Source organism: Pristiophorus japonicus, chromosome 3 (genome assembly GCF_044704955.1).
Source record: "Pristiophorus japonicus isolate sPriJap1 chromosome 3, sPriJap1.hap1, whole genome shotgun sequence".
Classification (NCBI taxonomy): domain Eukaryota; kingdom Metazoa; phylum Chordata; class Chondrichthyes; family Pristiophoridae; genus Pristiophorus; species Pristiophorus japonicus.
The window spans coordinates 223,101,201-223,173,289 of NC_091979.1; positions in this window are offsets into that span (position 1 = coordinate 223,101,201).

The following is a 72,089-nucleotide window of genomic DNA, read 5'->3' on the forward strand; positions in this document are numbered from 1 at the left end:
AACCAGACCTCAAGGTAGGTCTGACTGGAACAGGACACAGAGCTCAAGGTGGGTTAGACCAGAACTGGCCACCGTGCGCAAGGTGTGATTGAACAGAACTGGACACAGTGCTCATAGTAGATCTGACCAGAACTGGACAGAGTGCTTAAAGTAAGTCTGACCAGAACTGGACAGTGCTCAAATTAGGTCTGACCAGAACTGGACACATTGCTCACGGTGGCACTGACCATAAGTGGCTAAACTGCTCAAGGTGGGACTGACCAGAATGGACACAGTGCTCAAGGTGGGATTGATGAGAACTTGACCCAGTGCTTGAGGTGTGGATCTGACCAGAACTGTGCCCATTGTTCAAAGTAGCTCTGACCAGAACATGACACAATGCTCAAGGTGGGTCTAACCAGAACTGGCCACTGTAAGGGATGGTCTGTGGGGTCAGGTTCACCTCTGACCTTCTGAGTGGTTCGAATCGCTCCCACTCCCTGGGTTCTAGACTTTGGATTTCTTTGGGGATGTGACAAAGTGCAAGAGACAACTGGTTTTGGTGCAAAGAACTTCGATTTAATTACGGACAAGAAAAGTACAATGTCAAGCTGGTAATGACTAGAATAAAGAACACTTCATCACACATTCCAAGGGGTTACAGAAAATGGTACACCTCCACCTCCCAATGCCTAACTCTGACTAGGTTAAACTCCAAGGCAAACAGGGATCATGCTCACCAATCCTTTATTATCAGTTGGCGGTGGTTCACGATTTCGAGGTTCGCTGGACTCTGTAGGTTCTGCTTGCCGTACCCCGAACGTCGTAGAAGACTTCTTATTGCGTAGTTTTCAGTTGGGTGGTGTCCGCTGATGCGGTAGGGCGCGTATTGGATTTATGGGGTGAGTATCCACTTTCTTCCGTCAGCAGTAGGTTTTAAAGACTCTTTAGGTACTGTTTCACCTGTTGGTAGCTAGGACTAGATTGTAAAGTGGAAACTTTCGAATCTTCGTTTTCTTCTTGAGGAGTTTTGGAATTGGTCGATCGTGATGCTTTCGATGTTACCACGTTGTCTGTGGTCAGTTGCTGCCGTGATGCCCGAAGTTACTGGGAACTGCTTTCTCTGCCGCAATGATGTTCTTCCTTTTTCTTTTGATAGCAGGGCAGTGTGGCACAGAAGTGTCGCCGAGGTTGGAGATGTTAGTGCTCAGAAGAGCTGCATAAAACTGTTGCAGTAGTCTCCCTCCATCCTTTCCCTCTTCGAATAAATAAATGCCTGCTCCCTTTCCGTTAAAAACCGGGCCCCAGTTATATTTTGGGAGCCGTTGTAATCTGCGTGCCAAATCAGCCCCGATTCTTTGTTTTAATTTTGGTGGGCTCGATATCTCTTTGTCATATTTTGGCAGGCCCATTAATGGTAATCTGACTTGGATGTGTCGATCTTTCGAATCTGTTTCTTGATCGGGAAAAATTAGCTTTGGTATCTTCAATGTCCGCCTAGGCCTGGGTTTTCCATGCAGGCTGGACAGGCCATTATCATTATGTGTGCGCTGGATGGGTTTCCTGCTCAGAGTGATGGCTGGCTATCTCTGGGTTGATTGTTGCTATGTTAATATCTCCCAGGGAGAAGTGTTTTCGAATTCACACAATTCCCCAGACAATTTGTTTAGCTTCAATACCCCAGACAGCTTCAATATCCAAAACTGGTTTCTTTGAAGGATAGTTATCCTTTAGTTTTCAACCCTTTCCACAAGGACCCAATCTGCCTTGTAAAAATCCCAAATTGTATAAAAACTTGTAGTTTCTTCCATGTGTATTTTAGGATCCCAAACTTTCTGGTTGACAGTTCCAAATTAAATTCCCTTTGCAATGAGTCCAAACACTGGGGGGTTTTTCCCACCAAATTTGCGATTCTTAACCACAGTTCTCAAATAGGACTGACCAGAACTGGCCACAATGCTCAAAGTGAGTCTGACCAAAACTGGATGCAATGCTCAAATAAGTCTGACCAGAACTGTACACAGTGCTCATGGTGGGACTGAAGAGAACTTGACCCAGGGCTCAATTTGGGTCTGACCAGAACTGGACCCATTGCTCAAATTGAGTCTGACCAGAACTAGACATAGTGGTCAAGGTATGTCTGACCAGAACTAGACTCAGTGGTCAAGGTATGTCTGACCAGAACGGGACACAGTGCTCAAAGTGGGTCTGACCAGAACTGGACATAGTGCTTAAGATGTGTCTGAGCAGAACTGGACAGAGTGCTCAAAGTGAGTGTGACCAGACCTGGACCCGGTGCTCAAGTTGGGACTGACGAGAACTGGACTCAGTGCTCAAGGTGGGTCTGTCCAAAACAGGACACAGTGATCAAGGTGGTTCTGATGAGACCTGGACCCAGTGCTCAATTTAGGACTGATGAAAATTGGACCAAGTGCTCATGGTGTGAGTCGAACCAGAACTTGTCATGTTGCTCAACAAAGTGGGTCTGACCAGAACTGGACCGAGTGCTCAATTTTGGCTCTGACCAAAACTGGACACAGTGCTCATTGTGGGTCTGACCAGAACTAGACACGTTGCTCAAGGTGTGTCTGACCAGAACTGTACCACGTGCTCATGGTGAGTCCAACCAGAACTGGGCAAGTTGCTCAAAGTGGGTCTGACCAGAAATGCCCACAGTGCTCAAGGTGGGACTGTCCAGTACTGGACACAGTGCTCAAGTTAACTCTGACCAAAACCCGACCCTGTGCTCAGAGTGGGTCTGACCATAACTGGACATAGTTCTCAAGGTGTGGAACTGACCAAAACTGTACCCAGTGCTCAAGTTGGGAATGTCGAGAACTGGACCCAGGACTCAATTGGAATTGACCAGATCTGGACAAAGTGCTGAATTTTGACTCTGACCAAAACTGGGTATAGTGCTCAAAGTGAGTCTGACCAGAACTGGTCACACTGCTCAAAGAGTGTCTGACAAGAACCGGACTCAGTGCTCAAGGAGGGCCTGACCAGAACTGAGCCAAGTGATCATGGTAGGTCAGAGCAGAACTGGCCACAGAGCTCATGGTGAGTCTGACCAGAACTGGACTCATTGCTCAATGTGGCTCTGACCAGAACAGGACACAGTACTCAAGGTGGGTCAGACCAGAACTGGTCACATCGCTCAAGGTGGGTCTGACCAGAACTGGTCACACTGCTCAAAGTATGTCTGACCAGAACAGGACACAGTGCTCAAGGTGGGTCAGACCAGAACTGAGCCAAGTGATCATGGTTGGTCTGACCAGAACTAGCCACAGAGCTCAAGTCGGACTGACCAGAACTGGCCACAGTGCTCAAAGTGACTCTGACCAAAACTGGATGCTGTGCTCAAATGGGTCTGACCAGAACTGGACACAGTGCTCAAGGTGTGGGTCCTACCAGAAATGGACACAGTGCTGAAGGTCGGTCTGACAAGAAATTGACAAATTGCTAAGTTTTATTTATCACTGGAACTGGACACAGTGCTCAAGTTGGCTCAGACCAGAACTGGATACAGTGCACAAAGTGTTTCTGACCAGAACATGCCACAGTCCCCAAGGAGTGGGTCTGACCAGAACTGCACACAGTGCTCAAGGTGGGTCTGACCAGAACTAGACACATTGCTCAAAGTGCGTCTGACCAGAACTGGACACAGTGCTCAAGGTTGATCTGACCAGATCTGGCCATAGTGTTCAAGGTGTGGGACTGACCAAAACTGAACGCAGTGCTCAAATTGGAACTGACCAGAACTTAACACAGTGCTCAATTTTGGCTCTGACCAGTACTGGACGCAATGCTCAAGGTTGGTTTGACCAGATGCGTGAGTCCGGGGATCAGTAGAGGCCTATAAAAGGCGTACTTGTGCAGCTACAGGGAGAAGGCAAAAAAGAAGTAGAAAGAAACAGAAAGGTGACGTCACAGCCTAGGGGGTAAGTGATTGGCTGGTGATTGGTGAGTAGCTTTTATTTTTCTTTTTTATATTAGTCAGTAACTTTTAACATTGTTGTTGCCAATTTAAGTGTATCTAAGGGTTAAGTCATGGCAGGAGAGCTCGGTCGGGTGTTATGCTCCTCCTGTACCATGTGGGAACTCAGGGACACTTCCGGTATCCCTGACGACTACGTGTGCGGGAAGTGTATCCGCCTCCAGCTCCTGACGGTCCGCATTGCGGAATTGGAGCTGAGGGTGGATTCACTCTGGAGCATCCACGATGCTGAGAATGACGGTCTGCACCTGGGCAGGACCGGAACCAATGTCCTAGGGGGAGTGTTTGCTAGTGCTGTTGGAGAGGAGTTAAACTAATATGGCAGGGGGATGGGAACCAATGCAGGGAGACAGAGGGAAACAAAAAGGAGGCAAAAGCAAAAGACAGAAAGCAGGTGAGGAAAAGTGGAGGGCAGAGAAACCCAAGACAAAAAAGAAAAAGGACCACTGTACAGCAAAATTCTAAAAGGACAAAGGGTGTTAAAAAAACAAGCCTGAAGGCTTTGTGTCTTAATGCAAGGAGTATCCGCAATAAGGTGGATGAATTAACTGTGCAAATAGATGTTAACAAATATGATGTGATTGGGATTACGGAGACGTGGCTCCAGGATGATCAGGGCTGGGAACTCAACATCCAAGGGTATTCAACATTCATGAAGGATAGAATAAAAGGAAAAGGAGGTGGGGTAGCATTGCTGGTTAAAGAGGAGATTAATGCAATAGTTAGGAAAGACATTAGCTTGGATGATGTGGAATCTATATGGGTAGAGCTGCAGAACACCAAAGGGCAAAAAACGTTAGTGGGAGTTGTGTACAGACCTCCAAACAGTAGTAGTGATGTTGGGGAGGGCATCAAACAGGAAATTAGGGGTGCATGCAATAAAGGTGCAGCAGTTATAATGGGTGACTTTAATATGCACATAGATTGGGCTAGCCAAACTGGAAGCAATACGGTGGAGGAGGATTTCCTGGAGTGCATAATGGTTTTCTAGACCAATATGTCGAGGAACCAACTAGGGGGGAGGCCATCTTAGACTGGGTGTTGTGTAATGAGAGAGGATTAATTAGCAATCTCATTGTGCGAGGCCCCTTGGGGAAGAGTGACCATAATATGGTAGAATTCTGCATTAGGATGGAGAATGAAACAGTTAATTCAGAGACCAAGGTCCAGAACTTAAAGAAGGGTAACTTTGAAGGTATGAGGCGTGAATTGGCTAGGATAGATTGGCAAATGATACTTAAGGGGTTGACTGTGGATGGGCAATGGCAGACATTTAGAGACCGCATGGATGAACTACAACAATTGTACATCTCTGTCTGGCATAAAAATAAAAAAGGGAAGGTGGCTCAACCGTGGCTATCAAGGGAAATCAGGGATAGTATTAAAGCCAAGGAAGTGGCATACAAATTGGCCAGAAATAGCAGCGAACCCGGGGACTAGGAGAAATTTAGAACTCAGCAGAGGAGGACAAAGGGTTTGATTAGGGCAGAAAAATGGAGTTCGAGAAGAAGCTTGCAGGGAACATTAAGGCGGATTGCAAAAGTTTCTATAGATATGTAAAGAGAAAAAGGTTAGTGAAGACAAACGTAGGTCCCCTGCAGTCAGAATCAGGGGAAGTCATAACAGGGAACAAAGAAATGGCAGACCAATTGAACAAGTACTTTGGTTCGGTATTCACTAAGGAGGACACAAACAACCTTCCGGATATAAAAGGGGTCAGAGGGTCGAGTAAGGAGGAGGAACTGAGGGAAATCTTTATTAGTCGGGAAATTGTGTTGGGGAAATTGATGAGATTGAAGGCCGATAAATCCCCAGGGCCTGATGGTCTGCATCCCAGAGTACTTAAGGAGGTGGCCTTGGAAATAGCGGATGCATTGACAGTCATTTCCTAACATTCCATTGACTCTGGATCAGTTCCTATCGAGTGGAGGGTAGCCAATGTAACCCCACTTTTTAAAAAAGGAGGGAGAGATGAAAACAGGGAATTATAGACCGGTCAGCCTAACCTCAGTAGTGGGTAAAATGATGGAATCAATTATTAAGGATGTCATAGCAGCGCATTTGGAAAAAGGTGACATGATAGGTCCAAGTCAGTATGGATTTGTGAAAGGGAAATCATGCTTAACAAATCTTCTGGAATTTTTTGAGGATGTTTCCAGTAAAGTGGACAAGGGAGAACCAGTTGATGTGGTATATTTGGACTTTCAGAAGGCTTTCGACAAGGTCCCACACAAGAGATTAATGTGCAAAGTTGAAGCACATGGGATTGGGGGTAGTGTGCTGACGTGGATTGAGAACTGGTTGTCAGACAGGAAGCAAAGAGTAGGAGTAAATGGGTACTTTTCAGAATGGCAGGCAGTGACTAATGGGGTACCGCAAGGTTCCGTGCTGGGGCCCCAGCTGTTTACATTGTACATTAATGATTTAGACGAGGGGATTAAATGTAGTATCTCCAAATTTGCGGATGACACTAAGTTGGGTGGCAGTGTGAGCCGTGAGGAGGATGCTATGAGGCTGCAGAGTGACTTGGATAGGTTAGGTGAGTGGGAAAATGCATGGCAGATGAAGTATAATGTGGATAAATGTGAGGTTATCCACTTTGGTGGTAAAAACAGAGAGACAGACTATTATCTGAATGGTGACAGATTAGGAAAAGGGGAGGTGCAACGAGACCTGGGTGTCATGGTACATCAGTCATTGAAGGTTGGCATGCAGGTACAGCAGGCGGTTAAGAAAGCAAATGGCACGTTGACCTTCATAGCGAGGGGATTTGAGTACAGGGGCAGGGAGGTGTTGCTACAGTTGTACAGGGCCTTGGTGAGGCCACACCTGGAGTATTGTGTACAGTTTTGGTCTCCTAACTTGAGGAAGGACATTCTTGCTATTGAGAGAGTGCAGCGAAGATTCACCAGACTGATTCCCGGGATGGTGGGACTGACCTATCAAGAAAGACTGGATCAACTGGGCTTGTATTCACTGGAGTTCAGAAGAATGAGAGGGGACCTCATAGAAACGTTTAAAATTCTGACGGGTTTAGACAGGTTAGATGCAGGAAGAATGTTCCCAATGTTGGGGAAGTCCAGAACCAGGGGTCACAGTCTAAGGATAAGGGGTAAGCCATTTAGGACCGAGATGAGGAGAAGCTTCTTCACCCAGAGAGTGGTGAACCTGTGAAATTCTCTACCACAGAAAGTAGTTGAGGCCAATTCACTAAATATATTCAAAAAGGAGTTAGATGTAGTCCTTACTACTAGGGGGATCAAGGGGTATGGCGAGAAAGCAGGAATGGGGTACTGAAGTTGCATGTTCAGCCATGAACTCATTGAATGGTGGTGCAGGCTACTCCTGCACCTATTTTCTATTTTTCTATGTTTCTATGTAACTGGACACAATGCTCAAGATGGGTCTGACCCGATCTGGCCATAGATCTCATGGTGTGCAACTGAACAAAACTATATCTAGTGTTCAAGTTGGGACTGATGAGAACTGGGCACAGTGCTCAAGGTGGGACTGATGAGAACTGCATTGAGCGCTCAATTTGGAGCTGACCAGAACTTAACACAGTGCTCAGAGTGGATCAGACCAGAATTAAACACAGTGCTCAAAGTGATTATGACCAGAATTGGACTTGTTCCACAAAGTGGCTCTGACCAGAACGGACCACAGTATTCTAAGTGGGTCTGACAAAAGCTGGAACAAGTGCTCAATTTGTGACAGACCAAAACTGGGCTCAGTGCTCATGGTGTGTCTGGCCAGAACTGGACAGAAGCTCAAAGTGAGTCTGACCAGAACTGCATAAAGTACTCAAAGTTGGTATGATCAGAACTGGACTCAGTGCACAGAATGGATCTGACCAGAACTGGACACAGTGCACAAAGTGAGTCTGACCAGACTGGGACCCAGTGCTCAAGTTGGGACTGACGAGAACTGGAACCAGTGCTCATGGTGTGAGTCTAACCAGAACTGGACACAGTGCTCAAGTTGGCTCCGACCAGAAATGGCCACAATGCACAGTGTATGTCTGACAAGAACTGGAGGCCGTGTTCAGAGTGTATCTGACCAGAAATGGACACAGTGCACAAAGTTGTTCTGACCAGAAATGGACACAGTGCTTAAAGTGGGTCTGACCAGAACTGGACACAGTGCACAAAGTGGGTCTGACCAGAACTACATAAAGTACTCAAAGTTGGTAGGATCAGAACTAGCCACAGTGCACAAAGTGCATCTGACCGGATTTGGACACAGTGCTCAAAGTGTCTCTGACCAGAACTGGACATAGTGCTCAAGTTGGGACCGTCCAGTACTGGACACAGTGCTCAAAGTGGGACTGTACAGTACGGACACAGTGCTCAAAGTGTGACTGTACAGTACTGGACACAGTGCTCAAAGTGGGACTGTACAGTACTGGACACAGTGCTCAAAGAGAGTCTGACCAAAAGTGGACACAGTGCTCAAGGTAGGTCTGAAAAAAAGTGGGCCCATTGCTCAAAGTGGTTCTGACCAGATGTGGGCACAGTGCTCAAGCTGTGTCTGACCAGAACTGGATACAGTGCTCAAGGTGTGTCTGACCAGATCTGGCCATAGTTCTCAAAGTGGGTCTGAGCAGATCTGGCCATAGTTCTCAAGGTGTGGAACTGACCAAAACTGGGTACAGTGCTCAAGTTGGGAATGTCGAGAACTGGACCCAGGACTCAATTTGTAACTGACCAGATCTGGACAAAGCACTCAATTTTGACTCTGACCAAAACTGGATGCTGTGCTCAAATGGGTCTGACCAGAATTGCACACAGTGCTCAAGGTGTGGGTCCTATCAGAAATAGACACAGTGCTGAAGGTCGGTCTGACCAGAAATGGAAAAAGTGCTAAGTTTTGTTTATCACCAGAACTGGACACAGTGCTCAAGTTGGCTCTGACCAGAACTGGACACAGTGCACAAAGTGTGTCTGACCAGAACAGGCCACAGTCCCGAAGGAGTGGATCTGACCAGAACTGCACACAGTGCTCAAGGTGGGTCTGACCAGAACTAGACACGTTGCTCAAAATGCGTTTGACCAGAACTGGACACAGTGCTCAAGGTTGGTCTGACCAGATCTGGCCATAGTCCTCAAGGTATGGAACTGACCAAAACTGAACCCAGTGCTCAATTTGATACTGACCAGAACTTAACACAGTGCTCAATTTTGGCTCTGACCAGTACTGGACGCAATGCTCAAGGTTGGTTTGACCAGATGCGTGAGTCCGGGGATCAGTAGAGGCCTATAAAAGGCGTACTTGTGCAGCTACAGGGAGAAGGCAAAAAAGAAGTAGAAAGAAACAGAAAGGTGACGTCACAGCCTAGGGGGTAAGTGATTGGCTGGTGACCAGAACTGAACACAGTGCACAAAGTGTGTCTGACCAGAACTGGACACAGTGCACAAGCTGAGTCTGACCAGACTTGGAACCAGTGCTCGAGTTGGGACTGAGGAGAGCTGGACCCAGTGCTCAAAGTGAGTCTGACCAGACTTGGATCCAGTACTCAAGTTGGGACTGACGATAACTGGACCCAGTGCTCAAATTGGTTCTGACAATAACTGGACCCAGTGCTCAAATTGGTTCTGACCAGAACTGGACACTGTGCTCAAAGTGGGTCTGACCAGATCTGGCCATAGTTCTCAAGATGTGGAACTGACCAAAACTGTACCCAGTGCTCAAGTTGGGAATATCAAAAACTGGACCCAGGGCTCAATTTGGAACTGATCAGATCTGGACAAAGTGCTCAATTTTGCCTCTGACCAAAACTGGGTACAGTGCTCATGGTGAGACTGACCAGAACTGGACACAGTGCACAAAGTGTGTCTGACCAGAACTAGCCACAGTGTTCATGGTGTGTCTGACCAGAACTGGCCACAGTCCGCAAGGAATGGCTCTGATCAGAATTGCACACAGTGCTCAAGCTGGGTCTGACCAGGACTAAACATGTTGCTCAAAGTGTGTCTGACCAGAACTGAACACAGTGCTCAAGGTTGGTCTGACCAGATCTGGCCAAATTCCTCAAGGTGTGAAACTGACTAAAACTGAACCCAGTGCCCAATTTGGAACTGACCAGAACTTAACACAGTGCTCAGTTTTGGCTCTGACCAAAACTGGGCTCAGTGCTCAAAGTGGGTCTGACTAGAACTGGAGATAGTGCTCAAGTTATGACTTAGCAGAACTTGACAGAGTGCTTAAAGTGGTTCTGAGCAGACCTGGACCCAGTGCTCAAGTTGTGACTGACAAGAACTGGACACAGTACTCAAGATTGGTCTGACCAGAACTGGACCCATTGCTCCAAGTGGGTCTGACCAGAACTAGCCATAGTGCACAATGTGGAACTGACCATTAGTGGACACAGTATTCAAGGTCATCATCATCATAGGCAGTCCCTCGGAATCGAGGAAGACTTGCTTCCACTCTGAAAATGAATCCTTAGGTGGCTGAACAGTCCAAGATGAGAACCACAATCCCTGTCACAGGTGGGACAGATAGTCATTGAGGGAAAGAGTGGGTGGGACAGGTTTGCCACATGATCTTTCCACTGCCTGCACTTGATTTCTGCATGCTCTCGGCGATGAGACTCGAGGTGCTCAGCACCTTCCCGGATGCACTTCCTCCACTTTGGGCGGTCTTTGGCCAGGGACTCCCAGGTGTCAGTGGGGATGTTGCACTTTATCAGTGAGGCTTGAACATGTCCTTGTAACATTCCCTCTGCCCTCCTTTGGCTCGTTTGTCGTGAAGATGTTCCGAGTCTGGCATGCGAACAAGTGTAGTCAGTGCTTCAATGCTGGGATGTTGGCCTGGTTGAGGACAATAACATTGGTGCGTCTGTCCTCCCAGGGGATTTGTAGGATCTTGCGGAGACATCGTTGGTGATATTTCTCCAGCGACTTGAGGTGTCTACTGTACATGGTCCATGGGTTAGATTTTCCATTTTTTTTCATGCATATCGCCCATTTAACTTCCATTTTAACGCTGAAATGAGATGTAACGCCCATATATTGGCCATTTAGCCAGAAAATGGAAAGTAACCCCCATTTCTTGGTCACTTATCGCCGAGCGTTACTTTCGGCATGTACGTAACACTGATAAAAAATAATACCGCCCGCCCACTTCTTTTGGGTGGAAAGATCAGAATGGACGAAACCAACGCCCATAATCTCGCCCAGCATGTAATTAACGGCGAGGGTTAATAATACTGCCCAGCCACTGTTTTTTGTCGTAAAGATCACATTTGCCAAAACTAACGCCCAGAAAATCGTCCAGCATTACTTTCGGCACCTCGCACACATCTTGCCGATAATATCGCTCGCCGAAACAACCGCTGTGAAAAAGTTGAACTGACCTGACCTAATGACAGCGGTATGGACGCCAATTTTCTAAATCGCAGGCCGTATAATTTAAAAGGCTGCTCTGCTTCAACTTCAGGGGAGTTTGGTGTACTCTGGAGGTCTTTTAAGGTGATGTGAACATCTGAACAAACATCTTTACACACTGTGGACGATTGGAATTTACTTTAGGTGTCTTAGTGGGGACATTTATTGTTTGTGAACAATCGGTGTAATACTGATAGCTATTGGAATGGGGCCTGTCATTTCTCAGCCTGTCTTGGTGACCACGCACATGCTGCAGACTCGAGATAGCAAAAGGTCCATTCGACAGCATTATGTGCCCAATCTAAGACGTGCCAGACGGATGAGGAGGACCAGACATTACACCCACCGCTCTTACAGGGAGAAGCAGTCTTACCTCAACTTGTCTGACACCACCTGCCTTTAGAGACTGCGCTTCCACGAGGAGGTTATCAGTGAGATATGCCAGCTCATCAGGGGAGATCTGCAGCCTGCCAAAACCATCAGGACCGCACTGTCCGTCGAGGTCAAGGTCACCGCGGCACTTTCGTTCTATACGTCAGGTTCCTTTCAGGCCTCAGCTGGCGACATTTGCGGTATATCTCAGCATGTCACACATTGCTGCATTAGACTGGTCACTCAAGCCTTTTACGCACGCAGGATGGGCTTTATCAGCTTCCCTATGACCAGGGAGGTTCAGACTGAGAGGGGTTTAGGGTTCTACCAAATTGCTAACTTCCCCAAGGTGCAGGGAGCAATAGACTGTACGCACATCGCGATACTGGCACCTTTTCAGGATGTAGAGGTTTTTAGGAACCGCAAGGGATTCCACTCCCTGAATACGCAACTCATTGTCGACCACCAGCAAATTATTATGGCAGTGAATGCTAAATTTCCGGGCAGCATCCATGATGCTCACATCCTGCGTGAGAGCGCCGTATCTGACATGTTTACCAGTCAGCCACAAGGTCAATGCTGGATGCTTGGTGACAAAGGATATGGCCTCACCACCTGGCTGATGACCCCCCTGAGTGATACCCACACCAAAGCCGAGAAGCGCTATAACGAGAGCCACAGATCCACTCGCAATATCGTCAAGAAAACCATTGGAGTGCTTAAGCAGCGCTTTAGATGCCTGGACCACTCAGGAGGAGAGCTCCAGTACCACCCTAAGCAGGTAGCTCAATTCGTGGTGGTGTTCTCCATGCTGCACAACTTGGCTATCAGGCGGGGACAAGAATTGCCAAAAGGGACTGACGGTCCACCTCAGGAGAGAGAGGAAGAGGAGGACGAGGAGATGGATGCTGACCTCAGGCCAGACAATCAAGCTGATGATGAAACCATGCCCCTGCCCCCCTCTAGACCGCAGGAAAGGGCCCGTGCTGGCGACATAGCTGCAAGACTCTTACGTCAGCAATTCATAAATGAGCACTTTGCTTGAAAGAATGTTGTTGTTATTTACAAAGCTGCAACACTGCTGGGTGTGCAGGTCATACATCAATGGTATGCATCACCTTGGTGACAGTTAAAGTTTAAATTGATTCAAGTTAAGTGTAATTATACCCTTTCATGTTAAGGAATCACCAGTGTGTAACGGAGCAGCTATCTGAGACAATACACAACAAGGTTATGTTAAATAAAAAACATTTAATCCGACCATTTGTCAGAACTCATAAATACAACTGTAAAAAACACCCCACCCTACCCCCGCCCACCCCACAACAAATTTAATCACATTTACAACATTACAATGGTCCCCTTTTCCAGCAAAACAGAACACAAATGCAAACCAACAAGGTAGCCCCCTCGCCCCTTGCCCAGACCCTCCCACCAAAATAGCACCAGCAACCTAAAAATATGCCGCAGACAACATCTGCGGCCATGCACCTCATTTCCCCACCCCCCCGCCCCTGCACCCTGCTTCTCCTCCCCACCTCTAGCCCTTCCCCTTCCCCTCCTGACTCCAAGTCGCCTGGCCGAGGAGCTCCTCAGGCGCTGCTTCATTGTGGGGATGACAGCAGAACCGCTGCTTGGACAGATACGGGAGAGGACGGTCCCAAGGTGGGAACGTGCTCCAAGCCAGAAGCAAGATCTTCCTCCTGGCTCTCATGTGTTGTTGGCAATGGGGGTGCAGCACCTGTGGGTGCAGTGCTGCGCTCCGGGACCATTGGGAGCCCTCTGCCACCAGTGTTCCTGGCTAACAGCTCCAGGGACTCCTCCATCCATTCCATGTCATATATTATTTGTTGGACAAAACTTCGGTGCCAATTACCTTCTTGGTGCTTAGTAGGCTTTTTGCTGCTAGTGAATCTCCCTCCTACCTCCCACAACAGCCAGACAAGCACACACCACACCCACACACTTTCAGTCCCTCTCTGCTCCCTCAATCTCTGTCTCCTCTTCTGCATATGTAATGTTGACCCCTGACCTCCTGAAATGCGGGAAATGAGCATTGCCATGCAGTTGCTATGGTCGGCGACACTTTACGGCAGAAGGTCAAAAAATTGTAACGCTAACGCCCATTTCAGATTGCTCGCAGTAGAACCATTTTTTAAAAATGGAAAGTTAGGATTTTGGAAATGGGCAATAATCCGGTGATCTCAAAACACAAATTTACCACCCATGCTGGAAATAACGCCCATTTTTGGCCGATTTGCACAGAAATGGAAAGTCTAGCCCCATGTCTCTGAGCCATACAGGAGGGAGGGTATTACTACAGCCATGTGGACCATGAGATTGGTGGCAGATTTGAGGACCTGGTTTTCAAACACTCTTTTCTTCAGGCAGTGGAAGGCTGCACTGGCACACTCTAGGTGGTGTAGAATTTCGTCTCAATGTCTGCTCTTGTTGATAAGAGGCTCCCGAGGTATGGGAAATGGTCTACATCGTCCAGCGCCGTGCCGTGGATCTTGATGACTGGAGGGCAGTGATATGTGGCGAGGACAGGCTGGTGGAGGACCTTTCTCTTCTGGATGTTTAGCGTAAAGCCCATGCTTTCGTACGCATCAGTAAATATGTTGACTATGAACTGACCAAACCTGCACCCAGTGCTCAAGTTGGGACGGTCGAGAACTGGACACAGGGCTCAATTTGGGACTGACCAGAACTGGACACAATGTTCAATTTTGCCTCTGACCAAAACTGGGTACAGTGGTCATGGTGAGTCTGACCAGAACTGGACTCATTGCTCAATGTGGGTCTGAGCAGAACTGGACACATTGCTCAAAGTGTATCTGACAAAAGCTGGAACCAGTGCTCAAGTTGGGACTGACGAGAACGGGACTCAGTACTCAAAGTAGGTCTGACCAGAACTTGACACAGTGCACAAGGTGGGACTCAACAGTAGTGGACACAGTACTCAAGTTAGCTCTCACCAGAACTGGACACAGTGCTCAAGGTGGCTCTGACCAGAACTGGGCCCATTGTTCAAAGTTTGTCTGACCAGAACTGGACACAGTGCTCAAGGAGGGTCTGGTCAGAACTGGGCCAAGTGCTCATGGTGGGTATGACCAGAACTGACCATAGTGCTCAAGTAGGACTGATCAGAACTGGCCAAAGTGGTCAAAGTGAGTCTGACCAAAACTGGATGCCGTGCTCAAATATGTCTGACCAGCAGCGGACACAGTGCTCAAGGTGGGAATGACCAGTACTGCACACAGTGCTCTTGGTGGATATGAACAGAACTGGCCACAGTGCTCAAGCAGGACTAACTAGTACTGTGCACAGTGCTCATGGTGGGTCTAACCAGAACTGGACACAGTGCTCAAGGTGGAAATGACCAGTACTGCACACAATGCTCTTGGTGGGTCTAAACAGAACTGGCCACAGTGCTCAAGGTGGGAATGACCAGTACTGTGCACAGTGCTCATGGTGTGGGTCTAACCAGAACTGAACACAGTGTGCAAGGAGGATCTCATCAGTACTGGACACATTGCTCAAGTTGGCTCTGACCAGAAATGGACACAGTGATCAAAGTGGGTCTGACTAGAACCGGACAGAGTGCCCAAAGTGAATCTGACCAGAACTAGCCACAGTGCTCAAGGTGTGTGTCCATCCAGAAATGGACACAGTGCTGAAGGTGGGTCTGAGCAGAACTGGACACAGTGCTAAGTTGCGGTTATCACCAGAACTGGACACAGTGTTCAAGTTGGCTCTGAACAGATCTGGCCATAGTGCTCAAGGAGTGGGTCTGGCCAAAACTGCACACAGTGCTCAAGGTGGATCTGACCAGAACTGGCCACAGTACTCAAGTTGGGACTGAAGAGAACTGGACTCAGTGTTCAAGGTGGGTCTGACTAGAACTGGACATGTTGCTCAAAGTGCATCTGACCAGAATGGGACACAGTGCTCGTTGGGACTGTCGAGAACTGGACATAGGGCACAAATTGGGACTGACCAGAACTGGACACAATGCCCAATTTTGCCTCTGACCAAAAATGGGCACAGTGCTCATGGTGAGTCTGACTAGAACTGGACTCATTGCTCAATGTGGATCTGACCAGAACTGAACTCTGTTGTGCATGGAGAAAGAGTCAGACTGAACACTGTGAGCTCAAAGTAAAGTGTGACCTTAGTCTTTTATTGCAGGTCTCCAGAGTGCCTCTCCAACCTGTGAAGTCTTCTTAAATACCCGTGCTCCCAAGGGATTATGGGATCCCTTCGGACGCCGGGGAATGAGCCCTCTGGTGGCTGTACAGAGTAAATACACGTCCACATATATAACAACATTCCCCCCCAAAATCAATAGTGTAACTATTTACAATGTGAGTTGATCTGGGGCCCTTCTTGCCCTGGTTGATCGTCTTGGTGTAAAAGCTGATGTTGTTGAATCATTTGTTGGGCCCTCGCTGGGCTGCTGTGCAGCTGGCCTTGCTGGGCTGCCTGGTGTGTTGGGCCCTGCAGGGCTGCTGTCGATGATGGGTTCTGCTTCGTGGTCAACCGTGGTGTCGGTTGCCACTGGTGTGTATGTTGGGGGATCAAAAAAGGTAGGGTCCAAGGTGGATTGCTCAGGGTAGTCCTTGAATCTGAGTTTGATTTGGTCCAAGTGTTTCCGATGAATGAGTCCATTTGAAAGTTTGACCCGAAACACCCTGCTCCCCTCTTTGGCCACGACAGTGCTGGGAAGCCACTTGGGACCTTGTCCATAATTTAATACAAATACAGGATCATTGACTTCAATCTCGCGTGACACATTTGCGCTATCATGGTATGCACTTTGTTGAAGCCGCCTGCTCTCTACCTGTTCATGTAGATCAGCGTGAACTAACGAGAGCCTTGTCTTAAGTACTCTTTTCATGAGCAGTTCAGCAGGTGGGATCCCAGTGAGTGAGTGGGGCTTCGTGCGGTAGCTAAGCAGGACTCGGGATAGGCAAGTCTGCAGTGAGCCTTCAGTTACCCTCTTCAAGCCTTGCTTGATGGTTTGCACTGCTCTCTCTGCCTGACCATTGGACGCTGGTTTAAACAGGGCAGATGTGATATGTTTGATCCCGTTACGGGTCATGAACTCTGTGAACTCAGCACTAGTAAAACATGGCCTGTTGTCGTTCACCAGGACATTGGGTAAGCCATGTGTGGCAAACATAGCCCGCAGGCTTTCAGTAGTGGCAGCGGACATGCTAGCCAACATTATCTCACATTCAATCCACTTGGAGTACGTCGTCTACAACCACAAGGAACATTTTACCCAAGAACGGGCCTGCATAGTGGACGTGTATCCTAGACCACGGTTTGGAGGGCCAAGACCATAAACTTAGCGGCACCTGGGTATATTGCTCAACTGCGAGCATGTAATACATCTGTGAATGCAGGACTCCAAGTCCGCATCGATAGGGGGCCACCACACGTGGGATCTGGCTATCGCTTTCATTATTACGATGCCTGGGTGGGTACTATGGAGGTCATTGATGAAGGTGTCTCTGCCTTTCTTGGGGACCACTACTTGATTGCCCCACAGAAGGCAGTCTGCCTGTATAGACATTTCATCTTTGCGCCGCTGGAACGGCTTTATCTCTTCCTGCATTTCCACTGGGACACTGGACCAGCTCCCGTGAAGCACACAGCTTTTGACTAGAGATAATAAGGGGTCCTGGCTTGTCCAGGTTTTGATCTGCCGGGCAGTGACGGGTGATTGCTCACTCTCAAATGCTTCCATAACCATGGCTAGATCTGCGGGCTGCGCCATTTCCACCCCCATGGTGGGCAATGGCAGCCTACTGAGAGCATTGGCGTAGTTTTCTGTGCCTGACCTGTGGCAGATGGCGTAGTTGTATGCGGACAATGTGAGCGCCCATCTCTGGATGTCGGCCAATGTATTGGTATTTATCCCTTTACTCTCGGAAAACAGGGATATAAGTGGCTTATGGTCAGTTTCCAATTCGAATTTTTGCCCAAACAGGTATTGATGCATTTTCTTTACCCCATAGACACATGCTAACGCTTCTTTTTCAATCATGCTGTAGGCTCTCTTAGCCTTAGACAGACTCTTGGATGCATAAGCAACCGGTTGCAGTTTCCCTAAATCATTAGCTTGTTGCAATACACACCCGACGCCATATGACGACGGACCACATGCTAGTACCAAACGCTTACATGGATCATACAACACAAGCAATTTGTTTGAGCATAACAATTTCTCCGTGGGTTTCACTGGAGTGAGCAGATTCTTCATGAGGCCATACGTTGGTGCCCCACAGACAGTAAGGAGGATCGCTCTATGCTTGGCAGCACTCTCTTCCCCATCTATCTCATTGGCCACGAAGTATTGGTCGAGTCGCTCCACAAAAGTTTCCCAATCATCTCCCTCCAAAAATTCCTCCAGGATGCCCACTGTTCTCTGCATCTTTGGACTCGCTATCTGTATCTCATCGCCAGTTGTTGTGTATGGAAAAAGAGTCAGACCAAACGCTGTGAGCTCAAAGTAAAGTGTGACCTTAGTCTTTTATTGCAGGTCTCCAGAGTGCCTCTCCAACCTGTGAAGCCTTCTTAAATATCTGTGCTCCCAAGGGATTATGGGATCTCTTGGGCCTCCGAGGAATGAGCCCTCTGGTGGCTGTAAAGAGTAAATACAAGTCCATATACCATATATATAACAAACTCATTGCTCAAACTGAGTCTGACCAGAACTGGACACGTTGCTCAAAGTGTGACTGATAAAAGCTGGAACACGTGGTCAAGTTGGGACTGACGAGAACGGGACTCAGTGCTCAAGGTGGGTCTAACCAGAACTGCACACAGTACTCAGGATGGATCTGACCAGAACTAGCCACAGTGCTCAAGGTGTGTGCCCTACCAGAAAAGGACACAGTGTTGAAGATGTTTCTGACCAGAACTAGACACAGTGCTAACTTGTGGTTATCACCAGAACTGGACACAGTGCTCAGGTTGGCTCTGACCAGAACTGGACAAAGTGCTCAAGCTGAGTCTCACCTGAACTGGACACAGTGCTCAAAGTTTATCTGACCAAAGCTGGAACCAGTGCATAAGTTGGGACTGACGAGAACTGGTCTCAGTGCTCAAGGTGGGTCTGGCCAGAACTGGTCACAGTACTCAAATGACACTAACCAGAAATGGACCCAGTACTCAAAGTGGGTCTGATGCGACCTCGACCCAGTGCTCAAGTTGGGACTGACGAGAACTGAACACAATGCCCAAAGTGAGTCTGACCAGACTTGGATCCAGTGCTCAAGTTGGGACTGACGAGAACTGGACTCAGTGCTCAAGGTGGGTCTGACCAAAACTAGACACAGTGCTCAAGTTGGGACTGACGAGAACTGTTCACAGTGCTCAAGCAGGACTGACCAGAACTGACCACAGTGCTCATGGTGTGGGTCTAACCATAACTGGGCACAGTGCGCAAGAAGGATCACTTGGCCCTGACCAGAAATGGACACAGTGCTTAAAGTGGGTCTGACCAGAACTGGATGCAGTGCTCAAATTAGGTCTGACCAGAACTGGACCGTGTGCTCCAAGTGGGTCTGACCAGAACTGGACACAATGTTCAAGGTGGGAATGACAGGAACTGGACCAGTACTCAAGGTGGATCCTGCCAGAACTGACAGTGCTCAAGTTGGAACTGAGCAGATTTGGACACAGTGATCAAATTCGATGTGGCCAGAACTGGGACCAAGAACTTATGTTGGTTCTCACTGGACATGGATGTTGTGCTCAAAGTGGCTCTGACCAAAACTGGACACAGTACTGGAGCTGGATCTGGCCAGAACTGCAACCAATTCTCAAGGTGGGACTGACCAGAACTGGACCCAGTTCTTAAGGTGGATCTGACCAGAACTGGACCCAGTCCTCAAGGTGGGGCTGACCAGAACTCGACACAGTGCTCAAAATAGGTGTGACCAGAACTGAACCTAGTGCTCAAGGTGGGTCTTACCAGACATTGATAAATGCTCAACTGGGTCTGACCAGCATTGGACCCAATGCTCAAAGTAGGTCTTACCAGTGCTCAAATTCGGTGTGACCAGAACTGGACCTTGATCTCAAGGTGGTTCTGACTGGACATGAATGCAGTGCTCAAAGTGGCTCTGACCAGCACTGGACACAATACTCCAGTTGGTTCTGACCAGAATTGGACACAGTGCTCAAGAGCAAGTTATTATTTAAATGGAGAAAGATTGCGAAGTGCTGCAGTACAACGGGACCTGGGGGTACTTGTGCATGAAACACAAAAGGATAGTATGCAGGTACAGCAAGTAATCAGGAAGGCAAATGGAATCTTGGCCTTTCTTACAAAGGGGATGGAGTATAAAACAGGGAAGTCTTTCTACAGCTATATAGGGTATTGGTGAGGCCACACCTGGAATACTGCAAACAGTTTTGGTTTCCATATTTACAAAACGATTTACTTGCTTTGGAGGCAGTTCAGAGAAGGTTCACTTGGTTGATTCTGGAGATGAGGGGGGTTGACTTATGAGGAAAGGTTGAATAGGTTGGGCCTCTACTCATTGGAATTCAGAAGAATGAGAGGTGATCTTATCGAAAGGTATAAGATTATGAGGGTCCTTGACAAGGTGGATGCAGAGAGGATGTTTCCGCTGATGGGAGAGACTAGAACTAGAGGGCATGATCTTAGAATAAGGGGCCGCCCATTTAAAACAGAGACGGGGAGAAATTTCTTCTCTCAGAGGGTTGTAAATCTGTGGAATTCGCTGCCTCAGAGAGCTGTGGAAGCTAGGACATTGAATAAATTTAAGACAGAAATCGACAGTTTCTTAAATGATAAGGGGTTATGGGGAGTGGGTGGGGAAATGTAGCTGAGTCCATGATCAGATCAGCCATGATCTTATTGAATGATGGAGCAAGCTCGAGGGGCCGTATGGCCTACTCTTGTTCCTATTTCTTATGTTCTTATGAACCCAGTACTCAAGTGAGTCCTGCCAGAACTGGGCCCAGTGCTCAAGATGGGTCTGAACATAACTGGCCACAGTGCTCAAGCTAGACTGACCATACCTGGACACTGTGCTCAAGGTGGGTCTGAACAGAACTGGAACTAGTGCCCAAGGTGGGGCAGATCAGATCTTGACCAGGTGTTCAAGGTGGGACTGAACAGAACTGGACACAGTGCACAATGTGGGACTGACCAGATCTGGGTACAGTGATCAAGTTGGGACTGACCAGAACTGGTTCCAGGGATCAATGTATGTCTGACCAGACCTTGACCCAGTGCTAGTGGTGGGTCTTGCCAGAATGGACCCAGTGCTCAAAGTAGGTCTGTTCAGAACTGGACCAAGTGCTCAAGATGGGACGGAGCAGAATTGGACCAAAATGGCATTGAACAGAAATGGACACAGTGCTTAACGTTGTTCTGACCAGAACTGGAAGATTACTCAAGGTGGGTCTGACCAGAACTGCACCAAATGTTTAAGGTGGGTATGATCAGACATTGATCAATGCTCAAGTGGGTCTGACCAGCATTGGACCCAGTGCTCAAATTAGGTCTTACCAGAAGTGGGCCCTGTGCTCAACTTCAGTGTGACCAGAACTGGACCTAGAGCTCAAGGTGGGACTGACCAGAACTGGGCCCAGTGCTCAAAGTGGGACTGGTGAGAACTGAACACATTGATCAAGATGGGTATGACAGGAACTGCACACAGTGTAGAAGGTGGCTCTGACCAGAATTGGGCCCAGTACTCAAGGTGGATCCTGCCAGAACAGACCACAGTGCTCAAGGTGGAACTGAGCAGATCTGGACACAGTGCTCAAGGTGGGACTGACCAGAAGTGGGCCTAGTGCTCAAATTTGGTGTCACCAGAACTGGACCTAGAGCTCAAGGTGGTTCTGACTGGACATGGATGCAGTGCTCAAAGTGGCTCTGACGAGCACTGAACACAATACTCCAGTTGGGTCTGACCAGAACTGGACACAGTGGTCAAGGTAGGTCAGACCAGAGCTGAACCCAGTACTCAAGGTGAGTCTTGCCAGAACTGGGCACAGTCTGAAGGTGTGTCTGAAGATAACTGGCCACAGTACTCAAGCTGGGACTGACCAGACCTGGACACATTACTCAAGGTGGGTCTGACCAGAATTGACCCCAGTACTCAAAGTGGGGCTGACCATAACTGGGCCCAGTGCTCAACGTGGGTCTGACTGGAACTGGACACATTACTCAAGGTGGGGCTGACTAGCACTTGACACAACGCCCAAGGTGGGACATAACAGAACTGGACACACTGCTAAAGGTTTGACTGCCCAGACTTGGACACAATGCTCAAGCTGGGCCTGACCAGACCTGGACACAGTACTCATGGTGGGACTGACCAGATCTGGACACAGTTATCAAGGCAGGTCTGACCAGAACTGGACACAGTGCTTAAGGTGGGACTGAACAGAACTGGACAAGTGCTCAAAGTGGTTCTGACCAGACCATAACATAGTGCGAGAGGTGAGTCTTATCAGAACCATGAACATTGTTCTTAGTTTGTCTGACCAGAACTCGACCCAGTGCACAATGTGGGTTTCACCAGTCCTTGACTCAGTATTCAAAGTGGGTCAGAACAGAACTGGAACTAGTGCTCAAGGTGGGGCAGACCAGATCTTGCCCCAGTGCTCAAGGTGGGACTGAACAGAACTGGACAATGTGCTCTAGGTGGGACTAACCAGTACTGGACACAGTACTCATGGTGGGTCTGCCCAGAACGGGACCAATTGCTCAATGTGAGCCTGACCAGAACTGGACCCAGTGCTCAAGGTGCGACTAACCAGAATTGGGCCCAGTGCTCAAAGTCGCCCTGACAAGAACTCGACACATTGCTTGAGGTGAGTCTGGCCAGAACTGGATGAATGCTCAAGGTAACTCTGACCAGAAATGGACCAGTGTTCAAAGTGGGACTTACCAGAACTGGACAAGGTCGGACTGACCAATACTGGACACAGTGCTCAATGTGATTCTGACCATAATTGGAGCAGTGATCTTAGTGGGTCTGACCAGAACTGGACAAAGTGATCAAATGGATCTGACCAGACCTGGCCACAGTGCTAAAGGTGGGACTGGCCAGAACTGGGAGCAGTGCTCGTGGTGGGGCTGACCAGACCTGGACACAGAGTTCAAGATGGATCTCACGAGAACTGGACCCAGTAGTCAAGGTGAGTCTGACCAGAACTCGATACAGTGCTCAAAGTGGGTCTCCATAGAACTGGACACAATGCTCAAGGTGTGTCTGACCAGAACTGGACCTAGTGCTCAAGTGATTTTGACACTTTTCATAGCACTTGGGACCATGTGATGGCATGGTCAGGATTTGCGCCGATTATAAAGTAACTATTAGTCGTTTCTCGCTACAGGACCAATACCCGCTACCTAAGGCAGACGACCTATTTGCGACACTGGCAGGAGGCAAGACGTTCACCAAGCTTGATCTGACTTCGGCCTACATGACGCAGGAGCTGGATGAGTCTTCCAAGGGCCTCACCTGCATCAACATGCACAAGGGACTGTTCATCTACAACAGATGCCCGTTTGGAATTCGATTGGCTGCAGCGATCTTCCAGAGAAACATGGAGAGCCTACTCAAGTCGGTACCACACACGGTGGTCTTTCAGGACGACATATTGGTCACGGGTCGGGACACCGCCGAGCACCTACAAAACCTGGAGGAAGTCCTCCAGCGACTGGATCGCATAGGGCTGCGACTGAAGAGGTCGAAATTAGAGACGGTCGTTCCTGGGACTCCTCAGCTATTTTGGTAACTTCCTACTGGCATTAAGCACCCTTTTAGAGCCCCTACATGTGTTATTGCGTAAAGGTGAGAACTGGGTATGGGGAAAAAACCAAGTAATTGCTTTTGAGAAAGCCAGAAACATTTTATGCTCCAACAAGCTGCTTGTACTGTATAACCCGTGTAAAAGACTTGTGCTAGCATGTGACGTGTCGTCGTATGGAGTCGGGTGTGTATTACAACAAGCTAACGTTGCGGGGAAGTTGCAACCTGTCGCCTTTGCTTCCAGGAGCTTGTCTAAGGCCGAGAAAGCCCACAGAATGATTGAGAAAGAGACATTAGCGTGTGTTTTCGGGGTAAAGAAAATGCATCAGTACCTGTTTGGCCTCAAATTTGAGCTGGAAACCGATCACAAGCCCCTCACATCCCTGTTCGCTGAAAACAAGGGGATAAATACTAATGCCTCAGCCCGCATACAAAGGTGGGCACTCGCGCTATCAGCGTATAACTATACCATCCGCCACAGGCCAGGCACCGAGAACTGTGCGGATGCTCTCAGTCGGCTACCATTGCCCACCACGGGGGTGGAAATGGCGCAGCCTGCAAACTTGTTGATGATGGCGCAGCCCGCAGACTTGTTGATGGTCATGGAAGCATTTGAAAATTATAAATCATCTGTCATGGCCCGCCAGATTAGGACTTGGACCAGCCAAGATCCTCTGCTGTCCCTAGTAAAAAACTGTGTACTGCTTGGGAGCTGGGCCAGCATCCCCGTTGAAATGCAAGAGCTAGTCAAGCCGTTCCGGTGAAAGAACGAGCTGTCCATTCAGGCAGATTGCCTGTTGTGGGGTAACCGCGTAGTGCTACCCAAAAAAGGTCAGGGAGACGTTCATCTCGGATCTCCACAGCACATACCCGGGTATAGTAATGCTGAAAGCGATAGCCAGATCCCACGTGTGGTGGCCCGGTATTGACTCTGACTTAGAGTCCTGTGTACGGCAATGCAGCTTATGTGCTCAGTTGAGCAGCGCGCCCAGAGAGGCACCACTAAGTTTGTGGTCCTGGCCCTCCAGACCATGGTCGAGGATCCATGTCGACTATGAGGGCCCGTTTCTCGGTAAAATGTTCCTGGTGGTGGTAGATGCTTTTTCAAAATGGATTGAATGTGAAATAATGTCGGGAAGCATCGCCACCGCCACCATTGAAAGCCTGAGGTCCATGTTTGCCACCCACAGCCTGTCTGACATACTGGTCAGTGACAACGGGCCATGTTTCACTCGTGCCAATTTTAAAGAATTCATGACCCGCAATGGGATCAAACATGTCACCTCAGCTCCGTTTAAACCAGCCTCCAATGGACATGGTCCCAAGTGGATCGCGGGCACGGTGATAGCTAAAGAAGGGAATAGGGTGTTTGTAGTCAAACTAGACAATGGACAAATTTGCAGAAAGCACCTGGACCAAACGAGGCTGCGGTTCACCGACTGCCCTGAACAATCCACAGCAGACACCAGCTTTTTAGAGCCCACAACACACATCAAAGGATCAACACCACCACGCCGGATCAGGAAATCGAACCCATCACGCCCAACAGCGCAGCAAGGCCAGGCTCACCCAGCAGCTCTGCAGGGCCAACAACACGCCAGCCCAGCAAGGGCACAGCCAACACACCAGAACAGACCTTTGTACCGAGGCGGTCCACCAGGGAAAGAAAGGCTCCCGACCGCCTCACCTTGTAAATAGTTTTCACTTTGACTTTCGGGGGGGGAGTGATGTTGTGTATCTGTAAAGCATGCACTCCCATGTTCCGCCACCAGGGAGTGCATCCCCCGAAGTCCCAAGGGATCCCTTGGGAGCACTGTATATAAGCCAGCCCCTAAGGCCTGTTCCTCACTCTGGAGTGTCTTATTAAAGACTGAGGTCACTGATAGTTTAACATCCCTGACGACAGTCTCATGCTCTACTGACTGAGGTAGCTGGGCATTGGTCCTGTAGCGAGAAACGATTAATAGTTACTTTATAATCGCTGCAAATCCTGACCGTGCCATCACTTTTGAGTGCTGGAATAAGCGGACTGGCCCACTTGCTGAATTCCACTGGGGAGATGATGTGCACGCGTTGTAGCCTGTCTAGCTCGATTTCCACTCTCTCACTCATCATGTGAGGTACTGCTCCTGCCTTGTGGTGAACGGGTTGTGCCCCTGGGACCAAGTGGATCCGCACCTTCGCCCCGGAAAAGTTTCCAATGCCTGGCTCAAAAAGGGAAGGAAATTTGTTAAGAACCTGGGTACATGAGGCCTCATCGATGTGTGATAGTGCTCGGATGTCATCCCAGTTCCAGCGGATTTTGCCCAGCCAGCTCCATCCAAGCAGTGTGGGGCCATCGCCCGGGACAATCCAGAGTGGCAGTTCGTGCACCATGCCCTCGTAGGTGACCTTGACCATGGCGCTGCCCAGGACAGTGATGAGCTCTTTGGTGTACGTTCTCAGTTTCGTGTGGATGGGGCTCAGAGCTGGTCTGAGTGATTTGTTGCACAACAATTTGATTAGTCTCTCAAACATCTTTTTACTCATGATGGATTGGCTAGTGCCAGTGCCCAGTTCCATGGCTACGGGTAAGTCATTTTACGTTTAGCATTATAGGTGGACATTTCATCAAAACTGTGTGCACCCCGTGTACTTCAGCATCTGCCTCCTCTCTCTGAGGCGCGAAATTGCTTTCATCCACAATGGACCGATCCTCCTCTGCCACGTGGTGGTTAGCAGGTTTTGCAGAGCTTGCAGCTCGTTTGCAAGCTCGTTGGAGGGGCCCCATTGTTTTACAGCTCTTGCAAACATACCCTTTGAAGCGGCATGAATAGGCTGAATGGAAGCCTCCACAACAACAAGGTGTGAATTGCCTTGCATTCATCCTTTGTTGGGGACTCTGAGTCATCTGGGTCACCTGAGGCCTGCTGGTTGTTGCAGACTCATGGGTTCTGCCCTGCACATTTATGCTCGCAAACACAGTTCCAGTTAATTTATGAACATTGCTAGTACTTGTGTGCTGAGAGATTTGTTTGGTGTTATCACTGGTGGACATAAATGCCTGTGCTATCGCAATGGCCTTACTGAGGGTCGGTGTCTCTGTAGTCAAAAGTTTTCGTAGGATGGTCTCGTGGCCAATGCCCAGTACAAAAAAGTCTCTGAGCATTTGCTCCAGGTAGCCATCAAACTCACATTGTCCTGCAAGTCGCCTTAGCTCGGCGACGTAGCTCGCCACTTCCTGACCTTCAGATCGCTGGCACGTGTAAACCCGATACCTCGCCATCAGCACGCTCTCCCTCGGGTTAAGATGCTCCCGAACCAGTGTACACAGCTCCTCATATGACTTATCTGTGGGTTTCACCAGAGCCAGAAGATTCTTCATGAGGCAGTAGGTCGGTGCCCCACAGACTGTGAGGAGGACCGTTCTCTTTTTTGCAGCGCTTCCTTCTCTGTCCAGCTCATTGGCTACAAAGTACTGGTTTAGCCGTTCGACATAGGCTTCCCAGTCCTCACCCTCCGAGAAATTCTCCAGGATGCCCACAGTTTGCTGCATCTTAACTTTGGATTCATATTCTTGTCGCCAGTTATTGTGTTCCTAACACAGATGAGGCTGCACACAGGGAGGTTAAAGTAACAGTGACCTCAGTCTTTAATAAGACACTCCAGAGTGAGGAGTGGGCTTAGGGGCCAGCTTATATACAGTGCTCCCAAGAGATGCTGGGATCCCTTGGGACTTCAGGGGATGAGCTCCCTGGTGGTGGAACATGGGAGTGCATGCTTTACAGATACACAACAATCTTATCGAAACGTATAAGATTATGTGGGGGCTTGACAAGGTGTATGCAGAGAGGATGATGGGGGAGACTAGAACTAGAGGGTATGATCTTAGAATAAGGGGCCGCCCATTTAAAACAAAGATGAGGAAACATTTCTTCTCTCAGAGGGTTGTAAATCTGTGGAATTTGCTGCCTTGGAGAGCTGTGGAACCTGGGACATTGAATAAATTTAAGACAGAAATAGACAGTTTCTTGAGCATTAAGGGGATAATTGGTTTTGGGGAGCGAGCGGGGAAGTGGAGCTGAGTCTATGATCAGATCAGCCATGATCTTATTGAATGGCGGAGCAAGCTCGAGGGGCCGTATGGCCTACTCCTGTTCCTATTTCTTATGTTCTTATATTCTTATGTCTTCAAACAACAGAGAAGATGAGGAGGAGGAGGTACCCCTTCCCAGCCTGCTTTCTGCCAGGAGACTCTCATATATAGAGAAGCTCCGAGGGTGTGCAATAACAACCTTTTCTTTTCCTCATCATCCAGGTTGTTCAACTCAGCTATTTGGTCTATCTCCAGGAAATGGCCGACAGGATCTTTGTCCCCTTCCAGCTTTGGAAAGTGGATGCCATTTTCTTCAGATCCTCGGTATCGTAGGGAATGATGAATTCCTGTTCCAATTGCCCGAGCCCATCCACCCCCACAGCCGGTGGATGACACCATCTCTGTCTCATTGGATTCATTGGAAGAGGACGCCAATCCCCGGGATCCCCATATTCTGCCCCTCTGTCACCCAAGGGGACATATAATATTTTGCCTACTTCCTCATCTCACTGACTATGCACCAACGTAATTTCACGCTAAGCGTTCATTTATGAGCTGCTGACACAACAGTCTTGCAGCTGTGTAACTACCACGGGGCTTTTCCTGCAGTCTAGGGTGGAGTAGGGGCATGGTTTCAACACCAGCCTGATTGTCCACCCCAAGGTCCTTGTCCACCTCCTCGTCCTCCTCTTCCGCCTCCACTCTCTCCTGAGGTAGACCGACAATCCCATATGCCAATTCTTGTTCCTTTCTGATCGCTAAGTTATGCAACATGCAGCACACCACAATGAACTCAGCGATCTGCTCAGGGTGATTATTATAAGTCACCTCATGAGTGGTCCAGGCATCTGAAGCGCTGCTTAAGCACTCCAATTGTCTTTTCAACGATATTGCGTGTGGCTATATGGCTTTCGTTGTAGCGCTTCTCTGCTTCAGTCTTCTCTGCTTCTGGGCAGTTGGTGAGGCGCGAGTCCGGGGTCGGAGGCCTATAAAAGGCCCAGCGGCAGCAAGAGGCGGCGGCAGTTGGTGAGGCGCGAGTCCGGGGTCGGAGGCCTATAAAAGGTCCAGCGGCAGCGAGAGGCGTACTTATGCAGCTACAGGGAGAAGGCAAAAAAGAAGTAGAAAGAAACAGAAAGGTGATGTCACAGCCAAGAGGGTAAGTGATTGGCTGGTGATTGGTGAGTAGATTTTCTTTCTTCTCTTCTATAACAGTGAGTAAACTTTAGCATTGTTGTTGCCTATCGAAGGGTTAAGTCATGACAGGACAGCTCGGTCATGTGTTATGCTCCTCCTGTACCATGTGGGAACTCAGGGATGACTCCAGTGTTCCTGACGACTACGTGTGCGGGAAATGTATCCGCCTCCAGCTCCTTACGGACCGCGTTGCGGAGTTGGAGCTGAGGGTGGATTCACTCTGGAGCATCCACGATGCTGAGAATGACGTGAGTAACACGTGTAGCGAGTTGGTCTTACCGCAGGTGAAGGGTCCACAGTCAGATAGGGAATGGAAGACCAGCAGGAAGAACAGTGCAAGGAAGGTAGTGCAGGGGTCCCCTGTGGTCATCCCCCTGCAAAACAGATACACTGCTTTGAGTACTGTTGAGGGGGATGACTCATCAGGAGAGGGCAGCAGCAGCCAAGTTCATGGCACCGTGGCTGGCTCTGTTGAACAGGAGGGGAAGGAAAAGAGTGGGAGAGCGATAGTGATTGGGGATTCAATTGTAAGGGGAATAGATAGGCGTTGCTGCGGCCGCAACCGAGACTCCAGGATGGTATGTTGCCTCCCTGGTGCAAGGGTAAAGGATGTCTCTGAGCGCATGCAGGACATTCTAAAAAAGGAGGGAGAACAGCCAGTTGTCGTGGTGCACATTGGTACCAACGACATAGGTAAAAAAAGGGATGAGGTCCTACGAAACGAATTTAAGGAGCTAGGAGCTAAATTAAAAAGTAGGACCTCAAAAGTAGTAATCTCAGGATTGCTACCAGTGCCACGTGCTAGTCAGAGTAGGAATTGCAGGATAGTGCAGATAAATACATGGCTTGAGCAGTGGTGCAGCAGGGAGGGATACAAATTACTGGGAGGTGGGACCAGTACAAAGCGGACGGTCTGCACCTGGGCAGGACCAGAACCAATGTCCTAGGGGGAGTGTTTGCTGGTGCTGTTGGGGAGGAGTTAAACTAATATGGCAGGGGGATGGGAATCAATGCAGGGAGACAGAGGGAAACAAAAAGGAGACAAAAGCAAAAGTCAGAAAGGAGATGAGGAAAAGTGGAGGGCAGAGAAACCCAAGACAAAAAACAAAAAGGGCCACTGAACAGGAAAAAGGGTGTTAAAAAAACAAGCCTGAAGAGTTTGTGTCTTAATGCAAGGAGTATCCATAATATGTGGATGAATTAACTGTGCAAATAGATGTTAACAAATATGATGTGATTGGGATTACAGAGATGTGGCTCCAGGATGATCAGGGCTGGGAACTCAACATCCAGGGGTATTCAACATTCAGGAAGGATAGAATAAAAGGGAAAAGAGGTGGGGTAGCATTGCTAGTTAAAGAAGAGATTAATGCAATATTTAGAATGGACATTAGCTTGGATGATGTGGAATCTATATGGGTAGAACTGCAGAACACCAAAGGGAAAAAAACGTTAGTGGGAGTTGTGTACAGACCTCCAAACAGTAGTAGTAATGTTGGGGAGGGCATCAAATAGGAAATTAGGGGTGCATGCAATAAGGGTGCAGCAGTTATAACGGGTGACTTTAATATGCACATAGATTGGGCTAACCAAACTGGAAGCAATACGGTGGAGGAGGATTTCCTGGAGTGCATAAGGGATGGTTTTCTAGACCAATATGTCGAGGAACCAACTAGAGGGGAGGCCATCTTAGACTGGGTGTTGTGTAATGAGAGAGGATTAATTAGCAATACCGTTGTGCGAGGCCCCTTGGGGAAGAGTGACCATAATATGGTGGAATTCTGCATTAGGATAGAAAATGAAACAGTTAATTCAGAGACCATGGTCCAGAACTTAAAGAAGGGTAACTTTGAAGGTATGAGGCGTGAATTAGCTAGGATTGATTGGCAAATGATACTTAAGGGGTTGACTGTGGATGGGCAATGGCAGACATTTAGAAACCGCATGGATGAACTACAACAATTGTACATTCCTGTCTGTCGTAAAAATAAAAAAGGGAAGGTGGATCAACCGTGCCTATCAAGGGAAATCAGGGATCGTATTAAAGCCAAGGAAGTGGCATACAAATTGGCCAGAAATAGCAGTGAACCCGAAGACTGGGAGAAATTTAGAACTCAGCAGAGGAGGACAAAGGGTTTGATGAGGACAGGGAAAATGGAGTACGAGAAGAAGCTTGCAGGGAACATAGACGGATTGCAAAAGTTTCTATAGATATGTAAAGAGAAAAAGGTTAGTAAAGACAAACATAGGTCCCCTGCAGTCAGAATCAGGGGAAGTCATAACGGGGAACAAAGAAATGGCGGACCAATTGAACAATTACTTTGGTTCGGTATTCACTAAGGAGGACACTAACAACCTTCCGGATATAAAAGGGGTCAGAGGGTCTAGTAAGGAGGAGGAACTGAGGGACATCCTTATTAGTCAGGAAATTGTGTTGGGGAAATTAATGGGATTGAAGGCCGATAAATCCATAGGGACTGATGGACTGCATCCCAGATTATTTAAGGGGGTGGCCTTGGAAATAGCGGATGCATTGACAGTCATTTTCCAACATTCCATTGACTCTGAATCAGTTCCTATGGAGTGGAGGGTAGCCAATGTAACCCCACTTTTTAAAAAAGGAGGAAGTGAGAAAACAGGGAATTATAGACTGGTAAGCCTGACATCGGTAGTGGGTAAGATGATGGAATCAATTATTGAGAATGTCATAGCAGCGCATTTGGAAAGAGGTGACATGATAGGTCCAAGTCAACATGGATTTGTGAAAGGGAAATCATGCTTGACAAATCTTCTGGAATTTTTTGAGGATGTTTCCAGTAGAGTGGACAAGGGAGAACCAGTTGATGTGGTATATTTCGACTTTCAGAAGGCTTTCGACAAGGTCCCACACAAAAGATTAATGTGCAAAGCACATGGGATTGGGAGTAGTGTGCTGACATGGATTGAGAACTGGTTCTCAGACAGGAAGCAAAGAGTAGGAGTAAATGGGTACTTTTCAGAATGGCAGGCAGTGACTAGTGGGGTACCGCAAGGTTCTGTGCTGGGGCCCCAGCTGTTTACACTGTACATTAATGATTTAGACGAGGGGATTAAATGTAGTATCTCCAAATTTGCGGATGACACTAAGTTGGGCGGCAGTGTTAGCTGTGAGGAGGATGCTATGAGGCTGCAGAGCGACTTGGATAGGTTAGGTGAGTGGGCAAATGCATGGCAGATGAAGTATAATGTGGATAAATGTGAGGTTATCCACTTTGGTGGTAAAAACAGAGAGACAGACTATTATCTGAATGGTGACAGATTAGGAAAAGGGGAGGTGCAACGAGACCTGGGTGTCATGGTACATCAGTCATTGAAGGTTGGCATGCAGGTACAGCAGGTGGTTAAGAAAGCAAATGGCATGTTGGCCTTCATAGCGAGGTGATTTGAGTACAAGGGCAGGGAGGTATTGCTACAGTTGTACAGGGCATTGGTGAGGCTGGAGTATTGTGTACAGTTTTGGTCTCCTAACCTGAGGAAGGACATTCTTGCTATTGAGGGAGTGCAGCGAAGGTTCAACATACTGATTCCCGGGATGGCGGGACTGACCTATCAAGTAAGACTGGATTAACTGGGCTTATATTCACTGGAGTTCAGAAGAATGAGAGGGGACCTCATAGAAACGTTTAAAATTCTGATGGGTTTGGACAGGTTAGATGCAGGAAGAATGTTCCCAATGTTAGGGAAGTCCAGAACCAGAGGTCACAGTCTAAGGATAAGGGGTAAGCCATTTAGGACCAAGATGAGGAGGAACTTCTTCACCCAGAAAGTGGTGAACCTGTGGAATTCTCTACCACAGAAAGTTGTTGAGGCCAATTCACTAAATATATTCAAAAAAGAGTTAGATGTAGTCCTTACTACTAAGGGGATCAAGGGGTATGGTGAGAAAGCAGGAATGGGGTACTAAAGTTGCATGTTCAACCATGAACTCATTGAATGGCGGTGCAGGCTAGAAGGGCCGAATGGCCTACTCCTGCACCTATTTTCTATGTTTCTATGTTTCTATGTCTGGGGCTTACGCAGAGGGGTCATGAGCCAACTGGCAAGGTCATATTCTTTATCCCCCAGCATCCAACCGTGCACTTGTGGCTGACTCTTAATCAGATCAGAGACAGTGCTCTCATGCAAGATGTGAGCATCATGGATGCTCCGTGAAAATTTTGCATTTAGTGCCATTATTATTTGCTTGTGGTTGACAACGAGTTGCACATTCAGGGAGTGAAATCCTTTTCGGTTCTAAAACATCTTTGCATCCTGAAAAGGTGTTCGCATGGCGATGTGCGTACAATCTATTGCTCCCTGAATCTTGGGGAAGTTTGCTATTCTCGAGAAACACAGAGCCCTCTCGGTCTGTGCTTTCCTGGTCATAGGGAAGCCTATAAAGTCCATCCTGTGTGCATAAAGTGCTTCAGTCACCTGTCAAATGCAGCAATGTGTGATGTGCTGAGAGATAGTGAAAATGTCGCCAGCTGAGGCCTGAAAGGAACCCGATGCATAGAAGGAAAGTACCGCAGTAACCCTGACCTCAGCGGACAGTGCTGTCCTGATGGTGCTGTTAGGCTGCAGATCTCCCTTAATCAGCTGGCATATCTCACTGATGACCTCCTTTCGGAAGCGCAGCCTCCTAAGGCACCTGTTATCAGACAAGTCCAGGTTTGATCGCTTATCCCTTAAGTGAGTTGGGTGTAAGGTCTCCTCTTCCTCAGCAGTCTGCCACCTCTTTGATTGGGCACATAATGCTCTTCAATAAATCTTCTCCCATCTCTAGTCTGCAGCATGTAAGTAGTCATCAATACTGGCTGAGAAATTACAGGCTCCATTACTATAAATGCCCTATTATGTCTTCAAAATTATTAAATTGTCCTCTAAGAACACAATAGAAACTCAAAATTCACTGCAATGTGATTAGATGGTTGTCAAGAGATGTTAAAACGACCTTAAAAGTACTCACAAATTACTTCAAAGCTCCCATGAACTTGAAGCAGCCTTTTATGAAAAGTCCTCCTAATTACAAAATGGCGTCCATACCGCTGGGTTAAGGTCAGGTGAGTGCAGCTTTTCTTGAGCATCTTTTTGGGAGAGCGATCATTGGGGCGATATATGGGCGAGATGCCGAAAGTAACACTCGCCGATAATCTGGGCGGTATTTGGGCGTTAGTTTCTATTATAAACAGTCGTCTGGGCAGTGCACGAGTGATGACGTCAGATTTTATTCAAAAAATATGGGTGGACGGTTCAGCAAATTCCTGGTGTTAATTGTATGGCGAAAGTTACGCCGGCGATAAATGGCCGATAATTGGGTGTTAGTTTCCATTTTTAATCAAACATGGGCGTTAAACTCAATCTCGGCGGTTAAATGGGCGGTAACTGGGCGATCCCGATGGAAAGTCTAGCCCATAGTTTTTATGATGCATTAACTAATGGGAACAGGCTTTCGCTATTTACTTTCAGAATTAGATCCTGTTTAACAGTATCAACAACTTGTATTTATATAGCGCCTTTAACATATTCAAACAACCCAAGGTGCTTCACAGCAGCATTATAATACAACATTTTGACACCGAGCCACATAAGGAGATACGCGGACAGGTGACCAAAAGCTTGGTCAAAGAGGTAGGTTTTAACGAGCGACATAAAGGGAGAGAGGCGGAGAGGGTTAAGGAGGGAATTCCAGCTGGTGTTTAACACATATTCTGGTTACACATTTCACTGTGCAGCTAATGTTTAACATATCCTCAAAGTTTGTTATTTTATAGCCTGTTTAAGATGTTTCTGACAGGGAATTGACTTTTGACCTCTAGATAGAACAGTTTATTTCAATGCAATACCACTTGAAACAATTGTAACTCTGAACTTTCTTTTCTATAGATTTTATCATATTTTGCTTCAAAACTGACAACTTTCTGGTACACATTTTTCATTTTGAGGCGTGCCTTTATCTTTAACTGACGTGTTTCTAGGGGAGGATTGACCTTCCGGGAATCGAACACTATCTTTAAATATTTGTGGTAGCTTGCATTGTTACTAATGTAATAATTACCACCGGGTTTGATAAGGAGAAAAATTAGAAGACCAGATCATGCATTTGATTTATAATCACAACGCAAACTTGACCTGCAGTAACCTAATAAGGCCAAAGCATGCATGTGACAAAAGGTAGCTCACTCCCTGTCCTGTGCAGAGCTCCAGACTGCCTCACTGCTCTTTGTGTACATATCGTGCATGCCCTTAACCACCAGTTGCAAATCCCACTGCAAGTTATCACTGGAACTAGTGACACACTGAAATTTTACCAGGGCTTCACCTTAAAGAATTCCAAGCTGTACAATGCATTTCATATAATCACACCATAAGCTGCAGGATCGGCATTGGGCCAGCTGTATATGCTCCTGACACTCCATCATCACACGATTCTTTTTGCAGGACAAGGCAGCCTATAATGAAAGGAACACACCAAAGTTGGAGGACGATGAGGTAACATGAAACCATTGAGGCCTTCAAGGAGACTCCCCACCGCCTTAGAAGTTTGGGATTGAGAGTAGGTACTGAGTATGGCAGGGTGAGGCTGGACCTGGAGCTCCGAGGTTGGCCCTGCACTCTCTAGGGCAGGGTGAGACTGGACCTGGAGCTCCGCGGTTGGCCTTGCACTCTGTAGGGCAGGGTGAGGCTGGACCTGGAGCTCCGAGGTTGGCCCTATTCTCTGTAGGGCAGGGTGAGGTTGGAGCTCTGAGGTCGGCCCTACACTTTCTGGCTGCTTGCTCAGCCACTGTCACCCAGCACCTACTCATGTTCACCTCCTCAGCACTGAGTATATTGCCCTGTAATTAACAGTTGAAGGGGTGTTGTGCCGCCAGTGTTATTTTCTTTCGACAGGTGTTCCCAAAGAACCAGGCACAGCTCCCAGTCTTATTAAAGAAGCTAACATCTGGTGCAGATCATCCATCTTCCCCCAGCACCAGCACTGGGATTTAGGCAATGAGCACTAGGTGAGGTGCTGAGCGAGAAGGAATACGTGTGGGTTAAAGAACCAACTGGCCAGTGATCCAGCTTGTGTTCTTCCTCAGCTGTAAAGTTCTCAGACCGTGGAGCAAGTGACAACCCCATGGGCAATAGTAATGCAGCCTCAGTGATAAAGGTCCTTTACACAGTGCCAATAACTCTCATGAATTATAGCTCTCGTGGCGGTCTTGGGCTCGAATGTACAGCAGGCAGTTTGTCCCACTTTAACACACTGGGGAAACAATGCAGGTAGCCAATACATAGTACTCCACTCACCATTACTGTCCAGGGAACTGCTCCCACCACAGTCTGGGCACACAGGGCACGTGCCTAGCAACAGGAGTATGGCTGAAGTTGTCATGGATGATGCTGTGCTACATCAATGAATATGGCAGAAGCAGGTTTAGGGCCATCTCATAACACAGCAAGCCCACACAGGGGCCAACTAAAAGAATACACAGCAGACATCCAGCTCACTTTCTTTTCTTATTACGGGGGAATCATAGAATCATAGAAATTTACAGCATGGAAGGAAGCCATTTCGGCCCATTGTGTCCGCGCTGGCCAACCAAGAGCTATCCAGCCTAATGCCACTTTCCAGCTCTTGGTCCGTAGCCCTGTAGGTTCCGGCACTTTAAGTGCACATCCAAGTATTTTTTAAATGTGGTGAAGCTTTCTGCCTCTACCACAGGCAGTGAGTTCCAGACCCCCACCACTCTCTGGGTGAAGAAATTTCCCCTCGTATCCCTCTATATCTCCCCCCAATTACTTTAAATCTAAGCCCCCTGATTGTTAACCCCTCTGCCAAGGGAAACATGTCCTTCCTATCCACTCTGTCCAGGCACCTCATAATTTTATACACCTCAATCAGGTGTTCCCTCAGCCTCCTCTATTCCAAAGAAAACAGACCCAGCATCTCCAATCTTTCCTCATAGCCAAAATTCTCCAGTCCAGGCAACATTCTTGTAAATCTCCTCTGCACCCGTTCCAGTGCACTGAGCCCCGTGGAACCCCACTGGATACAGCCTTCCAGTCACAAAAACACCCATCAACCATTACCCTTTACTTCCTGCCTTTGAGCCAATTTTGGATCCAACTTGCCACTTTGCTCTGGATCCCATGGGCTTTTACTTTCGTGACCAGTCTTCCATGTGAGATTTTATCAAAAGCTTTGCTAAAATCCATATACACTTCATCATACACACTACCCTCATCGACCCTCCTGGTTACATCCTCGAAAAATTTAATCAAGTTAATCGGACAAGACCATCCCTTAACAAATCTATGCTGACTGTCCTTGATTAATCCATGTCTTTCCAAATGAAGATTTAGACTGTTCCTCAGGACTTTTTCCAATAATTTTCCCACCACTGGGGTTCGGCTGACTGGCCTGTAATTACTTGGTCTATCCCTTTCTCCCTTTTTAAACAAAGGTACCACGTTGGCAGTCCTCCTCCGGCACCATACCTGTAGCCAGAGAGGATTGGAAAATGATGGCCTCTGCTATTTCCTCTTCTGCTTCTCTTAACAGCCTGGGATACATTTCATCTGGGCCTGGGGATTTATCCACTTTCAAAGCGACTAAGCCCCTGAATACTTCCTCTCTCACTATGTTTATCTCATCTAATATTTCACTCCTCCTCCCTCATTGCAAAATCTGCATCGCCCCTCTTTTGTGAAAACAGATGCAAAGTATTTATTAAGTATCATATCCACATCTTCTGCCTCCACACACAGATTTCCTTTATGGTCTCTAATAGGCCCCACTCTTTCTCTAGTTATCCTCTTGCTGTTAATGTATATATAAAACATCTTTGGGTTTTCCCCGATTTAACTTGCAAACATTCTTTCATGCTCTCTCTTTGCTTTCCTGATATGTTTTTTAATTGCACCCCTGCATTTTTTATACTCCTCTAGAGTTTCTCGGTATCTGTCACAAGCTTCCCTTGTTTTCTTTATCTTACCCTGTATGTCCCTTGACATCCGGGTAGATGCATGGTCTCTGATCCAACTGGTACGATACTGAGAAATGTACAGGAACAAAGGGATCTGGGAGTGCATGTCCAAAGATCCCTAAAGGTAGTAGGACAGGTGATTATTGGAAGAGAGACCAATAACCAGGGGGCATAGATTTAAAATAATTGGTAGAAAGATTAGAGGGGTGGTGAGGAGAACGTTTTTCAACAGGGAGAGTGTAGAGGGAGCTTTACTCTGTATCTAACACGGGCTGTACCTGTTATGTATTGTCTAGGCACATTAAATGTTTGGTTACAATGGTGCGCCACAAAGGGCGCTGTGATGGGAGACCTGAAAGAACCTGCAAGACAGAGTATAAAAGGCTGCCCACCAAACTTGAGAGGCACTCTGGAGTTACACAATAAAGGACTACGGTCACAGCAGTTACTACAACATCAGACCGTGTGGAGTCAGTGATTTGAGTGCTACATACATCACATTGGCGAAGAGGACACGGACGAGCTTCACGCAACCATGGCTACTCTGGGCTCGCTAAAGGATTTTACAGTGGATAATGATTGGGAGGCCTTTACGGAAAGGCTCGAGTACTACTTTATAGCAAACGACCTGACGGGGGACACGGACGCACTGAGAGAGAAGCGTAAGGCAATATTGCTGTCCAGTTGTGGCAATGAGGTTTACTGTCTCATCAGGGATTTGCTGGCACCCGCGAGCGCCAAGGACAAGTCATATGAGCAGCTGATTGAAATCATTCATGACCAACTGAAACCGAAGTAGAGCATCCTCATGGCCAGGCACAAATTCTACCACCACTGCAGACCTGAGGGCCAGGATGTCACAAAATATGTTGAGGACATCAGGAGACTCGCGGCACCATGTGATTTTGGCACACACCTTGACGAGGCGTTGCGAGACGTCTTTGTTATGGGGATTGGCCATGAGGGTCTCCTTCACAAGGTGCTATCCACCGAACCTACAGTCAGCCTGCAGCAAGCCATCAACATCAGCAGGGCATTTATGACCTCGACCTGCAGCACCAAGCAGATGATGCACATAGTCTCGAACTCGGCAGGCACTGTCCACAGGATAGCGCCCATCACGGACAAAACTGCAGAACATGGCTCTGCCCAGGGCAGAGAGCACGGACCTCGGGGTCCTGGAACTCAGAGTCCGCCGAGGGGGGCTAATCGAGTAGCACCATGCTGGCGCTGCGAAGGAAGCCATGGGGCTCACCGGTGCAGGTTTGCGGAGTATACCTGCAATACCTGCCACACGAAAGGCCACATTCAGCGTATGTGCAAAAGAAACATGACTCACCGTGTGGCTGAGGAGATGGTAGAGGATCCACTATCCAGCAAAGAGCAGGTAGATAGAAGATTAGGCGTTTGGACTGTACACGTGTACCGACGATTTGGCCCCAGTGGTTTTGGAAGTCAAGATTAACGGAGTCCCAGTGAGTATGAAAGCGGACACTGGATCGGGTCAGTTGCTGATGAGTCAGGAAACTTTTGATAAACTGTGGATCAACCCAGCTGCACGACCCAAGCTGGTCCCGGTCACGGCAAAGCTGCGTACCTACACCAAGGAACTGATACCTGTTCTTGGCAGAGCGAATGTGCAGGTATCTCACGGGGGCGAGATGCACGGTTTACCTTTGTGGATCATTGCAGATGATGGGCCGACGCTACTCAGCAGGAGGTGGATGGGGAAGGTCCGTGGGAGCTGGGAAGATTTCATTCCTGCACAGACCGCTGTCCCCCAGGTTCCCAAAGAGCAGCGCCGACCGAGCTGGAGGAGAAAGAAGGACTTCGACGGGCTGCTGCAGCAGGCACCGTCGGCCTGCGGGCAGAGGCCGGCTCCAGAAGATGCGGCGATGCAGGGGCCGGTGCATTGCGGCTCCCGGGTGCGGTCGAAGTGTGATGGATCCCAAGAGAGAGTCGAGAGCGAACTGGTAGGCAGCAGCAGGCTAGAGTTCAGCAGGGAAAACACCCAGCAAACCAACCTCGCAAAAGGGTCCGGAGAAGGAAAGCTGTTCATCGGAGGTCTAAATCTCGACACAGACGAGCAGGCCCTGGAAGAAGTGCTCTCCAAGTACGGACAGATCTCCGAGGTACGAGTGATCAAGGATACCCAAGCGTCCCGCGGTTTCGGCTTCAGCACAATTGTTCTTGGGCGTTTTTTTTACTGACACCTATTCCTTCTTTAACCCCAGCCACAACTGCACGAAGAGAGTATTATGTCATGCCTGAAGCCTCTTGGAAATGCAGACGGCATCCTCTGCGCTTGCAAAATAGATGTAGAGCAGAAACGGGATTCACATTTTTCTTCTCAAAATTGTTCAGCAGTGCAGTCGAGCCACTCACACCCTCAATTGGTTCAGTAATTGCAGGAAGCTCCTCCTCAACAAAATGAGCGTTTAACCTACGCCTTTTCTGTACCATTTCTTCAGGTACGCTATGTCTCTTTTGGCTTGGAACCTCCTTTTCTGTAATCGGCTGCAACTGTTGGCGGAGTTATTTCAATGTAAAGGGACACAGCGAGCTCAAGATGGTGGCGAGCCTCGTGGCAGCAGAGTTCTGCAGAGAAAGGCAAGCAGAGCACCTAAAATGGTGGCGCCCAGTGGAAGCCTCGTGGGAAAAACAAGATGGCGTCTTAAAAGGGAAATGTATCCGGGAGTCTTAAAAGGGCCTTACACCATTGGCGGTCCCCACAAAGAGACTTTTGTAAGGCAAGAGCGAGTCTAAATGAGTAATGTGATTTGTATGATGACGTGATTTATGACAAGAGTTAATATTTTAATGCTGAAATAATTACTGTGTTTAAAATGATGGATATGATTTACAGAAAGAGTTAATACCATGAGGTACAAGTAAAAGGGTTAATGGATCTGTGACTAACATGACTAATGGATTAATGCGATTTCCAATTTTATGTGATTCATGCAATGGTGCTGCAGATGAGCCACAAAGGCTACTACTTTCTGAGAACAGAGGCAACGCATTAGTTGTGATACCCTGTCTCAGCGCAGCCCATTACCTCGAGCAAAAAGGGGCAGTATACCGCCACCGTACCTCACCCAGTGGAGCTAGGATTAAATAACTGTTCAGTGTACCTGCAACCTTTTGTTATAATTCTTCAATGCATCTAAATGTACTGTCTATGTATACCTGCTTTCTGTTGGAGGTTATGCTCGTGTACTTCAACACCCATGTAAGGACTGCAAGTACCACATGCTTGCACCGGATCACAAGCATAATCTCCACATGGGGGAGAAGAGGGAAGTGGATGGTCATGGACTCACACTCACAAATTAACCAGGACAAACAAGGCCGAGGTTACCGGCAATGGCTTTTGGAACTGAGGGGGGGAGTGAGATGTTATGTATTGTCCAGGCACATTAAATGTATGGTTACAATGGTGCACCACAGGGGGCGCTGTGGTGGGAGACCTGAAAGTACCCACAAGACAGAGTATTAAAGGCTGCCCACCACACCTGAGAGGCACTCTAGAGTTACACAATAAAGGACTATGGTCACAGCAGTTACTACTACCAGACTGTGTGGAGTCAGTGATTTGAGTGCTACATACATCACAGTACCTGCCCTGGGATTGTTTGACGGGACAGTGTAGGGGGAGCTTTACACTGTATCAAACCCCGTGCTGGATCTGTCCTGGGAGGGTTTGAAGGGACAGTGTAGAGGGAGCATTACTCTGTATCTAACCCATGCTGTACCTGCCCTGGGAGTGTTTGATGCAGTGTAGAGGGAGCTTTACACTGTCTCTAACCCGTGCTGTACCTGCCCTGGGAAGGTTGATGAGACAGAGTAGGGGGGAGCTTTACTCTGTATCTAACCAATGCTGTACCCGTCCTGGGAGGGTTTGAAGGGACAGTGTAGAGGGAGCTTTACTCTGTATCTAACCCGTGCTGTACCTGCCCTGGGAGTGTTTGATGGGACAGTGTACAGAGCTTCTGCTATCTCCACCCTTGCTTCACTCAGCAACCTCGAATACATTACATCGGGACCGGGTGACTTATTAACTTGAAGCGAAGCCAACCTATTTAGCATCTCCTTTCAATTTTGAGCTGATCCAATATTTCAACTGCCTCTCCTCTCCTGCAACATTAGTTTCATTCTCTTCTTTTGTCAAGACAGAAGCAAAGTAATCATTCAGTACCTTAGTCGTGCCCTCTGCCTCCACACAATGTTTTCCTTTTTGTCTCTAATCGGCCCCACATTTATGACGGGTGAAAAGGGATTGGGGTGTAGCAGACTCCAGGGGGTCGATTTTCACCAAATACTTTGGGAGGTAAAGAGCTGGTCAAGGTAGGATCTTAAGCTGATGCGCCCGTTTGGCCCACATTTAGCATAAGATGCAATCTTGGTAAAGGAGTTGGACAGCGCTCGGAAAGGCTGCCCGGAGGCATGTTGAACTGACTGCCACTTAAAATGCCTGATAGCACTCATTAAAGAGGCTGCACATCATTCTGGTAGCTAGCGCTTCAACTAACATCCGCTCCTAACAGCAACCAGCTGTTTGGGAGAAAAACGTGTTTGTGTCGATTTCAAGTGCTACTTAAAGGGATACTCACCACTTAAAGGGGAACTCACAATTTCATGGCCTTTGCTGCTGGAGCTGTGAAGAGGATCTCTGAAACACATTGAGTGACTTTCTAGGACATTTTGTCAAGACTTCATCAACACCCGAGCAAATTTATTCCAGAAATGCTCTGAGGATTTCCCCTAAGTGCTGTGCTTCTCCACCTTTTTGGACACCTAATAAGAGTCACCAGGAGAAAGGGAGTGCTTGTTCCTGGCCATCTTGCCAGGGTCTGGATGAGTAATGGGAGGAGGACAAGAGGCCAGGCACAGCAGCACCAACTGCTGCAGGAGAGAGGGACAGGAGGATGAGGTGGTAAGGGTGGAGGGGGTCAGGGGAGAGGAGTTTAAGAAGACAGATGGTAGAGGAGAAGAGAAGTCGGGGCTTATCTGTGCATTCTAGGATGACCGGTTTTGACAGAGGAGCTTGAGGTGATCCAGCCAGATCTGGCAATGAATGGCTAAACCAGTTGTGTATCAGAGATGCTTAAGTCTGTGCCTCTTGGAATTGGAGGGCTGACGATGGGGAAACAAGTAGGGTGGATGAGAGTAAGAATTTTATGGCACCAAAGGCATTCAACAGGATATAGTATTAAAATTAGAGCCAGCACATTCAGGGGTGAAATCGGGAAACACTTTATCACACAATGAGTAGTGGAAATCGGAAACTCTCTCCCCCAAAGGGCTGTGGATTCTAGGACCATTGGAGCTTTGAATACTGAGATAGATAGAATTTTAATAGGTTAGGGAATCAAGGGATATAGAGCACAGGTGGGTAAATGGAGTTAAGGTGCAAATCAGCCGTGATCTCAGTTAATTGCAGTGAAAACCTTCGGGGCTAAATGTCCTCCTTCTGTTCCTACGAAAGAGCTTTTTGTAGGGGTGGATGCAGAAGGAAGTGGGGTTGGAAAGAGGTTGTGGGCGATACAAAGCATTGGCCAGAGATGGCTTTGTCAGTGATTGAGACCATGGAGATGACAAAGTTGAGCGAGTAGCCGTAAATATGAGTAGGAGAGTTTAAAGGACGACAGGTGGGCAGTAAAATCAGAGGAGAGGGGGCAAGGAAAATTTAAATGGAGATTGAAATTGTTATGTATGAAGAAAGAGTCAGACTGAATACTGCTCAAAGTAAAGTGTGACGTTATCTTTTATTGCAGATCTCCCGAGTGCCTCTCCAACCTGTGAGGCCTCCTTAAATACCTGTGCTCCCAAGGGATTATGAGATCCCTTGGGACTCCAGGGGATGAGCCCTCTGGTGGCTGTACAGAGTAAATACAAGTTTACATATATAACAACACTTCCCCGCAAAGTCAACAGTATAACTATTTACAAGATGAGTCGATCTGGGGCCCTTCTTGTCCTGGTGGATCGTCTCGGAGCAAATGCTGGTATTGGTGAATCGGCGGTTGGGCCCTCGCTGGGCTGCTGTACAGCTGGCCTTGCTGGGCTGCCTAGTGTGGTGAGTCCTGCTGGGCTGCTGTGGATGATGGGTTCTGCTTCGTGGTCAACTGCTGTGTCGGTTGCCACTGGTGTGTGTTGGGGGGTCAAAAAAGGTAGGATCCAAAGTGGGTTGCTCAGGATAGTCCGTGAATCTGAGTTTGATTTGGTCCAAGTGTTTCTGGTGAATGAGTCCATTTGAAAGTTTGACCCGAAACACACTGCTCCCCTCTTTGGCCACAACAGTGCCAGGAAGCCACTTGGGATCTTGTCCATAATTCAATACAAATACAGGATCGTTGATTTCAATCTCGCGTGACACATTTGCGCTATCATGATATTGACTTTGTTGGAGCCACCTGCTCTCTACCTGTTCATGTAGATTGGGGTGAACTAACGAGAGCCTTGTCTTAAGTGCTTTTTTCATGAGCAGTTCAGCAGGTGGGATCTCAGTGAGTGAGTGGGGTCTCGTGCGGTAGCTAAGCAGGACTCGGGATAGGCGAGTCTGCAGTGAGCCTTCCGTTACCCTCTTGCTTGATGGTTTGCACTGCTCTCTCTGCCTGACCATTGGACGCTGGTTTAAACGGGGCAGGTGTGACATGTTTGATCCCGTTATGGGTCATGAATTCCATGAACTCAGCACTGGTAAAAATTGGGCCGTTGTCACTCACCAGGATATCGGGCAGGCCGTGCGTGGCAAACATGGCCAGCAGGCTTTCAGTGATGGCAGCGGACGTGCTAGCCGACATTATCTCACATTCAATCCATTTGGAGTAGGCATCTACAAGGAACATTTTACCCAAGAATGGGCTTGCATAGTCGACATGGACCTGAGACAATGGTTTGGAGGGCCAAGACCATAAGCTTAGTGGCGCCTCCCTGGGTGCATTGCTTAGCTACGAGCATGTGTTACATCTGTGCATGCAGAACTCTAAGTCCGCAGCAATACCGGGCCACCACACGTGGGATCTGGCTATCGCTTTCATCATTACGATGCCTGGGTGGGTACTGTGGAGGTCACTGATGAAAGTGTCTCTGCCTTTCTTGGGAACCACTACCCGATTACCCCACAGAAGGCAGTCTGCCTGCATAGACATTTCATCTTTGTGCCGCTGGAACAGTTTTAGCTCTTCCTGCATTTACACTGGGACACTGGACCAGCTCCCATGAAGCACACAATTTTTGACTAGGGACAATAAGGGGTCCTGGCTCATCCAGATTTTAATCTGCCTGGCTGTGACGGGTGATTGCTCATCTGAAATGCTTCCATAACCATGACTAAATCTGCGGGCTGCCATTTCCACCCCCGTGAGAGCATCAGCGCAGTTTTCTGTGCCTGGCCTGTGGCGGATGGCGTAGTTGTATGCGAACAACGTGAGCACCTGATGCATTCGTATTTATCCCCTTATTCTCAGAAAACAGGGACATTAGTGGCTTATGGTCAGTTTCCAATTCGAATTTTAGCCCAAACAGATATTGATGCAGTTTCTTTATCCCATAGACACATGCTAACGCTTCTTTTTCATTTATGCTGTTGGCTCTCTCAGCCTTAGACAGACTCCTGGATGCATAAGCAACCAGTTGCAATTTCCCAAAATCATTAGCTTGTTGCAATACACACCCAGCACCATATTACGACGCATCACATGCTAGTACCAAACGCTGACATGGATCATATAACACAAGCAATTTGTTTGAGCATAACAATTTTCTAGTTTTTTCAAAGGCATTTTCTTGGCTTTTGCCCATTAACCATTCATTCACTTTACGCAGTAAGGCGTGCAGTGGTTCTAACAGTGTGCTGAGACCCGGTAAGGAGTTACCAAAGTGGTTCAGGAGTCGTAGAAATGACCGCAGCTCCGTCACGTTCTGTGGCCTCGGTGTATTCTCGATTGTCTCAGTCTTCGAATCGGTGGGCCTGATGCCGTCCGCCACGATCCTCCTCCCAGGAACTCCACGTCAGGCCCTAGGAAAAACGCACTTTGAGCGTTTTAACCTGAGGCCCACACGGTTGAATCGACTAAAAACCTCCTCTAGGTTCTGCAGATGCTCAACTGTGTCACGACCTGTGACCCAGATGTCGTCTTGGACGACCACAGTGTGCGGGACCGACGTCAGTAAGCTTTCTATATTTATCTGGAATATTGCCGCCGCTGATCAAATTCCAAACAGGCATCTGTTATAAATGAAGAGACCCTCGTGTGTGTTGATGCAGATGAGGCCCTTCGATGATTCCTCCATCTCCTACGTCATGTAGGCTGAAGTCAAATCCAGCTTCGTGAACGTCTTTCCTCCCGCCAGCATTGCAAAGATGTCGTCGGCCTTTGGTAGTGGGTATTGGTCCTGCACGGAGAAACGATTGATAGTTATTTGTAATCACCACAGATTCTGACGATGCCATCTCCCTTGAGGACTGGGTCAATAGGACTGGCCCACTCACTGAACTCGATTGGTGAAATGATGCCCTCTCATTGCAGCCGGTCTAGCTCGATCTCTACCCTTTCTCTCATCATGTACGGTACTGCTCTCGACTTGTGATGGAATGGTCGCGCCCCCGGAATTAGGTGGATCTGCACTTTTGCTCCTTGGAATTTCCCAATGCCTGGTTCGAACAGCGAAGGGAACTTGTTTAAGACCTGGGCACACAAAGTGTCGTCAACGGGCGATAGCGCTCGGACGTCGTCCCAGTTCCAGTGTATCTTTCCCAGCCAGCTCCTGCTGAGCAGCGTGGGACCATCGCCCAATACCATCCAGAGTGGTAACTTGTGCACCGCTCCATCGTAGGAGACCTTTACAGTAGCACTGCTGATTACGGGAATCAGTTCCTTAGTATAAGTTCTTAGCTTCGTGTGAATTGGAGTTAAGACTGGCCTTGAGGCCTTGCTGCACCACAATTTTTCGAAAGTCTTTTTGCTCATGATGGACTGGCTCACACCCGTGTCCAGCTCCATTGACACCTGGAGTCCATTTAGTTCAGCATTCAGCATTATCGGAGGACACTTTGTGGTAAATGTGTGCACCCCATGTACCTCTGCCTCCTTGGTCTGAGGCTCTGGTGCGTCGTGATCTGCCGTGGATCTGTCCTCCTCTGCAACGTGGTGGTTTGCAGGATTAGCAGGATTTGCAGCTCGCCTGCACATATGTTGGAGGTGTCCCATTGTTCCACAGCCCTTGCAAACGTATCCTTTGAAGCGGCATGAATGGAAATGATGATCATCCCCGCAGCGCCAACAAAGTGTTAATGGCCTTGCATTCATCACCCTTGATGGTGGACTCTGAGACATCTGCGGACGTGCAGCTGCAGGTATGTGTGACCTGCCCTGTACGTTACGATTCGAAAACAACATCACTTTGTTCACAGTACTTGTAGCAGCACTTGTGTGCTCGGAGATTTGCTTAGTATTGTCACTGGTGGCAATGAACGCCTGGGTTATTGCTATGGCCTTACTCAAGGTTGTGGCCTCTACAGTCAAAAGTTTGCGAGGTATAGTTTCGTGGCCAATGCCAAGTACGAAAAAGTCTCTGAGCATGTACTCCAAATGTCTTTCAAATTTGCAATGTCCTGCAAGGTGTCTTAGCTCAGCAACATAACATCGAAAATAACTCGCCACTTCCTAGCTTTCAGACCTTTTGTAGGTGTAGAACCGATACCTCGCCATCAGAACGCTTTCCTTCGGGTTCAAATGCTCCCAGACTAGTGTGTGCAAATCATCGTATGATTTCTCCATGGGTTTCGCTGCAGCAAGCAGATTTTTCACGAGGCCATAATCTGGTTCCCCAGCAGACGGTGAGGAGAATCACCCTTCGTTTGGCAGCGTTCACTTCTCCATCCAGCTCGTTGGCTACGAAGTATTGGCCAAGTCGCTCCACAAATGTTTCCCAATCATCTCCCTCCGAGAATTTCTCCAGGATGTCCACTGTTCTCTGCATCTTTGGGTTTGCTATCTGTATCTCATTGCCAGTTGTTGTGTGTGAAGAAAGAGTCAGACTGAATATTGTGAGCTCAAAGTAAAGTGTGACCTTTGTCTTTTATTGCAGGTCTCCAGAGTGCCTCTCCAACCTGTGAGGCCTCCTTAAGTACCTGTGCTCCCAAGGGATTGTGGGATCCCTTGGGGCTCCAGGGGATGAGCCATCTGGTGGCTGTACAGAGTATATACAAGTTTACATATGTAACAGAAATGACCAAAGATAAGGAGTCACTGAGTCCAGAGGCTGAAGGAGGACATCAGGGAGGATATGTGGATGAGAAACTAGAGTGGTAGGCAGTGGAGAACACGGATTTTAAAGGGGAGAAGAGTGGAACAAGTGCTCTGATGGCACAACAACTTCATGACATTGTGAAGCAGCTTCAATCCCTTGAGAGTTTATTTCTTGTCAAGGCACAACAACAATAACTTTCATTTATATAGCGCCTTTAATGTAGTAACACATCCCAAGGTGCTTCACAGGAAAATTACAAAACATAATTTGATATCGAGCCACATAAGGAGATATTAGGGCAGATGACCAAAAGCTTAGTCAAAGAGGTAGGTTTTAAGGAATGTCTTAAATGAGGAAAGAGACATAGAGAAGCCGAGAGATTTAGGGAGGGCATTCCAAAGCTTAGGGCATTGGCAGCTGAAGGCATGGCCACCAATGTGGAGCAATTAAAATCGGGGATGGTCAAGAGGCCAGAATTAGAGGAGCGGAGATAAAGTCAGTGGGATGAACGTACAAACATGCAACTGTATTTACTCATCCTTTCTAGACCGATTCCATATTATTTGAAACTATTCTACTGGAGTGAAGGAGCCTTTTGTTCTCCTGTATTACCTGGGCTTAAAATGATTCTTTCTCATTCCAACACTGGAATCATCTCATGACTTCATATCTTTTATTTATATTGTATTTAAAATTGATTTCATATGAAAATCCCAATTTGGGGCAATTCTGCTAGAAATGTATATCCTATACCTCCGATTTCTACATCTTTTGTTACGTGTACTTTGAGAGTCTGTGGTGCTCTGGGTTCTTTATTAGGAACAAACAGCTGCTCAATCCAATATGGCTGCCAAGGGTTGCGAATGATGCCTTGACCATATGGTCTGTATCTCAGGTCTGGGCCTTCACCACCCATCACCCACCTTAAACTGACACAAACAGCTGGCAGGACTTATATGGGTATATGACCCAGGGCCACATCACAACTGAGGGGTTATGTAACCTGGCCTTACAATGAACACCATGACAACCCAGAAACCACAGGGGTGACAAAATACAGCAAAGTGGTTGAAACTGTGCATTTGTTCGTGAGGAAGCAAAGAGGTGAGAGCTTTAAAACAAGTGCATTCATCAAATCTATTTAAATCCTGGAAGATCACAAAGAACAAATTGAAAACACTGGAAAGGAACAGTGTTCATCATCGGAGTGAAAGAAGTCAGGGAACAGAGTGTTATCTGATTTCAAACTGAGTGAGTGAACAAAGCCAATCTACACTCACAAATTATTTGGTTAAAACCTTTCTTCATATTGAAGAATTGTAGAACTTGACTATGAAAATGTCCGTCAATGTGGAAACTTTCTCAGTTGCCCTCATGAAAATGACAGCCGAGGAAGATGAAAGTTATCAGGAGAAAATATCAAAGACCCTCCTGACACTGGGACGTCAGCACCCAGAAATAATATTAACGAGCTGCCATGACTATCTGTGCCATGGCACCATGCGGACAGCTCACACGGTGCTGTAATATTGGAGAGCATGGTGATGGTTATCAAGGACAACCTTGATCAAATCAGCCAAGCACTAGCCGAGAAAGTTATCTCTTTAGCTGAATTTTGGATGATGATGTTAATAGGAGCACAAGCTGAGAGCCAGTTGCCAGCAATCTCCTGGTTGTCATGAGCTTCAGGTTCAGGAATGAAGTTGTCCAGTTGATGAAAAAGAGTTTCGAACAAGGGCACCTTCCAAATGTGTACGTGGTCAATGTAAAGTCCTGACCCTGCAGTACAGACTTACACGAGGCACGTGCTGAAGTCAAGGTCACTCAGGACCTGCACCTTTATTTCACAGCTCTCGAGTGCCACACTTGCCTGAGACCTGCCTTTATATACCTGTGTGGAACAGGTATGCAGTGTCTCCTGCAAGTGCACCCTTGGTGGTAAAGTATGCTTGTGGTTACAGGTCATATCTAGTTACAGTCATGTATAGCATGGTAAGATACAGTTATATACAGTAGTGTGAGATACACGACATCACCCTTCCCCAAGGTCTTATTGTCTTTATAGATTCAGTCTCTCAGGTGGTCTATGCTCTCGCGTGGAGCATCTTAGTTGTGGTTCAGTTGTTTGCCTTGGTGCCTGTTTTTCTTTCGGTGGGATTGCTGGTATCTCGCCTGGGCTGTCTGTTTCGTTCAGTATGATTGCTGGTATATCGCCTGGGCTGTCTGTTGAGACTGCCCTTTTCTCAGGTTGTTCCCTCTATCTGTCCACCAGGTGTGGTGTGAGTTCCACATTGTAGTCTGCCTCTGGTTCTGCAGTGTCATTGATGAATCTACCTTTTACTTGGTCGACATGCCTCCGGCAGGTTTGGCCATTGTCCATTTGTACAACCAGTAGCCTGTTTCCTTCCTTGCCTGTTACTGTCCCTGCAAGCCATTTGGGACCCCTGTCATAGTTTAGCACAAACACTTTATCCTCTATCTCATTCCACTCCCCCTCGAATTTCGGTCATGGTACTCAGTTAGCTTCCGGTGCTTTGCCTCAACAATTTCATGCATGTCTGGGAGGATTAACGAGAGCCTAGTCTTTAAGATCCATTTCATCAATAGTTGCGCGGGGGGAACCCCAGTCAACGAATGCGAACGAGATCTGTATGCCAGCAGCAGTCGCGACAGGGGACAAAATGTTTGTGCTGGAATATAGCAGCTGCCGACCTGATGCCGAATGGGCATCGATTGTACATAAAAAGGCCTCGATGTGTGTTAATGGTGGTGAGTAGCTTAGACTCTTCGGTCAGTTCTTGCGTCATATACGCAAATGTAAGATCTAGTTTCGAGAAAAGTTTTCCTCCAGTCAATGTTACAAATAGGTCCTCTGCTCTGGGCAGCGGGTATTGGTCCTGTAGGGAGATTCTGTTTATGGTCGACTTGTAATCCCCACAGATTCGTACAGATCCATCAGGTTTCATGACAGGGACGATGGGACTTGCCCAGTCACTAAATTCCACAGGTGAGATAATGCCTTCCCGCAGAAGCCGGTCCAGTTCGTGTTCAATATTTTCCCTCATCACATAAGGCACAGCTCTAGTCTTGTGATAGACCAGTCTGGCATCCTATGTGATGTAGATTTTAACTTTGGTTCCTTGAAGGTGCCCACACCTGGCTGAAAGAGATGTTCAAAACGACTGAGAACTGTTGAGCAGGAGGTCCATTCCTCTGACGACATGGTGTGAACATCATCCCATTTCCAATTTAGTTTTTCCAGCCAGCTTCTCCCCAACAGTGCTGGGAGACCTCCGGGCACAATCCAGAGGGGAAGTCGGTTCACCGTCCCTTTGTGTGTGACTGAGAGCATGGCGCTGCCAAAGACAAGGACGATTTCTTTGGTATAGGTCCTTAGTTTGGTGTCGATCCTTGTGAGTTTTGATCTATTACTTTTGTGCAGCCACAGCTGTTCAAATTGTTGGACACTCATGAGAGATTGACTCACTCCCGTGTCCAGTTCCATGTTGATGGGTATCCCGTTGAGTAGGACCCTCATCATTATTGGAGGCATCTTGTTGTAAGAACAGTGGACATTGATCGTGTTGACCCGCTGTACCTCAGCGTCCCGGGCACTGTCCCCACTGTCTTCTGGTCCACTTTCCAACCCTTCCTATTTGTATACCAGCTGAGCTGCTGTTTTTCTGCACATGCGAACCAGATGCCCTGTATAGTTGCAGTTTCTGCAAACATCATGCTGAAATCGACACACCCTGGTTGAGTGCCTTCCCCCACATCTCCAGCACAGACCGCTTCCATTGTTTCCGAAGGATGAGCTGCATCTGGCTGCTCTCTCTTGAGCTTCTCTCAGTCTGTAGTTGTGGGTTGATGAGGTGTTCATGTGGCCCTTGATGGCTTCTGGCGCCACTGCCTGCTGTTGAGGGCCTGCTTTCCTGCCTTTGTCTGTGTGTGGGGTTAGTGGCTTGTCTCACGCTGTGAACCCCTTGTTCCGATGTTTCGTTAGTTGTTGTACCCGCAGTATAGATCAACCATGTTTCTTCTTCTCCTGCCAAGAATGTCTGTATGACTAGTGCTGCTGCCTCTAGGGTCAAGTTCTTGGTCTCTATAAGCTTTCGGATTATGCCTGCGTGGCCTATTCCTTCAATAAAAAAGTCTCTCAGTACTTCTCTCCTTAGTTAATCGGAGAACTCACATAAACTAGCCAGCCTCCGAAGTTCCACCACAAAGTCAGGTATGCTCTGGCCCACACAGCATCTGTAGTTGTAGAACCTGTGTCTGGCCATGTGTAGGCTGCTCGCTGTCTTCAGGTGGTCTCTCACCAGTGTGCTCAACTCTTCAAACGACTTGCTTGCTGGTTTCTCGGGTGCCAGCAGATCTTTCATTAAGGTGTATGTTTTTGAGTCACAGCTGGTCAAGAGATGGGCTCTTCTCTTGTCTGCCTTGTCGTCGCCCAACCAGTCTTTGGTTACAAAGCTTTGCTGGAGCCTTTCTATAAAGTCCTCCCAATTGTCTCCAGCATTGTATTTCTCATCTGAGCCGTTGGTAGCCATTCTGTGGATTCTGTGATCCCGTAACTCGTCGCCTCTGTAAAGTCCTGACCCTGCAGTACAGACTTACACGAGGCACATGCTGAAGTCAAGGTCACTCTGGACCTGCACCTTTATTTCACAGCTCTCGAGTGCCGCACTTGCCTGAGACCTACCTTTATATACCTGTGTGGAACAGGTATGCAGTGTCTCCTGCAAGTGCACCCCTGGTGGTAAAGTATGCTTGTGTTTACAGGTCATATCTAGTTACAGTCATGTATAGCATTAAAAGATACAGTTATATACAGTAGTGTGAGATACATGACAGTCAAGACCTTAACAAAACTGGCAATGGAAAATGTTCACGGCATGGTGCCTTTACTAAAATCTATCTTCGAGACCATGATTCCAGTATTTGTTGGTGTCGAACAGGCTGAGCTGAAGTCTTCATTTGTTGCAGCGGTGGGAAGTTTTGGCAAAGCATCCTGATCTATCTGGGAAATGTGGAGGAAGCCTTAGACTCTAACTTGACTAAAGATTCTTTCTCCACCGAGTTCAACTCTGTCTATAGTCTGTGTAAGGGGGTGGTCTGTATGAAGGGGTTAGGTTCCCTTCTGAGCAACTTGAGTGGTTCGAATCGCTCCCACTCCCTTGGGTTTTGTACTCTGGATTTATTTGGGGGTTGTGACAAAAGTGCAAAGGACACTGGTTTGATGCAAAAGAACTTTGGTTTTATTACAGTCAAGCTAGTAAGAAAAATACAAGGCCAAACTTACAAGCACTCTAATAAAGAACAATACAAGGAAAGGTACAAGATCAAACTTATAATCACTCTAATAAAGAATAATACACTACACATTCAAAGGGGGTTACAGTAAAATTATACCTCCCAATACCTAATTCTAGCTAGGTTGGACTCCAGGGCAGGCAGGGACTATGCTTATCAATCCTTTTATCAGTTTTTGTTCGAGTTTGGTCGATCGCGGTGGTTTTTCCGTTGATACCACGTTGACTGTGGTTGGTTGCTGCCGTGATAGCGATGTTTTTCCTTCCTTCAGGACTTCAGGACTTCGAGGCTGGAAAAGTTAGTTTACAATTGTCGCATTGGTTTCTCGCCTTGTCTTAAGGACACAGCGTAGTGTGGTACGAGTCTGTCAGTCAAAGTGTCATCTGAGGTAGTAGCAGCCTTGTAGCTAGCTAGCAACCCTGTGTAGTAAGGCATACCCTCTGTTGAAACAGGGGGCCAGTTATACGACTTCAGTGTTCTAATCTTGGCGCCAAATCTGTTCAAAATCCTTTGTATAATTTTGGCGGGCTTGGTTCTTCTTTGTAATTTTGGTGGGCTCATTAAAAGTTGACATGTTTTGGGTGAGTTGATGTTAGAAAACTGTTTCCTGATGGAAATATTAGTTTGGTAATTGCAATGTCCTTTTGTGCTTAGTCTTTCGCATACAGGCTGGATTGGGCTTCTTTGTGATGTATATGCTGAGATGGTTGTCCAGACCCATGTTGATGGGTAGCTGCCTCTTGGTGATTTTGTGATGTTAATGTTTCTTGTGGGGGAAGGATTTTCGAATACTCATTCCTCCAGACAGGTTAACTTAGTCCTCACACCCAGGTAGCTTCACTTAATTAGACTGTCTCCTGCTAGTTCCTTAGGTCTGCCCACAGCCTTCAGTTTGTCTTTTAAAATCCAGAATTCTATTAAAGTTCGTAGTTTCTTTCATAAGCATTTTAGTGTTCCAAACTTTTCGGTAGGTAGTTCCACATTAAATTTCCTTTTGAATGAGCCCAAACACAGGGGGGTTTCTTGTGAATTTTGCACCTGCTTCAGTTGTTAATCAAGGTGTGGCTCGAGAAGGAGTTCTCTGAATTGAAGATCCCAATAGTGGAACTCCAGGCTATGTCATCTCCCTGCTGCCCAAGGACACCCGGAGGAGGAGCTTCCCAGGTTATTTCCAAGCATCCTATCTCTCTACGAGAAGGAACCAGAGCAGTTTTCCATCACAGCGTGTCTGTGCCGGGTACTGGATGTTGCCAAAGAGATGAGGTATCTGGGGCTGAAAGCACAGGTGGACAATCTGCTTAAAAGTCTCCACCAGCAGATGTGTGTTTTGGCTGGGTATGATAACCATTTTGCTGTGAAGAAATGCAATAAGATCCATTGCTGTCTTGAAGTTCTGGCCCCAGCTTATGGAGACTCAATACTCAAACTTATCCTCTCGCAGTTAAAGAACACTGAACAAAAAATGAGAGTAGGAACACTCAATGTACTGAGGCAGCTCATCATATCGTTCTCCCCACAATCTGAGAGCAAGGCTCAGATTGTGGCCACCTTAAAACCACTTCTCCAAAAGAAGAGCAGCAATCAGGAGAAGAAGCTCGTTGCCCAGGTAATCTGTGCCATGGCCCAGCAAGGTTACCTTGAGCTAGAAGGAGGAAAAGCAATGGTAGAATTTGTCATCCAAGAGTGTGCTGAATCCATTGATTCAAGGACCTTGGTACCATCCAATAGTCAACCAGACCAGGTTACAGATGAGGAAGTAGTGACTGTATGTGAAACAGTAATGTGCGTAATCACAACTGCAGTTAAGATGGAGGATGTCCTTTGGCCATTCTTACTGCAGTTCGTCACTATGACCCAATACACCATCGCTTCAACAATAATATGTAACTGTGCTGCACATCTTGGCAAGCCAGCAGTGAAAGATATTTCCTCACTTGCAATGAAGATGCCAATCTCCCTAAAGTCCAGGCATTGCTGACCCGGCTCCTCGTCGTGTCTTGTTGCCCATATCAGGGAGGAAGCCGAGGAGCTGCGGCACTGAGGCTAATGCAAGTCCTGAGCTTCAATATCCACCCAGCAACAGTGAAGGGGGGGGGGAAGAGGAGCTTCCTTCATTGGTAGAGGAACTGCTGACAAATTCAAAGGAGTCTCTGGCCCAAAGGAAATGGGAGGAGAAATTATTGCTGGTCTTGTCCACATCTCTCAATGCCATTGATGATGAGGAATGGACATGTCAGCTCGCTGATCAAAAACACAAAGGAATAGGCACCAGCAATCTCTCCCCACAAGAGAAGGGTTTTCTCTATAAATCACTGGGCACAGTGCTCCGTCACACCCTCAATAAGGAAATTGTAATGTATGTACATAAGGTCTGCTGAGCCCAGTATATAACCTGAACTTCACCTTTGTATTTTCACTTCTGGAAGCTATTAAAAACTGACCAGGTTACACCTAATCATTGGCTCACAGTACGGAGTTCATTGTATCATTTCATACACTACAACTGGCGACGAGGCAAATACAAACCCACACAAAAGTATGGCGAGCACAGCACGATCGAGTACTGTTGTAATTCTCGAGAGATTCAATGAGGGAGATGATTGGGGAGATTTCACGGATCGTCTTGACCAGTATTTCGTGGCAAATGACCTAAACAAAGACGAGGATGCAGAGAAGCGCAGAGCAGTTCTTCTCACCGTCTGTGGCCCCACGATCTATGCACTCATCAAGAATCTGCTCTCACCCACTCTTCCTACAGAAAAGGATTACAAAGAACTGTGTGTTCCAGTTCAGGAACACCTTAAACCCACAGAAGGAATCCTCATATCCAGATATCGCTTCTATATGCATGTTCATCCAGAAGGACAGGACGTAGCGGCATTTGTTGCTGACCTGAGATGTCTTGCAGGGCTTGCAAATTTGGGCCTGCATTGGAAGACATGCTGCATCACCTTTTCGTGATCGGGGTCAACCACGAGGCGGTCTTAGGTAAGCTGCTGGCTGCGGAGATGCCGGACCTCAGCAAGGTCATTACCATCGCCCAGGCTTGCATATCCATGCAGGGAGTGCGAACAGCGGGAATCCGGGGACGTCGGAGAGGCGTATAAAGGCCCAGCAGTCATCGAGGAGCCGGGAGTGCGAGCAGCGGGAGTCCGGGGATGTCGGAGTGGCCTATAAAGACCCAGCAGTCATCGAGGAGGCGGGAGTGCGAGCAGCGGGAGTCCGGGGATGTCGGAGCGACCTATAAAGACCCAGCAGTCACCAAGGAGGTGGGAATGCGAGCAGTGGGAGTCCGGGGATGTCGTAGTGGCCTATAAAGACCTAGCAGTCATCGAGGAGCCAGGAGTGCGAGCAGCGGGAGTCCGGGGATGTCGGAGCGACCTATAAAGACCCAGCAGTCATCGAGGAGGCGGGAATGCGAGCAGTGGGAGTCCGGGGATGTCGGAGCGACCTATAAAGACCCAGCAGTCATCGAGGAGGCGGGAGTGCGAGCAGCGGGAGTCCGGGGATGTCGGAGCGGCCTATAAAGGCCCAGCAGTCATCGAGGAGCCGGGAGTGCGAGCAGCGGGAGTCCGGGGATGTCGGAGCGACCTATAAAGGCCCAGCAGTCATCGCAGAGGTGGGAGTGCGAGCAGCGGGAGTCTGGGGATGTCGGAACGGCCTATAAAGGCCCAGCAGTCGTCGAGGAGGCGGAAGTGTGAGCAGCGGGAGTTAGGGGATGTCGAAGCGGCCTATAAAGGCCCAGCAGTCATCGAGGAGGCGGGAGTGTGAGCAGCGGGAGTCGGGGTATGTCGGAGCGGCCTATAAAGGCCCAGCATCGTCAAGGAGGTGGGAGTGCAAGCAGCGGGAGTCGGGGTATGTCGGAGCGGCCTATAAAGGCCCAGCATCGTCAAGGAGGTGGGAGTGCAAGCAGCGGGAGTTAGGGGATGTCGAAGCGGCCTATAAAGGCCCAGCATCGTCGAGGAGGCAGGAGTGCGAGCAGCGGGAGTCTGGGGATGTCGGAGCGGCCTATAAAGACCCAGCAGTCGTCGAGGAGGCCAGCCGGCGCAGCAGGGAGAGAAGGCAAAAAAGAAGTAGAAAGAAACCGAAAGGTGACGTCACAGCCAAGGGGGTAAGTGATTGGCTGGTGATTGGTAAGTAGTTTTTCTTTTTTCTTTTCTTTTTCAGTAAGTAACCTTTTAGCATTGTTGTTGCCAAACTAAGTTAATCTAGGGGTTAAGTCATGACACGTATTATGCTCCTCCTGTACTGTGTGGGAAGTCAGGGACACTTCCAGTGTCCCTGACGACTATGTGTGCCGGAAGTGCATCCGCCTGCAGCTCCTGACAGACCGCATTGTGGCACTGAAGCTGCGAGTGGATTTACTCTGAAGCATGCGCGATGCTGAGGATATCGTGACTAGCACGTTTAGTGAGTTGGTCATACCGCAGGTAAAGGGTACACAGCCAGATAGGGAATGGGTGACCAACAGGAAGAGCAGTGGAAGGAAGGTAGTGCAGGGGCCCCCTGCGCTCATCCCCCTGCAAAACAGATACTCCATTTTGGATACTGTTGAGGGGGATGACTCATCAGGGGAGGGCAGCAGCAGCCAAGTCCATGGCACCGTGGGTGGCTCTGCTGCACAGGAGGGCAGGAAAAAGAGTGGGAGAGCTATAGTGAAAGGGGATTCAATTGTAAGGGGAATAGATGGACGTTTCTGCGGCCGCAACCTAGACTCCAGGATGGTATGTTGTCTCCCTGGTGCAAGGGTTAAGGATGTTTCGGAGTGGGTGTAGGACATTTTGAGGAGGGAGGGTGAACAGCCAGTTGTCGTGGTGGATATAGGTGCCAACGATATAGGTTAAAAACAGAATGAGGTCCTCCAAGACGAATTTAGGGAGCTAGGAGCTAAATTAAAAAGTAGGACCTCAAAAGTAGTAATCTCAGGATTGCTACCAGTGCCACGTGATAGTCAAAGTAGGAATTGCAGGATAGGTCAGATGAATACGTGGCTTGAGGTGTGGTGCAGAAGGGAGGGATTCAAATTCCTGGGACATTGGAACCGGTTCTGGGGGAGGTGGGACCAATACAAACCGGACGGTTTGCACCTGGGCAGGACCGGAACCAATGTCTAGAGGGAGTGTTTGCTTGTGCTGTTGGGGGATAAGGCAGGGGAATGGGAACCTATGCAGGGAGACAGAGGGAAATAAAATGGGGGCAGAAGCAAAAGATAGAAAGAATAAAAGTAAAAGTGGGGGGCAGAGAAACCCAAGGCAAAAGCAAAAAGGGACACATTACAGCAAAATCTAAAAGGGCAAAGGGTGTCAAAAAGACAAGCCTGAAGGATCTGTGCCTCAATGCGAGGAGTATTCGGAATAAGGTGGACGAATTAACTGCGCAGATAGCAGTTAACGGATAAAATGTAATTGGCATCACGGAGACATGGCTCCAGGGTGACCAAGGCTGGGAACTCAACATCCAGCGGTATTCAACATTTCGGAAGGATAGACAGAAAGGAAAAGGAGGTGGGGTGGCGTAGCTGGTTAAAGAGGAAATTAATGCAATAGTAAGGAAGGACATTAGCTTGGATGATGGGAATCGGTATGGGTGGAGCTACAGAATACCAAAGGGCAGAAAATGCTAGTGGGAATTGTATACAGACCACCAAACAGTAGTAGTGAGGTTGGGACAGCATCAAACAAGAAATTAGAGATGCGTGCAATAAAGGTACAGCAGTTATCATGGGCAACTTTAATCTACATATAGATTGGGCTAACCAAACTGGTAGCAATGCGGCGGAGGAGGATTTCCTGGAGTGTATTAGGGATGGTTTTCTAGACCAATATGTCGAGGAACCAACTAGAGAGCTGGCCATCATAGACTGGGTGATGTGTAATGAAAAAGGACTAATTAGCAATCTTGTTGTGCAAGGCTCCTTGGAGAAGAGTGACCATAGTATGGTAGAATTCCTCATTAAGATGGAGAGTGACACAGTTAATTCAGAGACTAGGGTCCTGAACTTAAGGAAAGGTAACCTCGATGGTATGAGACGTGAACTGGCTCGAAGAGACTGGCGAGTGATACTTAAAGGGTTGACAGTGGATAGACAATGGCAAACATTTAAAGATCACATGGATGAACTTCAACAATTGTACATCCCTGTCTGGAGTAAAAATAAAACGGGGAAGATGGCTCAACCGTGGCTAACAAGGGAAATTAAGGATAGTGTTAAATCCAAGGAAGAGGCATATAAATTGGCCAGAAAAAGCAGCAAACCTGAGAACTGGGAGAATTTTGTAATACAGCCGAGGAGGACAAAGGGTTTAATTCGGAGGGGGAAAATAGAGTTTGAGAGGAAGCTTGCTGGGAACATAAAAACTGACTGCAAAAGCTTCTATAGATATGTGAAGAGAAAAAGATTAGTGAAAACAAATACAAATGTAGGTCCCTTGCAGTCAGATTTAGGTGAATTTTTAATGGGGAACAAAGAAATGGCAGACCAGTTAAACAAATACTTGGTTCTGACTTCACGAAGGAAGACACAAATAATCTTCCAGAAGTACTAGGGGTCCGAGGGTCTAGTGAGAAGGAGGAACTGAAGGATATCCTTATTATGCAGGAAATTCTGTTCGGGAAATTGATGAGATTGAAGGCCGATAAATCCCCGGGGATAGTCTGGGATAGTCTGCATCCCAGAGTACTTAAGGAAATAGCCCTAGAAATAGGGGATGCATTGGTGATCATTTTCCAACAGTCTATCGACTCTGGATCAGTTCCTATGGACTGGAGGGCAGCTAATGTAACACCACTGTTTAAAAAAGGTGGGAGAGAGAAAACAGGTAATTATAGACCAGTTAGCCTGACATCAGTAGTGGGGAAAATGTTGGAATCAATTATTAAAGATGAAATATCAGCACATTTGGAAAGCACTGACAGGATGGGTCCAAGTCAGCATTGATTTATGAAAGGGAAATCATGCTTGACAAATCTTATGGAATTTTTTGAGGATGTAACTAGTAGAGTGGACAAGGGAGAACCAGTGGATGTGGTGTATTTGGACTTTCAAAACGCTTTTGACTAAGTCCCACACAAGAGATTGGTGTGCAAAATCTAAGCACATGGTATTGGGGGTAATGTACTGACATGGATAGAGAACTGGTTGGCAGACAGGAAGTAGAGAGTTAGGATAAATGGTTCCTTTTCAGAATGGCAGGCAGTGACTAATGGAGTGCCATAGGGCTCAGTGCTGGGACCCCAGCTATTTACAATATACATTCATGATTTAGATGAAGGAATTGAGTGTAATATCTCCAAGTTTGCAGATGACACTAAACTGGTGGCGGTGTGAGCTGTGAGGAGGATGCTAAAAGGCTGCATGGTGACTTGGACAGGTTAGGTGAGTGGGAAAATGCATAGCAGATGCAGTATAATGTGGATAAATGTGAGGTTACCCACTTTGGTGGCAAAAACACAAAGGCAGAATATTATCTAAATGGTGGCAGATTAGGAAAAGGGGAGGTGCAACGAGACCTGGGTGTCATGGTACATCAGTCAATGAAAGTTGGCATGCAGGTACAGCAGGCGGTGAAGAAGGCAAATGGTATGTTGGCCTTCATAGCTAGGGGATTTGAGTATAGGAGCAGGGAGGTCTTACTGCAGTTGTACAGGGCCTTGGTGAGGCCTCACCTGGAATATTGTGTTCAGTTTTGTTCTCCTAATCTGAGGAAGGACGTTCTTGCTATTGAGGGAGTGCAGAGAAGGTTCACCAGACTGATTCCTGGGATGGCAAGACTGACATATGAGGAGAGACTGGATCAACTGGGCCTTTATACACTGGAGTTTAGAAGGATGAGAGGGAATCTCATAGAAACTTATAAGATTCTGACGGGACTGGATAGGTTAGATGCGGGAAGAATGTTCCCGATGTTGGCGAAGTCCAGAACCAGGGGACATAGTTTTAGGATAAGGTTTAGGCCATTTAGGATTGAGATGAGGAGAAACTTCTTCACTCAGAGAGTTGTTAACCTGTGGAATTCCCTACCGCAGAGAGTTGTTGATATCAGTTCATTGGATATATTCAAAACGGAGTTACATATGGCCCTTACAGCTAAAGGGATCAAGGGGTATGGAGAGAAAGCAGGAAAGGGGTACTGAGGTGAATGATCAGCCATGATCTTATTGAATGGTGGTGCAGGCTCGAAGGGCCGAATGGCCTACTCCTGCGTTTCTATGTTTCTATGTTTCTATGTTTCTAAAAGCACGAAGCAGATATCGCGACAAAACAGGAACTCCACGGCAAGTACTGTGTACAAAATTGCATCGACAGCCGGTAGAGCTGCAAATGGCAGGGCCTATTCGACTGTGTCTGCAAGACTGGGAGCCGCTCAAAGTTCGCCATCAAGAGCCTACCCGACTGCGTATGCGAGAATGGGAGCCACTCAAAGTTCGCCATCAAGGGCCTACTCGACTGCGTATGCGAGAACGGGAGCCACTCAAAGTTCGCCATCAAGGGCCTACTCGACTGCGTATGCGAGAACGGGAGCCGCTCAAAGTTCGCCATCGAGGGCCTACTCGACTGCGTATGCGAGAACGGGAGCCGCTCAAAGTTCGCCATCGAGGGCCTACTCGACTGCGTATGCGAGAATGGGAGCCACTCAAAGTTCGCCATCAAGGGCCTACTCGACTGCGTATGCGAGAACGGGAGCCACTCAAAGTTCGCCATCAAGGGCCTACTCGACTGCAATTGCGAGAACGGGAGCCGCTCAAAGCCCGCCATCGGGCGTAAATCCGAGCTCAACATGTTGGCGTTGCAGCGGCAATCACCGACCCCATCAGTGCCACTTCAGGCAGTATGTATGCAGAGGGTGTGCGAAGACGGGGCATCTTCAGCGGACATATCCGCAGTGGAGCAAGCGAGCTGCAACACATCACGTGGATGATGATCAATTCAGCGTGGATCTGGCGATGCAGCCCGAGTTATTTGAGAGCTCCGAGGAGGAAGTGTATAGCATACGTGCGTTCCTAACAAAGAGCCAACCGATAATGATGGAGGTAAAATTAAACAGCGTACCAGTATCCATGGAGTTAGACACGGGTGCGAGTCAATCGATAATGAGCCAGAGGACTTTCGAAAAACTGCGGGAGACCAAGGCAGAGAGACCCAAGCTGAGTCCGATAAATGCGAAGTTGCGTACCTAAACCAAAGAGCTCATACCAGTGGTCGGTTGTGCAGCAGTAAGAGTGTCGTATGTGGGAGCGGTTCATGATCTTCCATTATGGATTATCCCGGGCAACGGCCCCTCGTTATTCGGCAAGAGTTGGCTCGAGAAAATAAAATGAAAATGGTATGATATCAAAGCTTTGTCATCAGTGGATGATGATTTGTGTGCTCAAGTGCTGAGCAAATTTCCCTCACTGTTTGAAACGGGAATTGGCAGCTTCAAGGGAGCCAAGGGGCAGATTCACCTAGGCCCAGACGCAAGGCGCATCCATCACAAGCCAGGGCGGTCTCGCACATGATGAGAGAAAAGGTCGAGCTTGAATTGGACAGGCTACAATGTGAAGGGGTCATCTCACCGGTCAAATTTAATGAATGGGCCAGTCCCATTGTACTGGTGTTAAAGAGCGACGGCACGGCCAGAATTTGTGGAGACTACAAGGTCACGATCAACCGAGTTTCGAAACAAGATCAGTACCCGCTACCGAAAGCTGATGACCTGTTTGAAACGCTAGTGCGGGGCAAATCGTTCACCAAATTGGATCTAACGTCGGCCTACATGACACAGGAACTGGTTGAATCATCAAAGAAACTTACGTGCATCAACATGCACAAAGGACTGTTTATTTACAACAGGTGCCCTTTTGGCATTCGTTCGGCGGCAGCCATATTTCAGAGAAACATGGAGAGCCTATTGAAATCCGTCCCCAGGACTGTGATATTCCAAGACAACATCCTAGTCATAGGTCGTGACACCGCCGAGCACCTGCACAATCTGGAAGAGGTTCTGCGTCGTCTGGACAACGTGGGACTCAGGTTGAAATATTCGAAGTGCGTTTTCATGGCACCAGAGGTTGAATGCCTTGGCCGAAAGATTGCTGCAGACGGAATCAGGCCTACAGACGCAAAAACAAAGGCCATCAAAAATGCGCCCAGGCCCCAGAATGTGACGGAGCTGCGTTCGTTCCTGGGTCTGCTCAACTACTGGGTGTGGGGTAAACTTCAAGACAGAGCCTTTGAGAAGGCTAGAAATCTCCCACAAGCTACTGGTACTATATGACCCATGCAAGCGTCTAGTTTTGACCTGTGATGCGTCATCCTATGGGGTCGGCTGCGTACTCCAGCAAGCCAGTGAGTCAGGCAAACTACAACCAGTTGCATACGCATCTCGAAGCCTGTCCAAGGCAGAAAGAGACTATGGCATGGAAGAGAAAGAGGCTTTAGCATGTGTTTATGGGGTAAAAAAAATGCACCAGTACCTGTTTGGGCTTCGCTTCGAGCTGGAAACCAATCACAAGCTGCTTATATCGTTGTTCTTGGAACATGAAGGTATCAATACCAACGCGTCGTCCCGCATCCAGAGGTGGGGTGCTGACATTATCTGCCGATGATTATGTCATTCGCTATAGAACAGGCACCAACAACTGCGCTGATGCATTGAGCCGGTTAACATTGCCCACACCGGAGGTGGAAACGCCAATGCTCGCAGAGCTACTCATGGCCATGGATGCCTTTGAGAGCGAAGGGTCGCCTGTCACTGCTCAACAAGTTAAGGCCACGACCAGCCAGGATCCGACGCTATCGGTTGTAAAATGTTCTGTTCTTAACGGGGACTGGTCGACCATCCCCAAGGAAATGGGTGATGAAACCAAACCGTACAGCCATCGCAAAGATGAGCTTTCCATCCAAACCGACTGTTTACTGTGGGGTAATCGTGTTGTAATGCCCAAGAAAGGCAGCGCGAGATTTGTACGGGTGTTACATAGTACACATCCCGGTATTGTCATGATGAAGGCCATTGCCAGGTCCCATGTTTGGTGGCCTGGCATTGGCTCGGACTTAGAGTCATGCGTGCATCAGTGCAGCACTTGCATGCAGTTAAGCAATGCCCCCAAAGGAAGCTCCGCTCAGTCTGTGGTCATGGCCATCCAAACCGTGGTCTCGAATCCACATCGACTTTGTGGGCCCCTTCCTCGGTAAAATGTTTTTTGTGGTGGTGGATGCATACTCCAAATGGATAGAATGCGTGATCATGTCATCCAGCACTTCCACTGCCACCATTAAGAACCTGAGAGCCATGTTTGCCAAACATGGTCTGCCAGACATCGTTGTCAGTGACAACGGACCATGTTTCACAAGCCTGGAGTTTCAAGAGTTCATGAAACGCAAAGGCATAAAACAAGTGTGGTCAGCCCCATTCAAACCCGCATCCAATGGGCAAGTGGTGTGGGCAGTTCAAACCATCAAGCAGAGCCTGAAACGCGTAACTCACGGTTCCTTGCAGACACGCCTGTGACACATCCTGCTCAGTTACAGGACAAGGCCACACATGCTCACCAGGATCCCACCTGCGGAACTATTGATGAAGAGAGGCCTCAAAACCAGGCTCTCTCTAGTCCATCCTGACCTTAACGATCATGTCGAAACCCGACGTCAACGCCAGCAGTGGTATCACGACCGCGCCACAGTGTCATGCGACATATCTGTAAATGACCCAGTGTACGTATTTAACCGTGGTCAAGGGCCCAAGTGGCTCCCGGGCAATGTTACGGATAAGGAGAGTAACTGGGTGTATATGGTTAAGCTCAAGAATGGGCAGAATGCAGGAAACACATTGGTCAAATCAAGCTAAGACACACTGACGAACCAGAACAGTTGTAAGAAGACACCGCGAGCTTAGACAACCAACCAACTCACATCCAGCCATCAGAAGAACCCACTGTGGTCAACGCCCAGCCCCAAGTCGTGAGAGACTCAGAAAGAACTGGGATTGTACTGAGACGGTCAACTAGGGAGCGAAGGGCTCCGGACCGTCTGAACTTGTAATATGGACATGTGCCAAGAACTGGGGGGGAATGATGTACTGTATGTACATAAGGTCTGCCCTCCAACAGGGGGCACTACCGTCGGAGGTCCTAGAGTCATAGGTACACTCGTGCTGGGCCTGGTATATAACCTGAACTTCATCTTTATATCTTCACTTCTGGAAGCCATTAAAGAGTGACCAGGTTATACCTAGTCACTGGCTCACAGTATGGAGTTAATTGTATCATTTCATACACTACAGAAATAAAGGGGGAGCTTTCCAAAATGCTACTGAGTGCGCAGCACAGTGAGAGTGCGGAGAGAGAGGGTGCAGCCCTCGCCATTGGTTTCTGTGCCATGACACACTTTGAAGAAACCCTCAGTAGCCTGAAGGAGTTTGCTAACTCCAATCATTTTGAGAAAGCGAAAGGTTTCTTGAATATTCTTCGGACCAAGCCTGATGGGGATTTGGCTAAAGCCAAGAGCACTCTGGTTCTGTGTTATGGGAACATGGCCTTCTACGCACCTGAGGAACTAGTGCTGTCCACAATCGAGACCCACATTCTGCCACAACTGGGCAGGAGAAAAAGTCTGAATCCAGGGATGTTACACTAAAGCTCAGCCTGATAAAGACCATTACTCTGATAGCCAGATCCCTACATTCAAATCGCCAGAGAGCTCCCCTCAACTTTATCAGAAACAGGGAGCTGCTGACGTACATGCTGGATTTTATCAAGGCCGAGCCACAGGAACTGCTGCAAAGCCCTGTTCGACAGTTAGCCATGTACGCCTGCACACATAAAATTACACACTGAATCAACTAAAGCCGACACCTACCAATTGATCCAAGCCTGCCTGACCAGTACTTTCAGCTTGTTACCTCCAGAACTGGACAATGCCAAGGACATGAATGGTGATAGAAAAGAGATGGCAACACTTTATACCCAAAGCATGAGTTCCCTGGAAGAGCTTCTGAAGTAATTATTGCTTCAGGACCTGACCCCTGAAGGACTTGAGGTCATTTTCCACCAGGTAGAAGTCTGGATTATTTCAGAAGAAGCTCACGAGCGAGAGAGAGCTATGGACATGAACTTACAGCTGCTGACATTTTACAGGGTGCAGTTCAATATTCATAATGTAGCGCCTGGAAATAACATGGGGACTCTGATTGAACGACTGATGCCGCGTTGCGCAGACCCATCGCTTCCCGTTCGTCAGATGGCTCTGGACACCTTGTACACCATCCTGGTCATTCGTATAAATGCACCAATCGGGATCAGCAAAAGGAGCAGTTGGATGTTCTGAAAGCAGTCGGGACAATTAATTAACCATGATGCTTCAGTCCTCTTTCAAACTTGCTGCCAGATTGCGGAGGTAATTTCCAAGTGTTTGCCCCATGACCAGCTGACCAACTTGCTCTTCGTGTCCTTCAAAGGATTGTCCGACCAACACTTCAGCTTTTCCAGTGCAGCCGCTGTCCTCATGAAAGTCATCATTGAAAGATGTGGCAGTGAACTTCGGCATCAGGTGACAGAGATAATTCACGTGTTGAGTATTCAATTGGAGTCAATTCCTCATGAGGTGAAACTTATGGTTTAAAGGAGCATCACCATTTTGACCTCCCACAACAGAGCAACAGTTGTGTCCTGTCTCTTCACCTACCCCGTCCCTTTGGACAAGTACGTTAGTGATGTGTGACAATCACTGGCAAAAAACACTGACTGTGCCATGAGTACAATGAGAGAGGTGCTGGACATCCTCAATAATCAGCTACCATTTCCGATAAGCAGAACCAATCCTGACAAAACAACCAAACATTCGAGCCAAGAATCCTTGGCTGCCATCTGTGGGCTGCATGAGATGATATATGAGCCCGAGTCGGCAAAGGCGGTGACATCATTATTCCCGCAGATATTTAGTGCTCTGCTCATTTATCTTAACTCTTGCACGAATGTTTGTCTGGTCAGTGGTTTAATTCCTGAGCAGAGAGATAATCTCCATTGAGCCTATAACATCTGAAAGCAGCGATTTGTGCGTGAACAGTGTGCAGACACTGAAGGTCCTGCTAGCACAGACAAACAACGAAGCAGTGCTGAACAACATGGAGCAAAGTGGAGGATGGGACCAGACGATGGATCTCCACAAGTCTGATAAGGGCGTTGTCCTGCTGGCCAGGGCAATGGGGAGATTTGCTGGCCCCAGTCTGACTGGCGTTGTGACACTGCTGGCGGCCCAAATCCTTAGGCAGGCAGTCACCGTGGCTTCCTTCTTTTCAGAGCTGTTGAAATCCCCACTGGCTTCACAGCAGCAGCTCACTGGCATTCTGGCGAGAAGATTGCGAAGCTGTTTGCTCTGTGGTTCTCCAGTTTTCCAGTTGGTGTGTGTCAGGGGCCTGTACAACATTCGAGTGCATCATGATACTCAAAGTTTGTCTGAGAACATGATGCACACAATGATGACTGTGTTGGGGAAGCAGGAGAACCAGACGGAAGTGGTATTATTTGAGGTGCTGTCATGCCTCTCAAAGCACTTAATTCTGTCAGGAGCAAACACCATCCAACACTTTATCGGGAAAATCCTCGCCAGGATCCAACCTCTCTTTGTGGCTGAATCTGATAAGGTGCGGGCTGAAGCCTTCAGCATGTTGGGGATCTTGGCCAAAGGTGGAATGAGAGGTTCCAAATCCTCCTTCTGCCGACAGGTCTATTCCAACCTGGTGCGCTTGTTGTTGCACCTGGTTGGACAGAGTGAGGAGGTGACCAGGGCTTGTTGTTCCACACTGCGATTGAACTTCCCACTCATTGGATCTGTCGAGGCTTCCTCACTGATCGACAATTATGAGAATGCACCAACCAGGAGCTACATGGGCTTCTTAAGAAGCATTTCAGGCCAGTTGGCTCGAGATCTCTTGAAACAGATCACGTCATATGTCCAGGATTGCCTTCATTCTTCCAGGACCCCCAGGAACAACTGCGAGCAGGTGCAGAGACCTTGGCATGTTTACTGCACCAACAGTCGGAACTTGTCCGACTCGCCCGGAGAGTCAGCTGGTGGAACATGAGCGCCATGAACTGCTACCGTTCATCATCACATCAAAGGCGGTACCTCCCCCCGGGCCCATGCCTCTTCTGGGCCCAGAACTCACACCTGTCCTGGGCCTCGATCACATCGCTCTGCAATCTCTCGCCGCACCTTCGCCCCGGCTTCGCCGCTCCTGCTGTACCTGCCCATGCTCCAATCAGCGACCTGTAACTTGGTGACGTCCAATCCAGTCGCTCTCTTCACAGCCGTCACTCTCCAGCACCTTGAAGTAGTATGCTCCTTTGAAGGTCCCGGCCTGCTGATGGTCCTTGCTGCCGTTCACCAACAGACTGAAGGCTCAATGCTCAGGCTACCAACCTTCTCCACCTCCTCTCAGCAGCAGACTGATCAATCATTCAACCTGATTTCTAAATATGTAATTTTATGGCTTGTAAATGGCAGAGGGTTGTTTGGCAGAGGGTTGTGGAGTTCTGTAACTCACTGCCTGGAAGAGTGGTGGATGCAGAAACCCTCACCACTTTTAAGAGATTGTTAGATGGGCACTTAAAGTGCCGTAACCTATAGGGAATCGATTACGTTCAATGTGATCTCCTGGACTAGTTTCGATTGGCTGTATGGGTCCCAGAGGAATATTCCTAGATTTTTTCCCCTAAATTGGCTTGGGTTTTTATCTGGTTTTTGCCTCTCCCAGGAGATCACATGGCTCCAGTTGGGGTGGAGTGTAGAATGTCTCAGTGTAAGGGGTGTCTCCGTGTATGGGGCGGACTGGTTGGGCTGGGTGCTCTTTACCTTTCCGCCATTGTTCATTGTTCATAGGTTTATATGTAACCTTCAGGGCTGCTGACCAAGGGCTGTGCGGCTCTTTGTTGGCCGGCGCGGACACGATGGGCCGAGGTGGCCTCCTTCTGCGCTGTAAATTTCTATGTTTCTATGTTTCTAAATAAATTGATATCCTGTTGTTCCATTATAACCATGCGTGGATCTTTAAAGGAGCAGGTCCCATTGCTGTGTTTTGTCAGAGCACTAGGGCAATCATTGCATATATCAGCTACAACTGTAAAGTCCTGTCCCCTCAGTACAGATTCACACGAGGCATGTAGTGAAGTCAAGGTCACTCTGGACCTGCACCTTTATTTCACAGCTCTGGAATGCTGCACTTGCCTGAGACCTGTCCTTATATACCTGTCTCTTGCAAGTGCACCCCTGGTGGTAAGGTATGCTGGTGGTTACAGGTCATATCTTATTACTGTCATGTATAGCATGTTAGGATACAGTTATATATAATAATGTAAGATACATGGCATCACCCTCCCCCAAGGTCTTATTGTCTTTATAGGTTCAGTCTCTCAGGTGGTCTATGCTCTCGCGTGGAGCGTCTGAGTTGTGGTTCAGTTGTTTGCCTTGGTGTCTGTTTTTCTTTGGGTGTGGTTGCTGGTATCTCGCCTGGGCTGTCTGTTTCCATTGGTGTGATTGTTGTTGACTCGCCTGGGCTGTCCGTTGGGATTGCCCTTTCCTCAGGTTGTTCCCTCTGTCTGTCCACCAGGTGTGGTGTGAGTTCCACATTGTAGTCTGCCTCTGGTTCCAGTGTTGTTGGTAAATCTGCTTTTGACTTGGTCTACATGCCTCCGGCAGGTTTTGCCATTGTCCATTTGTACTACCAGTAGCCTGTTTCCTTCCTTGCCCGTTACTGTCCTGCAAGCCATTTGGGACCCCTGCCATAGTTTAGTACAAACACTTTGTCCCCTATCTCATTCCATCTCCCCCTCGAATTTCTGTCATGGTACTCAGTCAGCTTATGGCGCTTTGCCTCAACGATTTCGAGCATGTCTGGGAGGATTAATGAGAGTCTTGTTTTTAAAGTCCTTTTCATCAACAGTTGCGGGGGGATGCCAGTCAGTGATTGCGGACGAGATCTGTATGCCAGCAGCAGTCGCGACAGGCGACCCTGCAGCGTGGGACCTTGGATTTTAAGCCTGCCTTGTTTAATGATTTGCACTGCTCTCTCTGCCTGGCCGTTGGAGGCCGGCTTGAACGGTGCCTTCCTAACGTGATTTATGCCGTGGTCAGTCATGAAGTCTTGGAATTCTGCGCTGGTGAAGCACGGACCATTGTCACTGACCAATATGTCAGGGATTCCGTGCGTTGCAAACATGGTGGCGAGGCTCTCCACAGTGGTGGAGGTTGTGCTCGAGTTTAAAATGGTGCATTCGATCCACTTTGAAAATGCATCTACAACTACGAGGAATATTTTGCCCATGAATGGGCCCGCATAGTCTACGTGCACTCGCAACCACGGTTTGGTAGGCCAGGGCCAGGGGCTCAGTGGAGCTCCCTGGGGGCATTGCTGAGTTGGGCACAAATGGTGCACCTTAGGACGCAGAGCTCCAAGTCCGCGTCAATACCAGGCCACCAGACATGGGATCTGGCTATGGCCTTCATGAGAATGATCCCCGGGTGCTCGCGGTGGAGCTCCCGGACAAATGCCTCTCTGCCTCGCAGAGGCATGACTACTCGGCTGCCCCATATCAGGCAGTCTGCTAGTAGTGATAGCTCATGCATGCGCCTGTGAAAGGGTTTTAATTCCTCGGGGCAGGCATCGCGAGCCTCTGCCCAGTCACCGGTTAGGACACATTTTTTTACTAAGGATAACGTGGAGTCGCTGGCAGGCAGGCTCTGATTTGGCAAGCCGTCATGGGTGAACCTGTGGACTCAAAGGCATTGATTGCCATGACTATCTCACAGTCCTGTTCGTCAGACCCTTCCGTGGTCGCCAGGGGTAGCTTGCTGAGAGCGTCGGCACAGTTGTCTGTGCCTGGTCTGTGCCTTATGGTATAGTCGGAGGACGCCAGCGTGAGTGCCCACCGTTAAATTCGCGCTGAGGCGTTGGCGTTTATTGCCTTGCTCTCGGATAGGAGGGACGTGAGGGGCTTGTGGTCGGTTTCTAACGCGAACTTGGCCCTGAAAAGGTATTGGAGCATCTTTTTGACACAGTACACGCACGCGAGCGCCTCCTTCTCTACCATTCTGTACCCGCGCTCCGCCCGCGAAAGTGACCTGGAGGCATAAGCTATGGGTTGTAATTTGCCCGCTCTATTGACATGTTGCAAAACGCACCCGACCCCATACACTGACGCATCGCATGTGAGAACTAGCTTTTTACCTGGGTCAAAGAAAGTCAAAACACTGTTGGAACACAGAAGGTTGCATGCCTCATTGAAGGTGCATTCTTGGGTGTCCCCCAAAAACAATTGCACCCCTTCCTGAGTAGCATGTGGGAGGCTCCAGCAGCGTGCTTAAGTTCTGCATAAAGTTCCCAAAGTAATTGAGTAGCCCGAGAAAGACGCGCAGTTCTGAGAAATTCCGGGGCCTGGGTGCCAGGCGAATTGCTTCTGTTTTGGACTCTGTTGGGCGGATTCCCTCAGCGGAAATCCTTCTGCCCAAAAATTCAACCTCGGGTGCGAGAAACAGGCATTTGGATTTCTTGACTCGTAGGCCTACCCGATCCAACCGCTTTAGTACTTCCTCCAAATTACGGAGATGGGAGTCGGTGTCCCTGCCCATGATAAGTATGTCGTCTTGAAATACAACCGTCCCCGGGATGGACTTGAGCAGACTCTCCATGTTGGGCTGGAATATGGCAGCTGCCGACCTGATGCCGAATGGGCATC